Source organism: Paramormyrops kingsleyae, chromosome 19, assembly GCF_048594095.1.
Source record: "Paramormyrops kingsleyae isolate MSU_618 chromosome 19, PKINGS_0.4, whole genome shotgun sequence".
NCBI classification, from domain to species: Eukaryota; Metazoa; Chordata; class Actinopteri; order Osteoglossiformes; family Mormyridae; genus Paramormyrops; species Paramormyrops kingsleyae.
Window position 1 is genome coordinate 16625042 of NC_132815.1, and position 54345 is coordinate 16679386.

A 54345-nucleotide genomic window follows, 5' to 3' on the forward strand; every position below is an offset into this window, starting at 1 on the left:
GAGGTTTGGGACTCAGTAAGTTTCAGTGAGCTTCAGTGGAGAGACAGCGTAATGTCTCCCTCTAGTGTTTCTACTCCGGAATTACACATCTCTGTGTCTTTCACAAGGAAAACTATGTTGTTCTCCTTATTACTATGCTTCAGGGCTGGCTCTAGCCATAGGTAGAATAGGCAGATGCCTAGGGCCCCTGAATTACCTGCATTGTGGAGGAAGTGAAATGACCATCAGTTGAAATGTGGAGCCGGCAAGCAAAACACACCAGCTAACAGCTACCAACCTGTTCTGCCTAATGATCAAGAATAATAAAACTGCATAATATACTATCATGCAATAAATATACACCGAGTCATAGCACTATGCTAAAATGTAAAGAAAAAATGAATGTTACTAAAAAATACTATACAAGTAACATCTAAATATATAGTAAATGACGGCGAGTTGCATTTGCTAAATAAAAATGTAAATCTATTAGCTAAGGGGTGGGACATTTAATCCTGAAGCATATAGAAGTAAAGCCTAAAGAATGACCGCCACACGTGGAAATGGCTACGGAAACATAAATCAGTATTTTCAGTTTGTCAATTAGGTGAACATTGTCAGCTTAACTTATTTGATCTTTGGCCAAAGATGCTTTTCTACTATAATTGTCCAGAGCAATCTGCCTTCTCAGTACTCAGAATCGGTCATCTTAAGGAGTAAATGGACACTTTCCACACAGGAAATTCTTTGATGGTGTTTTATAGCAGCTGTTAACTACCAGTGTGACTCACAGGTAATTCGCCTTTACTTTTCCATCTTTTATATGCCGTGTAATTAGATTATTTGGGGAAAATGTAACCCTAACTTTTTTTTTTTACGATAGATAAGTGGAAAACGGCAGTGGAAAAGTAAGTCTTAAACTGTGCTGAACTTCAACCTTATTAAGCCCCATAGGTCATGGCATTATCACCTGCACTACCAGCGTCCCTCAGGCAAAGGCGTCTCAAAAGCAAACATTTACTGTAATATCGTTACTTGATATACAGCAGTATGACACATGGGTGGCTTTTATGAAGAGGAAGCATGGATAAAGGGTCCTTCTGTGAATAACCAGCACTGTCTCGTTGGTATAATTAATGTGGGAGGTTTTTCTATTGCTCTGAGGAACAACGGAAGGTCACACAAGTCTGGATCCGATTCACATGGATCCAGTCATTGTTCTCATACATCTGAATTCTACAAGAGAAATTTATTGGAAATTGTTAGTCTATGGTTCCTGGGGATGTGAGTTTACCAATATACAGTGGTACCTCGGTTCTCGAACTTACTAGAACTCGAATTTCTTGAAAGTCGAACAAACCAGTTTGACCTAGACCTCGATCTGAATATCAGAAGTAGAACCGTGAACGCTGACCTGATATAAATTGTACGCGCCAGGAAATGAGTCATACTACAATGCAATTCTTACTTGAATGCCTTCTTCACAATCGTCCAGATTAGGCCACTTAAAATTAATAAATTGTTTTACATGGCCGCCCGCCTCAATTTTTTGGTGCCGCCTCGATTTTTTTTATATTTTATATTTTTCAAAAAATCCGTTTTTTTCACCTCAAAAACTGTCAGAGATTGTCAATACGCAGAGATCGTCAATACGCACGTACGTCGTTTGAAATCATCTTGTGTTTCTCTCAAACTGGCTGCCGTAAGTGAAAAATCTTGAATGTCAGCCTCGGATTTTTCAATTTGATTTTTCAATTTTTTCAATTCGGACAATGGTTTTTATCGTTTGTCAGATTGTGTGTGGGCCCACGGTATTAAAATCTTGGCAGGGCATCAATATACCGAGTAATGTTACCCTTCGCGAGTTGTTTGAGAACTTTTCAGCCGCGGGAAGTGTCATCTGTCATGTCTGTGTAACGTCTTGGCGTTCTCATTCAAACTTCCGTTGGCCCGTCAAGGAATGACTGTTCTGTAGTTGTGGACAGTTTCTCTTTTCTTGTAATTGTTTGCACTGTTGAGAGTTTAAAATGTTGAGACACTGACAGAATAAAGTTTAATTTTCTAGTTTTAGTATATCTCTGTTGCCGTTCGTCTTTTCGCTAAAAATATAAAATATAAAATCCCCTACTCACCAATATTTTATAAGTTTGAGTCATGTAAAACAATTTATTAATTTTAAGTGGCCTTAACCAAATAGAGCAGCGCAACATTACAGTAACTAACAATAAATTAACCACTAACTTACGTGTACTATTAGAAAATTTATGTCATTTATTTAAACTTTATTTTACCAGGTAAATTAACTGAAAACCAGTTCTCACTGCTTTACGTGATATTCGGAAGAAATAGCAGATTACGCATCGGAACTGCCTGGGATACAAACGTCATGCGTGTAACTAAACTTCAGCCAATCAGGGCAAAAGTGTGTCGTCACGGAGGCGGTTCCAGTTTGTGCAGCCGGGTGAGAGGTCGCAGTGTATCTAACCGTAATGCATTGCGTCAGGATCAGAATGCGTTGCTTTAAGCCAGCGCTGTAAGCAAGTCGAACGCACCCAATGACCGGACAGGGGAAACGAACTGAAACGCGGACTTAATACAGAGGACTAATGACAACAACCAGAAACAGCTGATCACATGGGGATCCCACACTAGGTTAACGAGGGGGCGTGGCACATGGAAGGAGCGGACGATCGGGGCAGGACAGGGGTAATGTTGGGATAAGATCTTTATCGTTCGAGTACCGAGGTACCACTGTAATACTGCAGATTTATATAACAGCAAGTTTTTAAAAAGTCTATAGATCAGAGCTACTCAGCTTAACTTTTGGACAGTTTTACAAGAAAAAATTAATGAATTAATGAATCAAACATGAGTGTTGGGTAATGCCTTGCACCATGTTAGATTTGAAAATGTTCATTAACCTCATGTAGCAAGTTGCACATGACATTGTCGGGTAACCTCTTGTTACATGTTAGACCTGACATTGTCGGGTAACCTCTTGTTCATGTTGGACCTGACATTGGTGGGTAACCTCTTGTTACATGTTGGACCTGACATTGTCGGGTCACCTCTTGTTCATGTTGGACCTGACATTGTCGGGTAACCTCTTGTTGCATGTTGGACCTGACATTGTCGGGTCACCTCTTGTTCATGTTGGACCTGACATTGTTGGGTAACCTCTTGTTACATGTTGGACCTGACATTGTCGGGTAACCTCTTGTTCATGTTGGACCTGACATTGTCGGGTACCCTCTTGTTCATGTTGGACCTGACATTGTCGGGTAACCTCTTGTTCATGTTGGACCTGACATTGTCGGGTAACCTCTTGTTCATGTTGGACCTGACATTGACGGGTAACCTCTTGTTCATGTTGGACCTGACATTGGTGGGTAACCTCTTGTTACATGTTGGACCTGACATTGTCGGGTAACCTCTTGTTCATGTTGGACCTGACATTGTCGGGTCACCTCTTGTTCATGTTGGACCTGACATTGTCGGGTAACCTCTTGTTACATGTTGGACCTGACATTGTCGGGTAACCTCTTGTTCATGTTGGACCTGACATTGTCGGGTACCCTCTTGTTCATGTTGGACCTGACATTGTCGGGTAACCTCTTGTTCATGTTGGACCTGACATTGTCGGGTAACCTCTTGTTCATGTTGGACCTGACATTGGTGGGTAACCTCTTGTTACATGTTGGACCTGACATTGTCGGGTAACCTCTTGTTCATGTTGGACCTGACATTGTCGGGTAACCTCTTGTTCATGTTGGACCTGACATTGTCGGGTCACCTCTTGTTACATGTTGGACCTGACATTGGCGGGTAACCTCTTGTTCATGTTGGACCTGACAATGTCGGGTAACCTCTTGTTCATGTTGGACCTGACATTGTCGGGTAACCTCTTGTTCATGTTGGACCTGACATTGTCGGGTAACCTCTTGTTGCATGTTGGACCTGACATTGTCGGGTACCCTCTTGTTGCATGTTGGACCTGACATTGTCGGGTAACCTCTTGTTCATGTTGGACCTGACATTGTCGGGTAACCTCTTGTTGCATGTTGGACCTGACATTGTCGGGTAACCTCTTGTTGCATGTTGGACCTGACATTGTCGGGTAACCTCTTGTTACATGTTGGACGTGTCATTATTGGTTAACCATTTGAATTATGAAGAAGTAATTACTGGCTAACCTCTTATATCATGCTGGAGAAGTAGTAAAATTATAAAAAAGTAATAAATTCTACACACGATATGCTGTTCCTCATATGCGATACAAACATACAGTGTGATTGTTGTTTGTTTACACAGTCTTCCCCATGAACCTGGATTAGCCTGATTGGGAGGTAATTGTCTGTTTCTGGCAAGTGCTTGAATGACAGACACTGTCGAAATTGCTGTGGTTTCATGTGGTCTGCCTCAGTGCCGATGTCAGTCTGAGGAAAGGAGATACTGGCGCTGGCTGGAATGGCATCCTGGACAGCTCTTATGTACAGGCTTTGGCCCCAGAGTGTGACTTATGCAGCTTGACAACCTGGTGAGTGACATTTTGTTAGCGCAGCCAAAAAAAGCATCCTAAGCACAGTAGGATCCAGTGGGTCTTGTTCAGCATCTTTCATCACGCCGCTAAAAGAAACGTTAACCTTCAACCTGACCTGACATCCCAAAGGTACCCTTTCACCTACACTATCTATTGTCACCTTTGCCTGGTGCAGATTTCCTGGAGTGTATGATTCGTTTCGGACACTTACAAATATTTCCCTTGCCTGGAAATGCGACTGTGAAGGTTCTTCGGTAGAAATACGTGGCTGTTACTTTATGAAGTCTGAACAGTGTAGTTAAATTTCGCTAACACTGACACAGTCCTGAACTTCCCATTCATTTCCACTACCGGATGTTAGAGATCAAACGTAACACATGCCGCTTTCACTTCTCATTTGAATACTAAAACCCATGCCAAGAGTTTTATGGCACAAAATGAGTTTATAGCATTCCAGCATAGCAAGAACCTAATAAGACTATCCAATGTCCAGACGTGCAACAGCAGTGCGCCATATCGAGGCAGAACTTTCCGCTGCGGTCCTGCACCCTTATCGTGAGAACGTAAGCTAGAAAATAAGTCCTCTGTGCAAAATTTTGTTTAATTACACACCATTATATGGCTTCCTGAGACTACAAACCACCCGCTACAGGATCCGAATCCAAGGGATCTGGAGACCTTCTGCAAACATTCCATCCTTTGCACATTTTAACTGAACTGTCAAATGTTCAGAAACGCGCAGAGCCAACAACAACCACTTTGTCAAGCCAAAAGGGAAGAAAAACATTAAAAGGCATAAAGAAAACACCAAGTTAACAGCTAGAGTTTAGGGTCTGTGAACGGGAAGAGCTCTTAACTATGGTGGTCTGAAGTACACTAAATCACATTCAACAGCAGAGGCTAAAAGTGAGGCAAGGAACTGTGAATCTGCGGTCTATCCATTACAATAGACATCATGTGATAGCGATCATATCATCTCGTTGTATTACAGGATGACAGCAGGGGCTTTAACAAAATCAATACCACTATCACAGTTTTGATTTCACTGTACATAAAGTTTAGAGGTCATACGTTTTTCGACTGGTAAAAATATGTCGAGGTGAGATGAGCCGATGTCTGCATGTGCTCATGGATAGACCATCCTGAGTAGGACGGGCAACCTGAAGGCCAATACCTTTGCGATTATCCCCCTTCTGGAGATTATCTCCAGGGCCCTGCTGTAACACAGCTTTTTAGCTGCTTATGTCCCCTTTCATGATACTGCTCCCCCAGTAGACCACAGCACAGTAAACCACAATGGTAAAACATCCCTACTTGGTTGCTGCTCACACTTGGGCAGCTAGGGGGCCCCATTCATATAGCATCCTAGAGTTGGGGGGCAAAGGGGGGCTTGACCAGCGCATGGTGTGAAATCTATTGAACAGATTTAGCTCATCGTCCAATTTTCCCTCCACTTTCTGATTATCGGTCTGCTTGTAATTTTCTTCATTCTACTTTATGATTCTTTCGGATCCTACTTCTTGTGTTCTGTCTTACTGTCCCTGTATTACTTTCTTCCTTCATTAAGCTGTTAAAGATATGTTACTAATATAGAATAAATTACATTAACAATTTATTTACCACAAAAAAAGAGTACAATTTTAATTAAGTCCATACGAAATTGTGTAAATCACATTACATGAGGGGTTGGAAGTTCACACCGTTGTGTGTTTGATACATTGGGAAGCAATATTTTCTGGGTTAGAAGAGCAATAGGGGCGCCAGTGAAGTGGGAAGAAGTCATGAAGAGATCGAGTCAGCTGCAGATGCTGGCTTGGGTGTTCTTATGAGAAGCAGATAAGCTTCTCTGGTGGCTTGGCGCCGCGTTCGCTTGGGTCTACTGCATCACTAGGTGTATCACTCTGCTATTAGGAATAGGTCAGCTTTGAAAAGGCAGACCCGAAATACTCCAGTGACCCCTGCACTGCGACTCCAAGCTTCACTCTCAGCTGTATGTATGTGTGTATGGCATGAGGGAGAGCAGGATGAGACATGCCGAGAGAAGCATTACAACACACTTGTGCAAATAGCAACAAGTACAGCGCTAGCATTAGCATTTCAGATGCTAAAGTTTAAAAAAAAAAAAAATTATTCTAATTAATCTTAATGAAAAATAGACTATAATTCATTACTTCTTAAAAATAGTAACACTTGTTTATTTCAACATAGTATAATTGTCATTATTAGCTGGATGTAGCTGGTATGGTGAACCATAGATGGAGTTTGATGTTTGCCCTTGGGGGGCAAGAAAACCACATTACCTTACGTGGTAACGCACGTATCTGACGCACACATAACCTATTATTTTGTCTACCTATAGCTGGGGTGTCAAACTCCAGTCCTGGGGGGCCGGAGCCCTGCACATTTTTGAGTTTCCCCTCATTTAACACACCTGATTTAACTCCTTGTGCTAATTACCACACAGCTCTTGAGCGGAATGATTTGTGGTGTAACAGGGAAAGAACTAAAATACACAGGGCTCCGGCTCCCCAGGACTGGAGCTTGACACCCCTGACCTATAGGGTACCAACAGAGCACTTGTGCAAAGGCATGCAGAGTGCCAGCATAGAAATTACCAATTAATTGCAATTTCGACTCAGGCGACTATCCTCAAAGACCCCACACACCCCCAACATGGACTGTTCACACTTCTGCCCTCAGGACGGAGGTACAGAAGTGGGAATCTAGAACCTTCCAACTCGACAACTCCTTCTTCCCCACTGCCATCAGACTCCTCAGGAGTATGACTAATGGACATCATCACCTACCTCATACTGTAATTTTTTGCACATTAAGCTCTTTGCACATCTTCAACTTGCACAAATGCACAGTTAATATTTCTTGACATTCTACCTCATACTGTAATTTTTGCACATTAACCTCTTTTGCACATCTTCAACTTGCACAAATGCACAGTTATCATTTCTCGACATTACACTTCAAAGTATTTACAATTTTTTTCTATTATATTGTACCTTGGTATTTTGTGTGGACAGCAAAGAAAGAATTTCATTGCACAGAGAAATGCACTGTGAACAGACAACGTGAAGCTGTACTTACATTTACTATGCAGGGTACCAAGCCTAAATTAACAATCTGACACTACCAACATCAAATATTCGGTAGGGCAGGTATCGGCAAACTGATACTGGCACAGTTAGTTATTTCTCCGGTAAAGAGTCGTATTTTTTGTTTAATTTTTTAAGAGGCCAGTTAAGTAGCTAAGTGGACCTTGTCACTTCATACCTCCAGGGTTTTGGGTGCGCGTCTGACTATCAACAGGTGTATATTTTTTAAGTACATGTTAGGCACAAAGAAACCAGTAGGTGGCGGTGTTTGGCTAGTTTGTGCTAAAACACCGCCATCGCCTGCATGAAGAGACAGAGGGCTCTGACACACTGAGTGTAAGATACTCACAGCTAACATTAAGCCAAACGCTCCCAAATGACCTTCATAACTTTAAATTGTATTTAAACAAGAACAAGATGCAACATGCCTTATAACTAGACGTGTAAGGATATTCCATTAAAGACTATGCATTGGAAAATAATTGCACGTTTTGTAGGCTTACCTGTTTCATACACAAATAGAAATATGACCCTTTTCCAAAGGTTGCTTGTTCTGAAGTCTGTTTATAGACGGTGTGGCATGGCCAAAACCATACTGTTTGTTTCATTTAATCACGGCTATATGAATGCAGCGAATATAAAGAATATTTGTCAGTAGAGGGTACAGATATGACATTATTACATGGATGGATTTGCTTTTCTTGGGAGAAACCAATGTAAGAGCAAAATAATATTCTTCCATTTATTTTGCTTAATGAAGAAAGTTCAAATACACCAGTTTCTTCCACTGTTCTAGCAGTTTTCCTTTGCCACAGAAAACATGAAGAAACAACCTAGAGTGTCGCTTTCAAGGAGCAGAATAAGAATTCTGCTTATTGAAAGTGCATGATTAGCTTCCTGCTTTGTCTGGAAGCTGTGTAGCTCTTTCTCCAGTACTACTTACACTGTTATTTGGGCATTCACTGAAAGCTTAGCCTAACTGCACTTAATCATAGTTGACTCCTTGACGACTATATGTTTATATTGTATTATTTGCCTCACTTCTACGTCACTTTAGACATAAGCATCGGCTAAATGAAAATAATAATATGTAAATGTAATAATTGATGCTTAAGTCTGACATGGAGATGCCAGTTAGCTATTTTGAGTCTGGCAAACCTGTGAACATGGACAATATACAAATAAACTTGAAAATAATGGACTGCAAAATTCTGCTGATGAATATGTGAATCGCACTTTTGAGCAACATTCTTGGGTGCATTGATAGACAGGGACACGGGATAGACAGGGTACATGGTGCTGTGTGGCTCAGCCGGTTTGGAGGCTGTGCCTGAGATCAGAAGGTCACATTGGGGCCTTCAGTGAGGCCCCAAACCCCCAATTGCTCCTGGAACTCTGCTTTCTCTATTGTAAAATGTAAAATGTGGCAAAGCAAAATGGAGGTGGATTTCTGGACTATTTTAAAACTTTTATATTTTTTTCTATGCATTTGTTTGAATTTAGTATTAATATTAAGAAATATAATATTTAACCCCGCTTTCTCTAACTAAATGTCGCTTTGGATAAAAGTATCTGCTAAATACAATGTAAATGTAAACGGACGGAGGAGCACGTGGTCTCCCGTAGCTGACCTGCGGGACTCGGTCGCGGCAGTAACTGCTGCAGCAAAGCCGACTTCCTTACCTGGGCGCCCTGGGCGGGACCAGACGGCGGCCGCTTCGGAGGAGCAGCAGGGCTTCAAAGGGACGGGAGAACGCCGGGGAGTCATTCTTAACGTCCAGGTGAGTCCTGTATTACTATCGTGCTTTTCAAAATTATGGGTTATTTTATTATCGATTATTATTTCTACGTACGATGTATGTTCTTTTCATTTGGGAGAAACCCAAGCATATTTTAACCCGACGCACTATCACCCCTAGGCATGATTTTCTACACTGTGCAAATTTAACTGTAGGCCCTATTCAATAAATGTTTTTAGGTTACTTTCCAGTTCAAACATAATTTTGCCGCGCAACTAAAAGTGCCTCAAGTGGGCCAGGTAACTAGTACCTGTAAATTTAATGTCAGTACCTTAATACAGAAAACAAAATCGCAGACCGGGCACGGTACATATTTACACAGGCCTACATAACAAACAACCTAAACTTCCTCCGATTCATAAGATGTAGGGCCTAAACTTTAAACCACTTGTAGACACTGATGTAATTCTAAATGTTTTCGGGTTTTGACGCTTAACCTACCACAGCTACACACCCTAGTACAAACTATAAATGCACAGATTGCGTAAGTAGCATTGTCGAATTGGGTCTTTCATAAATACAATAGCTGCTTATTTCGAACATTTCATTTAGTTTTGGCCGCGGCGTGGACTAACTGTAAATTGTAAATACATAATACCTGTACATGGCAAAAAAAATTAAAAAATAGTTCCTTATAATCAATTTCCTGACCCCCCCCCCCCCCCCAATTATTGTTAATAAAATATTATTTTAAAATAATTATGATATATAATATTAGGATTTAACTTGGCACCGTGTTGTTATAATTTGTCTTTTTGTGTGTGTGTTGCAAGGGCTTCTTCCTGCCGTCTCCTTCGCAGGGTGTGGATGTGGCCGCTCCAGGCGTCTGTTTTTACAGACGCACAAAAGTCTGATCCCGAAGCGGAACAGAGCGAAAGCGAAAAGCACGTAGTTCGGCTGGCGGGCGGGGGCGGCGTGCAGTTTTAAAATGATGAAATATGTTGTTTATTTATGTTATGTTTGACAGTACAGAATGGTTGATCGGTCAGTCCAATAGGCGGCTTCCCAGGGTGCTAAACCAGGTAGAAATTGTACGTTGACATAACGTTCCGAAAACGTTTCTACTGGTATAAAGAACGTAGCAATATAACCTTCTCAGGACGTTCCCGCGACGTCACGATGTGGAATTCCTTAGACGTTATGGGGACTTCATTGGGGAACCTTCAGGGAACATTAAAGACATGTTGGAAATGTCTAGGGGGCAATTTCTATAGGATGTTCCATCTAGGTTGCTATACTGTATTCCTATATCGTCTGCAGAATGTTTATTGACATTGCAGGAACCTTCAGGACAGCGTTTTTTAAACTAGTCCTTGGGAAGCTGGGAGGGAGCAAAAAACGGGGACTGTCTGCGGGTCCCTGAGGGCTGGTTTGTTAAATACTACTTTAGGGGACCAAACATTAATGTTCTTTTTTGGTGCTATTTAGGTTCCTCCATCATTTCCAGGATGTTCTCATAACGTTTAGTGGACCAACCTCTTTTTTTGGTGTTCTTTAGGTTTAGGTCATGAGAGCAGAAATAACAGGAATACAATTTGCTGTGATTCTATCTCATTCCTGGAATGTTTGCAAATCCTTTGTGTCATTGCAGGAGCATTTAGAACAGGCATGGGAACCTGTTCCGTGGAGAGGCAGTGCGGGTTCTTGGGATGATCTCTCCATCAGCCAGTAATGAAACAGTGGTTCTCAACTCCAGTCCTGGGGACCCACTGTTATTGGCTGATTGAGAGGTCATCCCAAAAACCCGCACCCACACCGGCCCTCTATGGAACAGGTTCCCCACCCCTGCTTTAGAGGATCAACCTAGAATGTATCCAATGTTCAATAAAGGGGCACCAACTTGCCAACCAGTTCCGCTTTCCTTGGACAGGCACTGTATTTACTTCATAAGTGTACATTACGAAGGTGACCTTCTCTTGGATAATGAAATGAAAAGCCTTGAAAATGAATAGGTTCCTGAAAATATATTTGTAATTCTGTACTATGGGCCTACGCATAATACTGCAGAAAACATGAGGGTGGTTATTGGGGTGTCTGTGCTGTGGCTGCAGTTTAGATTAATAATTTACTAATAACTTACACAGCCAAAAACTAAATAGTTGTCTGCATTTCTGTACATTAAAAAAATTCTGATTAACTTTACTATGAATGATTCAAAATAGAGGTAAAGGGGGAAAAGTTCTTAATTAGGGATAGGCATATTTCTGTTCGAAATTTTTTAAAGCAGGCTTATGCATTTGCTACTGCTCTACATCAAATTAAATCACCTTCGTATCACATGACATTTGGTATGTATGGGTGAGTGAAATACTTGCGTGCAAAGTCCCAAAACAACAACGACAAAATAGTTTAAATAAAAGCAAATAGTGCAAATATGAAGTATACTGAGAATGGTAGTAAGCAGCATAATTAGTGTGGAAATTAAAATGATTATAATGAGCAGCCATGTGGGCATGTTGTGTAAATGAATGGCATTGAATGTGTTTATTGACCTTCCCAGACCTTCCTAGATGAGAACATGACAACTTCAGTGGAGTATGGAAAAATCACCTGGGAGCTCAGCATCTTTGTGGACCAGAGGGAGGATGACAGCCGCTACACGCTGCGGGTGAAGGGGAACGACCACGTTGGCGGGCTCATGCTCAAGCTGGTGGAGGAGATAAGTACGTCGTTTTCTCATCATCATCATCATCATCATCATCATCGCGCAGTCCGTGCATTTGATCAGTTGGGCCAGGTATTAAATATGAGCACATGAGGTATAACTGTGTTTTTATCTGTTGATATAGTGCTGATGAATAAACTTCTGGTATGTCAGGTAAAAATCAGCACCTTTACTAAACTCTAGTTTTGAGTAGGGCTGCCGCGATTAGTCAACAGTCGACAACGTTGATGCTGAAAATGAGTCGACATCAATACATTTAAATCAACGCATAATTTTTTCTTTGTTTAATAAAATGACCTTTGATTACTGATTTCCTTTATTATCGCCACATAATTATGGCCCCTCCATCCATTTTCTTCCTCTTATCTGGGTTTGGGTTGTGGGGGCAGCTGTCTAAACAGAGATACGTAATTATGGTAGCGCTATGCCTGAGTCCCTGAAGAGAAAACACAAGGGCGCTGTTCTGGATAATGGACCATCAGAGTAGACAAAAGGCTTTGAAATATCTTTTGTTCTTGTAGCTGCTAAATATACTCATTATTAAAACCATAATGTTGTCTGCCTGCTACTTTAGAATCTCCATTGAATAAGTGTGAAAATGTTTAGGTTAAAATCTGAGCTTATTCTATGTTGAGTGAATGTGTTTGTGTGCGTTGGGCTTGTTGGGACTAGGGATGGGTATCGTTTGAATTTTTCCGATTCCGATTCCGGCTCTTATCGATTCCCTATTTCAATTCAACAAAGGTAAAAAAAACCAAACTTTGCTAACATTATTTAGCTCTGATATAATATTTGCCTTTTCCATTTTGTACCAGGCAGGAATCAGTACATTGGACAAGTTGTCTCTGGAGGGAGGTCTGTAGTTAGGATTTAGGGCTTTGGTCATCTCCCTGCAATTATAGATTAAACATAAATTACATAAATTTTTATTTTTTGTTAGTAGTATTATATAAAAAATTGACACGCTTGTTTTTATCATATACATACCTAAATGATGGAGATTCAACAAATGGAAACGGATGTAGACCTTTTACTGCTATATGACACTCCTCAATTTTTTCTTTGGTCGTGTTTCCTTTTATTGCTAACGTGAATGGTGTGTCGCAGCTAGTACTCCGTGATTGTGGATTGGTAGTGATATCGCTAGCTGAAAAGGGCTTTCTCGTACTCGGAGACTGCAAGACATCAAACACTGTGCACTTTTTGAGATCGATCCCGTGCTGCCTTAAAGGTTTGGTGAGGTTGGATGTACAGCCCTTTCAGCAACTTATTAATTTTGTGCATATGTTGCACGCTGCCGTATCGTTTCCTTTTTTAGTGTACTGAAGCCACACTTCTGACCGTTTGTGATCCATGTCGAACACTACTAGCACTCTTCTTCTCTGGCAGTAACGTTTAGTGGTGACTAAACTTTTTTTTTTTTTTTAAACAATTAGCAATTTTACATTAAATAAATAACTGAAGAAAGTAACATCACGTAAAATAAATGTGTATTTGCATTTTTTTTTATAACAAACTAGCGAATCTCAACTAAGACAGGTCCTGGCAGATAAACAAACACGTCCTAGCAGATGTGGTGTTTAAGAACCGATTTACAGATCCGAAATTAAAAAAAAAAAACGAGTAGGTACCCGGTACCGGGTATTTTCGAATCGGTTCTTATTTGGAACCTAATTTCGGTTCCCATCCCTAGTTGGGACTAATGTTATCGTAAGCTAAACCTGAAACAGACACTAAATAAAAGAAAAAAAATGTGAACTAAAATAAAAATGAAAACTATGTAAAAAAAAAAAAAAATAGTGTCAGACTTTAATCTGCAGAAAGGATCGTCATACCTCCAGCATCTTTTACCTTGTTTAGCCACAATATCTCCTCTTTTAAAAGATGTTATGGCTGCGGAGCTGTTCCTCTTGTCATCGCCACCTGAGTGCTTATTGCTTCCATGATTCACCAAAACAGTAGCATGTGGCATGCTCCGCTAAACACATTTATTAAGCATAAGTATGTGTTGAATTTAGACAGATTACTAACTTCTGGGCATCACAATACATATCTCAGTACTATTTTTGGTAGCCAATCTACCTATGGAATTGTGGGTGAAAATAATGTCCGTATAGTGCTGAAAATCCGTCATCCATTACTTCAAGCCCTGCAATTACATAGTTTGTTGGAGGAAAATCGTTTAGGTTAATCGACCAATCTGTAAAATAGTCAATAGATTAATCTATAGGAAAATAGTTGCAGCCCTAATTTTGAGTCGGCGCTCTTGCAAGATTTCAAACAGGTCATGAAGGCAAAAATAACAGAAATACTCATTGCTGTGATTATATATAACATCCATATCAGGCCCTTGCTACTGTCTGTCCCACGGTGGGTGGTCTGTTTGAATCGTTGAGAGAGGGGTTAAGCCTGGTCACACGCACCATGGGCATGAGGGCCTCATGTGTCCACTGTCTGGGTGGCAGGTTAAGGTTTGCTCTTCAAATTGCAAACCACACCTGTGTTTGCACTGCATCCCTCTCGCACGACGACATGCTGCCTCTGTATTGTATTGGTGGATTAGTTGGCTGCAGAGTTTAAAACCCCAAACGATATCTAGATGGTAAATGCTAAATCGGAGGAATTGTACCTTTAGCTGGTGTAGTGCGTCTTCCTAGATGTTTTAGTTACTCACATAATTTATGAATTTTGATTTGTTCCTGATTCCGCCGTTGAACCAGGCCTAAGGGATTCACTGTCTGATTCACTGTCGTTGAAATAGGCTCATTATTCTGTCCTGTAGCTTTGTGTGGGGTTGGGAAAAATAGTTCAGTGGTAAAAAGAAAGCCAGCTTTTTAGAGGGCTAGTTTTGCAGGAGCCCGGGGGCGACGCTTTCTGCCAGTGATGGGTAGCTTGTGATTATTGTACCTTCAGACTGAAACCTTACACTGCACTCAGGCATGTCCTCGGTGTCGTGCTCGGACATGTTCGCCTGCTTTGTGAGGCACATTTAGCGAGTTTGAAACTCAGCTCACTGTGGCTTATTCTAACATCAAGGGATAAAATGCAGTTCTCATACATTTCACACCGTGGATATATGTCAAAATACGTATAAGCATGACATTTTTAATATGCAGTCTTGGAAAACAAAGCTGACATGAAGATATGTCTTTGGTTTTTACAAATTGTTTTTCCCTTGATACGGTCTTTTTTTCGTTAAATTTTATCTATCCATCTATTTTCCCTACCACTTATCTAGTAGAGAGTTAGGGTAAGCCTGGTAACTGTTATGGGGAGCACAGGAAATTCTCCTAGGAGAACGTCTACCCAGAGTTTTCTGACCACACCTTCTCACTGAACGTTGACCTCTCAGATGCTACGAGGGACTGGTCAGACTATGCCTTGTGGTGGGAGCAGAAGAACATCTGGCTGCTGAAGACACATTGGACTCTGGACAAATATGGGATTCAGGCAGATGCTAACCTGCTGTACACCCGTCAACACAGGCCGCTATGTCTGCAGCTGCCCAACATGAAGACCATCAAGCTGAGCATCAGCTTCTCATCAGTGGTCTTCAAGACTGTCACTGAGATTTGCAGAACTCTTAGTAAGTATTTCCATATCATCGCTGGCCAATGAAAAATACGTATCTTCAAACATCCATCATTTCAGGAGAGTGAAATAAATGCCATTTCTCAGAAACTACTTCACAAAATAACCCTAAAACAACGTGATGAGACACCACAAATAGAATCCTATCTTTACACAACTGTCAATGAGAACAGTTTTATGTTTTAAATAGACTTGCGTGGATCGTTGTCAGTGACACAAATGTGTCAATATTAACAGGATACAAACTAACCTCAGTTTATGTTCATTATTAACAAGAATGTTTGTTACATAGCTGTCTAGCTATCAATGGTAAGTTGTTAAAAGTAGCAATATAAAGTAATCCATGCAAACCACCATTATGACTATAAATGTTTAGTACAAACATAAACACTAATTAAATAGAAGACTTCATAAATAACATTTTTATTGGTGAATTAGGTATCAAACATTATGAGAAGACGAGTAGAATCGGCTTATTCCTTCTATACTAAAATGTAACAAAATTGTTAAAAAGTGGACATGTGTTTTCATTGAGTAAGTAAAGCAACCATTTGGCTTTATAGTTTTTGTGTATAGTGTATAATCACAATCATAAATTCATCACTACCCAAGGCCTCTTACAAAACCTTTTCCGAATTTTACTTGTGCAAATCCCATTAAAGGGCTTGTTTGTTGTAGACATCAGGAGACCAGAGGAACTTTCTTTGCTGAAACCTCTTGATGACGCATCGAAGAAAAAGAAAAAAGACAAGGGCAAGAATCCCGCAATCGATGAGGTCATGAACATAGATGCCCTCGGGATGCCAGGAAACACAGGTGATCTACAATAACGGCGACTGATGCCTTTATTTAGATTTTGTGATCAGTAGAATAGATCTTTCATGCACGGTTCAACTGCTTGCGTGTCTCACAGGTAACCCCGGAAATTACAGCAAAACCATGACACCTACATATGACCCAGAGAGCGGAAACCCCATCTCCAAAACGAGCCTGTGGTTCGGACAGAATGATCTGATAGTCAGCCAGCCAAACCTGCCACCTGCTGAGTTGGCCAAGATGTACAAGCCTTTGACTACAATTGAGAAGGCAACTATAAACTCGGGGTAAGAGAATGAACAAGAGATCTTCAATGAACTGGCACTAGAGGTGACATCAGAATGGGGCTGATGTCATGCCATCAAAGACAAAAATATTTTTCCCCAAATGTACAGTATGGTTGCGGAACTCCAAGACTGTGAAACAGGGGATTTAAGTTTAAACATAGTTAAGAATAAAGAGACAAGACATTAAACAGTAAGCATTTAAGCAATAATCATAAATATCCATATTGTGCAATTGGCAGTAAAGTGGCAGGTAGTGCAAAGAATCTAAAGAATAAATAAGTATTTGCATATATAAATTGTGCTCTTGTAAGTTGAGTCAGCTGACTTCATGCCATGGTACTTCTACAGGTGTCGTCGTATTTTTCGTGACTTATGGATGCTGACCACCTTGTGCAGCTGCTGTACGTGACCGAGCTTTGTGTTCGCAGGTGGTTGGATTCTTCTCGATCGCTGATGGAACAAGGCGTCCAGGAGGACGACAGGCTGCTGCTGCGTTTCAAGTACCACTGTTTCTTTGACCTCAACCCAAAAGTGAGGAAGTGGCCATGTTGAGTCAATACCTTCCAGAACACTACTGCAATAGGAGACTTTCATGGGGAGTCCACAAACAAGAACATATTACCAGCTAGATATATAGAGAGAACTTTTAATCACAATAGAAAAGATTAGAAACAAAATTACGTTATATCATGTTAAAAATAGCAATGTCACTGATACAGCAAGTATTCAAGTAGTTCACCATAAAAGGAAAAATGTGCGTGTGTGTGTGTGTGTCTGTGCGCGTGTGTGTGTGTCATGACCGCCTTTGCTTTCCCCGGCAGTATGACTCCGTGCGGATAAACCAGCTGTATGAACAGGCACGCTGGTCCGTCCTGCTGGAGGAGATCGACTGCACAGAGGAGGAGATGCTGATGTTTGCATCCTTGCAGGTAGAGTTGTGGGATCCTGCCAGAAGTGCTGTCATGATCTTAACTCCGGGGAGGACTGTCTCTAGAGCGGGATGGGGTCAGGCTGGTGGTGTGTGAGTGGAAGGTTGCTGGTTCAAATCCCAGGGTCAGCAGAGTCATTTCACTGTCGGGCCCTTAACCACCGATTGCTCCAGGGACTGGATCACCCTGCTTCCTCAGTTGTACGTTTTTTTTTGGATAAAAGCATTTGCTAAATAAATAAAATGTAAAAGATGGCAAATGTTATTGCAGCAAAAGGGAGTTGTATTTCTGAGCAGTATTTATTTAATTATTTAGTATTATATGTCTTTTTAAAACTATTATTAATAAAATAAAGAAAAACACTGTTAATAATGTAAATAATAATGTTTATTACATTTGTTGACCTTCAGAGATTATGTAAATAACATCACCTGCACATTATAAAATGGTGTTAAACATGTCATTACTGCAGAACATGTTTTCAGTACAAACCTTAACTCTGCGTCAGTTAAACGGGTGCAGACCTCATTCCAACCAGTCCAGTCGCATCGTCGCCGTGCTGCTTGCTGGGGCTTGATCTGGCTGGCTTACGCAAGACTTAATGATGCAGAACCATTTCTGGCCATTGTTCAGAGGAGGATCACTGGTACTGCCACAGTGTTCCAGCCAGAATATTAGTGGATGTTTACATAAACACATTCAGGCATATTAGGTTGTTATTTAAGCAAACCACAAGGATTTATCAGCGGGAAAATATGTTTGTAGAGCTGAAGTGCTCCCTTATTGTATTCAAAATATGAATAAAGAACAGACTTAAACAACACAGGAAGAACATGCAAACTCCACACATACGGTAGAGGCTGATTCAGGCCACTAACCCTGGAAATAGGCATTAGCCATCAAGTTTATGTATAAGGTAAGATTTATCTAATGAACTCTTGCAGTCTGCGGGCATTTAAGTAGGGTTTTCTTTATTCATCTGCTTTTTTTCTAGTACCACATATGCAAATTGACCTTATCAAAGGAGCCCCTAAATCTCTCCGACGAGCCTGAGGTCGACGAAGTCGAGGCAGCCCTGTCAAATCTGGAGGTGACGCTCGAAGGAGGAAACACGGACAAAATCCTCGTATGTATTCCTGCTTCATGGAAAATGGATACGTACGAAACTGGTACAGATGCGCTTAAGGAGAATTACAAATCCATTAGGAAAACTTTTACGGTGAAAACTGTTTAGTTGCTATCTGAATGATGATACGATGAATTATTAATAATTACGTGAGGTGTCAAAGCTGTGGTTCAATATGAAATTCACGTTGACAGTGGGTGGCGTCTGTTCATGGTCTGTCTTTGCTTCTGATGCTGCATGAGGTTCACTCACCGCTGACTGTTTCCTCCAGGAGGACATCACTGACATTCCTAAGTTAGCAGATTCCCTCAAGTTATTCAGGTGAGTGTCTGCATGAAATGCGCAGCTCAGCACAGGGAGAGAGCCCTGATCATCACACGGGAGGGTGATTGGGCCTGGCGATGGCCATGAACATCCCCAGCGGGTGTCTCTTCTGCTCCTTAAAATAAACATGCAAGAATACCATCAAAATCAGTTCTTGACAGAACAATGCTTATAATTTGCTATGTATTTCAGGCCCAAAAGACTGACTTTGCGACCATACAAAGAGTACTGGTTTGTTTTTAAAGACACCACAATATCGTATTATAAGAACCGGGAGTCGTCCACCGGGGAGCCAATCGAGCAGCTACACCTGAGAGGTGAGGAGGGTGTGACGATGGCCGGATGTCACCTCTGACACGTGAGGTCACCCTCTTGTCACCCTGCGTTTTATGGTAACCGAGACACTGGGGACGCCTTCCACAGGCTGCGAAGTTGTGCCAGACGTTAACGTGGCGGAGAAGAAGTTTGGGATCAAACTGCTGCTGCCGGTGGCTGACGGCATGAACGAGGTGTACATCCGCTGTGACAACGTGAGTCTGCTGCCTGAGTGTCCGCTGGTCCTTTCAGGACAGGGGGAAAAAAAAGCGATTCCTCATGTGGAGCAATATTCTCCAACCTGATCCTCATCGACCCCAAGACGGTCCATGTTTTTGTTGCCTCCCTGCTCCCGGAGGGAGAATCTATGGGAAATGTCTGGCAGGGAGCTGGGAGGGAGCAAAAACATGGACCGTCCGTGGAGCTGAGAAGCACTGATGTGAAGGATAACTGTCACAACATAAATGAATATTCACATGAAGTCACCATGTTGGCGCTTTTCACCAAAGGGACGGTTTTGCCCGTTTGAACAGTTTAATGACGGATGAACCTCATGCCTAGAGGGTCATGACTTCAGCTTACATGTATTTCGTCTATGACAGAGTTGTTTTATGTATCTTAATATTCCGAGACACTGTACTTTTCATTAAAGACTTGGGCGGCTCCATGTCGGAATGCGCGGCCTTACCGCCGGCTCTCTGTGCATCCCACGCCCAGGAGACGCAGTACGCCAAGTGGAAAGCGGCCTGCATCCTGGCCTCCAAGGGCAAGACGATGGCATACAGCTCGTACAAGACCGAGGTGCGGAACATCCAGTCCTTCTTGCAGATGAAGAGCCTGGCGCCGACGCCGGAGTCGACCCCCGACGCTGACGCCATGGACATGAACGCCGAATGCTTTGTCTCACCCAGGTTCTCCAAAAAGTACAAGACGAAACAGGTGACTAAATGTCGCTTGTCATTTTAGTCATCTCACTATTCCTGACTCATTTAAGATGGAGGCATCTCTATGGCTTCAGACCTCCAGGGTTATGGGTTTGAATCCCACCCCCAGCTCTCTCCATGTGGAGTTCCATCATCCCCTTGCTTTTACATGCTGCTCCTACCATAGCCTAAGATTTGCAGGTAGATGTATCTGTGCCTCTATGTCCCATAGTTTGAGTTTGCCCCTGTAATGGACAGGTGTGTCCCCTGGGGTGTCCCCTGCCTCATGCCCTGTGCTTCCTGGGAGGGTCCATGATCACTGTGACTCTACTGCAGAGGTGGGGAACTTGCTCCATGGACGGTAGGTGTGGGTTTTTGGGATGACCTCTGTCAATAATAAAGCAGAGGTTCTCAACTCCCGTCCTGGAGACCCACTGTTATTGGCTGACTCTAGGCCATCCTAGAAACCCTCACCCACATCGACCCTCCATGGAACAGGTTCTCTACCTCTGTTGTAATGGAGAAGTGATCATGGAATTTGGATGCAAATGAAACCACCCTAACCCCCCCCCATACTTCATGAAATCCAAGAAAGAAAGTTTGTAGCCATGCTGAAATGTCCCGGCAGTTTAAGGTACTTAGACGGCACAAGACTAGACATACTGTTGTTCTGATGAGTAAATATGTCACTTATGAAGGGCTCTTCTAGTTTATTTCCGCATCATTTTATTTTGCTTCTCTCTGTTATTCTTTTACAAACTGCTGGTTATCTCCTGGAAGTTTATTGTTTGTTAACCGTCTTCCACTCTCAAGGTTCATCATCCTTAAATCCTTCAGCAAAGGACTGTCATGTCATGTTGTGGTTTCTTCCAGTTAGCAACCAGGATTCTGGAGGCCCATCAGAATGTCACTTCCCTGTCTCTCATGGAAGCTAAGATGCGCTTCATCCAAGCTTGGCAGTCTCTCCCAGAGTTCGGCATTAAGTACTACATTGTCAGGTAACTCCCAGCAATACTTTTAGATAAACAAGAATCCTTAAGATGTCTTGCAAAGCATCTGCAGAACGATTATTCTTAATATTTACGATGATGATAGTTATGCCCAGAGGTGTTGTTAGGAAGCTGAGGTCTTAGCCCAGAGACCTGTTCTATCCGTGAGTTCTCAAACTGAGAGCATGGTCTTTAAAACATCTGAGCTAAACGAATCATTTTGGGGCCCATTCAGATTCATTTGTGGCTTCAGCCCCAGGTGCCCCAGGCTTGTGAAGTCTGGTTATGCCTCTTGCCGTTTGATTGTAGATTTCGAGGGAGCAAGAAGGACGAGATTTTGGGAATCTCGTACAATCGGCTGATCCGGATCGACATGTCTACCAATCAGCCTGTGACCACCTGGAGGTTTTCCAGCATGAAGCAGTGGAATGTGAATTGGGAGATTCGACAGGTGAGTTGATAAAATTATGTCCAGCATGACTCTTCCCCAACCAACGTAGTTTTACAGAAAACTCTTATCAGGCTAGTCACGGGTTCAGGAGATGTTTGATAATTCAAGGATTATCTGTCTTCTAATATTATTGAGTGGGTTCTGATTACTTCTTAGTTTTTTAATAGTGGATTATACACATAAACTGAAACTGTTATTCAGCAGAATACTTTTCAGAAGAATAAATTAATATATAAATGTGCAATGAAACCGTGTGTCTGTGTGAGAGAGAGAGAGAGAAAACAAATGATTTTTCTGTCTCTGACAATTTATATACAACACCATTATGAAACCTAAAACAATACTAATTAATATTTTATGTGGCTCAATACCGGGTGCCAGTTGTTTGATTAAATGGCGTTATCACTGAATAGGCATCAGTTTTTATGCTGAAAATACACTCCAGGGTAAACACATGGACCAAACCCAAATTGCACATTTAAGCTTTGGCCCATTTTTTTCCCCAGGAGCACATTTACCTCAGACATAAGTGCTGCCTGTAAATATTAAACATTTATATTTTTCAAATGCATCAATTAAATATGGAATGCGGAAAGCCATTTGCCATGAACTAGCGTGGTTATCAACAGGGCTTGAGTTGAAATGGGGTGTACAGGGATGCCATTCTCCTTTCCCCCCCCCCCCCCCCCCCCCGGCTCAGCACCAACCCTCATTGAACTATTGTTACCTTTCAATCACTGGTTATCAGTGACCTGCCTCGCTACACAGAGTGATACTGTCAGTATTGTATTTTAAAAAATCATACTACAGATCTCTGGAAGCTGATTGGCTGAGCTGTGTCTTTCTTACAGGTGACCATCGACTTTGATGGAAATGTGCAAGTGGCCTTCTCCTGTCAGTCATGCGACTGTAAGGTTGTTCATGAGTTTATTGGTGGCTACATTTTCCTCTCCACCCGCTCCAAGGACCAGAACGAGACTTTAGATGAAGAACTCTTCCACAAACTTACTGGTGGCCAAGAGTAGCTTCACAATCACAAGATGCCTTCACTTCAAGTGAATTTGCTGTTTCTATACATGTCATGTAGACCAAGATGGCTGCCAGTTAAGCTACGGTAGTCTGCTGCCAACTGAGAGCTGGATTCCTAATGGAAAGAATGATCATGGTTATATTACATTCTTCAAATGAAAGTGCCTTCAATGTTACAATAACACTGATAATTACATTCTTACATACAGTATGCCAGTCTGTGCCAAGTACGCGTTCAGGTGAATTAAACAAATTCACGCAACTGACAGAAAGAAAAGCTGGTGCTTATCAGATTTTGTCAGTAAATCTGGATTTATAGCACCAGATTTGTAGTGCATGAGCTCTTATGTCATTAGACTCATTGATAATAACCCTTTGGGCAAACAATGCAAAAATTAAAAACAAGAGCAAAGGTTTTCAGTTGTGAGCATGTAAGTGCCCTTATTCTTTAGGAATGCTGGAATTATGCAGCTTGAAAAAAATGCACCATGTGTTATTTGCAATACACAATAAAGGACAATAATGTACAATTAATGTGTTAATATTTGAATGATAACACTGTGCGTGTGTGCTTACATTACAATGCATAATAATCACAAAAAGGCATTAGAATACCCATCTATTTTCCAGTCAGGATCACCAAGTGGCCTGGAACCTGTCCCAAGTAACACAAGGCTCCAGGCAGGGGATACCGGGGAGGGCGTAATGGTCCATTACAGGCTACACACACACTAACTGTTAGGCTTTAGACTGTAAGGAAACCAGACTTGTCCAAAATCCTCCCAATTCAGGGAGGATATGCAAACTCCACACAGAACAGGGATGGAACTCAGCCCCACTGTGTAGCAGCAGTTCTACCCACTAAACCACTGTGCCGCATTTTGTATTTGACAAAAACTAAATGACACATAATACGTATTTGTCAGCAAATAAAAACGGTAGCAAAGTTAAAGAGGCCAAATGAGTGACTCCAGTTTTTCAACCAAAACTGCATTTCAGATATGGTTTCTTACTTTCCCATCATGGTCCTCTGAAATAGATTATTATTCCCTGCGTGTATTTCTGGGTTCGATTGCTCTTGCCTCTTTCACAGGGAAACGCGGACGAACACGTGGGCAAGGCAGGGCATGTAAACGTCCATTTTTAAACGTTGTTTAGCTTTAATGCCTTTGAAAATTCAGGCAAGTACATTTATAGAGATTGATTCAGTTTTTATATATATATAAATAAAGTTTCGGTCGTACAATGGAAAATAATGGCGAGCGATTCGTGGAGGATCAGTATATAATAAAAGAAGATGACTTCGTGGTTTTGCGACGTGGTGATGTTTATAAAGCTGTGCAAATCCAAAAGAAAAGGTAAGTTAACAACAAGTGTTAAGTTTGTATTTAACCAGCTGGTTTTATTGGCTTTGAGCTTTGCCGATAAAGTCATGTTTTTTACGTATTATTTCGTTAGGATGTGACTGTCTGGTAAGTTGGTAGGTAGAAAAACGCACTGAAAACCACTTTGTGTCTTTTCCGTGTTCTGTAAGATTATTACTTACTGCATGTGTAAGTACTTGTAAAATTTAATCTATCCTGTCAGTTTTCTCACAGTGGTCGATATTGTCATTTAGCTGCTAAGTCAGACTCATTTTTGATTTGCGTTTCGCAAACTAATCTACTTGAAGTATTTGTATTAGCATGGGTCTTGAACGTATCCTTATTTTACTGCATTCCTCCGATTGATTTGTTGATGGTTATGTTCTTGTATAGCCCTCTGTTTTGCTGATAGACTTAAGTGTGGCCAATTAACCCTAGACGTTTATCGGATGTCTTTAATCGCATTATGAAGTAGCTTGGCGCTGATATCAATATCTATCTATGCGGTGTCTAGGAAGATAATTTTCGAAAAGCAGTGGTTTTTCCTTGACAACGCCATTGGGGAGCTGTACGGGACCACGTTTGATGTGGTGTCGGGCGGATCGCTGCACCCCCGGAAGGCGAAACGGGCAGAGGTGTCTGCAGGTATTCAAGATCATCTCACCGTATAAGGACACATATGCGCAGACGTTTGTGTACCGTGCCCCATATGACTGCCATGAAATGCCAATTCACCGGGGCCACATTACAGTATAGAATAAAGTAAAGATGAATTAAAATGTATAACTAGAAATAGCACCCCCTTTATCATTCATACCCGTCAACCAATAATACATCTAACATACAAACAAAAATATTTACAGTGAATAATATACACCTCTGTTTGCATGTGTACGTACCACAGCTGTACAGATTATACATACATGCAAATACATATGCGTACCTATTGCACAAGACCACAACATCAACTACTCTTCACAACATCGGCAGCAATGGCAAACAAACATATATAGATGCATATTTCTGCTACTGAAGAGGGCCACTGTGTCACTGTGCCTGTTGTAGTGCCCGTGTCCTTTAACGTGGTTCAGTTTAATCTCATTCAACGTTCATGTTTCTTTGCAGAAATCAAGGAAGCCGGCATGGATAACAGGAACATTGTTGATGATGGGAAGTCTCAGAAGCTCACAAGAGATGATATCGAGACCTTAAAGGAACAAGGCTTGAAGGGGCAGGTACACACAGACTGCTTTTTCTAATGACCAGGGGCCTGTACTATGAAGCGCGGTTACTGGCTTATTGGAGTGACTTGTCAGATTTAAGGTACCACAGTTTAAATGGGCGGTCCGGCTACACTACTGATAGGTCCCCCCTCAATGAATTTTGCCAGCTGGGGTGGGGTTCCCCTCAGTTTCGATGACCAGGGGGCTGAAGCAAATTTCAAGGGGGTTCAAATCCATTATTTTGCTATGTGGCTGTCCACCAGATTTTGGTTGGCTGCTGCTGAGGCAGATATGAATGAATGAAATTTCTGCTTGTTTGTCTCTAGGAAATTGTGCAGCAGCTTGTAGAGAACAGTACAACATTCAGGGATAAAACAGAGTTTGCACAGGAGAAATACATCAAGAAGAAGAAGAAGAAGTGAGTGTTGTTTCTTTGCATGAGCGAGGGCCCTTAGCATTTAGCGTGAGCTGCTACAGAGCTTCTGTGCTGTTTTTTTTTTGTTTCCGCAGGTACGAAAGTGCTATAACCATACTAAAGCCTTCTGCTCGCATCATGGCCCTGATGTACCACGGCAGGGAACCTGGAAAAATATGGTACGTGTGCCGAAGCGGGAGGGTGTGTGAATTTCAGAGCAGTGAGAAGCAGGCTGTTGTCCAGCTCAGCCTGCCTTGCTAGGTTTGGTTATGCATTTGTTTGGAGGTCATGCTGCTAGTTTGGTAACGGGGACAACTTTGATAGCTAGCAGTTTAGCATTAGCATGTTTGGAAGCTGTTCTATACCTTCATTTTGGCCATATAAACATTGAATAAATTGGAAACGATACAAATGCAGAATTATGGTACAAGATAAGTTAACTACTAAGAACTTTAGCTTGGAAAAGTGCTGCCAGGGTGTATCAGAAGTGCTCTAAACCTCAAATCGCATCAGCAGATTGAGACAGAACATGCAGCCAAGGCACTGATATCTCCCAAGAGAGAACCTAGTAAGGAACTAAGCCTAAGTGGAAAAAGACAAAAGAGTGTCTACTAGCAAAGCACCCTGTTGCAAGTTAGCAGGAGAGGATCAGTGCTGGGGAATGAGGTTAGTTCTGGGGGAAAATGTCGAGGTGTTCTCAAAAGATATGAGTCTAAAGTTGCTTCTTAAAGCTTGTGAGGGACTCTGTCGACTGGGTGGAGTTGGGTAGCTCACTTCACCGCCTGTCATACCTCTAGTATGGCAATTGATGGAACCACCATTTGCCTGTTGATCATCAAAGACACGGTGGGTCATAAGGCCTGGTCATATATCCCTTAGTGTCGCTGGGCTGGGTTTCTGCTCCTCGGTGTCTGGGCTGTGATCGTAACCTGAAATTATATCTCCAGGTCATAAGAAACAGAGAAAAGTATATAAGGAAAGTGTGCCTGATGATAAACACACAAGAGTCAACCAGAACAAAAGTCATTTGTCAGGAATGAGCATTTTACTGTGTCAGACTATAATAGTACATTTTAATAAGTAATATTAAGCCTGGATAAGAAGGCTGGACTGTCCATGATTAAATAGTAAGTACAAACCAGCAGGCGGACCAAAATAGCCTCATTCATTTTAACTTTAATATTCCAAGCCATGAATATTTGATCACATCTCTCATAATGCAGTACTTTGTAATCCTGTTTTCATACATTGGGTCTTTCCTTCCCCTTTTCCACCGATGCACTGCAGGTGCTGGTGCCTAATTTGGAACCATTCTGTGCTTTTTCCACTGCCAATCATCTGTTGCCGCACCCGAAAAGCTAGCTCCGGCACAGCACCACAGAATAGCTTGTCTGAAAATGCGAACCTGTGATGTTGCCGTGTGGGGAGGGGTTACAGTGCGCCGTAAACATTAGCGGAGCTGCACTTATTTCCAGTGTTGGATGTTTTGATTCATGATAGCGTTTGCGGAAAACGTGAAGAAATTAAAGCAGAGCTGGAGGAAGCAGGCTACATTCGTAATACGGAGCAAATTATTATTAATGAAAAAAGACGATCAAAACTATAAAAAACAAAAAGTGATGCAGGATGGAAAAAGTTTTAAGATGCCCCACTTCTGTATTCATTGCTGAAAGCCAGCCTCCAAAGTGTGTAGCGCATTCCCTTTGGGTACACGCAAAAGAAAATTGGTGTTCGCTAGGGCTGGGCAATATCATATCGATATTATATCGCACATGTGCAATAATCACCAGGGCTTCAGATGAGACAAAGCATTTGGCCGGACGCCAGCTTTTCGGTGCTATATGGCCATTTAGTCACGCCCATAATTTGGTAAGAAGATTATTAGTATGGCCCTAGTGCTCGCGATGTAGACAAATTTAGCCAATTGACTCTGGTGCAGCTGAATTTTTGGATGAACTGCATCTGATGGGCTTATGTCCCTCCAATGGCTTGCTTGTGGTTATTCCCAACCAGCTGATGATGCTTGTCTACTGTACAATTGGGAAAAATGCAGCAAATAATAATAAATAGTGATAAATATTAATTAGCACTGCTTTGTAATATAGCCACCTAATGTTTCATTAAAAAGAATGTTTCAACTAATGCTTAAGAACCAACGCTTAAGTTAGCATTAGCCAAAACATTCTCCAGCTGAAACAGTCCTCTACCTGGTGTGTGTGTGTGTGTGTGTGTGTGTGTGTGTGTGTCTCCCGCCCCCCCCCTCCCCCCCAGCCAGAATGTTTAGATTCAACCCACCTGCCACATTCATTATTAGCCTATTATTATTAGTCTGCTGGGTTTAAACCACCAATAAAACATTTTTACTCAGTCACTGGAATCCAAACTTGGCAAACTATGTAGTTTTAATGATGGTTCTTTGAGTTATCTAGTATATGTGGGGGGAGGGAAATCAGTCAAAAATTTACCGCTGCTACATTTGCATAAGCTCTACATGCACTCTCCCAGACAATCATAATCATTTTTGTCTTGATTGCTGGACTCATTAATTGGCCGCTTGATGCGTATGTGAGAAATTAACCAAAAATTGTTCACAGAAAAGTGAAGCGGTCAAGAAAAGACATTCATCTTTCGCTATATGGAAATATTTTGTTTTCCATAGAGGTGACATTGAGCAAAAGCAAAGCACTTTGTGTCCGGTGGCCCAACTCAAGGTGACACCACCAATTTGTTTGATAGACTCTGTTTGGTAGATAATTTCTATTTGGCTGAGTAGTTTTCAGCTCCTAAATATAGCAAAAACTTGCAATGTGAACTTTTCCCAATATCATTCAGCCCTAAAGCACACGGTACATAACAAAATAAATATTATTTTGTTCTTTACATTTGTTATTATTAATAATAATTAGGGATGGGCTGATCCACATTTTTCAGTTCTGATCTGATTCCGATACACAACTGCCCATATCGATACAGAGTACGATACAAGAGCTCTTTTTACTTTAATATATATATATATATATATATATATATATATATATATATATATATATATATATATATATATATATATATATATACTTTTAAATTACTTTTAAGCTAGTAAAGACAAATGGAAAAAATGAATGCCAAAAAATCTTTGACTAGGCTTCTAGAAACATACAAAAAATACTGTTTCACCTCAGTTTGTGCATCTTGTTCTAGGTGTGTTTGAGGCATTTTGCAGTTCAATTTGAATATCTTCCAAGAGAGTATTCGCAAGTGGCCAATACTTAAAATCCCCACAATTTTTCTCCCACCAGCACCAGCGTCACTTAGACCTCACGTATCACAAGCTGTAGCGTGTGTGTGCAAAACAGCCCAAGCTAATGACTCCCAAATCATCCCAAATGATTATATTCTATAAGATGATGTGGCTAGGTGACAGAGCTAACCTTTGTTTTGCCAGAAATTTTATTGATATACAGTCATATAAAGTGATCTCACATTATTGGCTGAATCCATCAAACCCAAATGTCTTCATTTAAGATGTATTTGTATTGCAGTCATCCTCTGATATTTAATTTCTGCTGTGCATTACTGACAGACGGTTGCATTTTCATACACTATTAATGTGAAGTGCTTCCACAGAACTGATGCTTTCGCTGTTTATTTGGATTCCCATCCGCTATGGTCTGCCTTGCTTCCTCCATGTTGCAGAGGAATCGAGAAGGAAAATTTGAATCTATGCTTTTTAATAATCTAGTAATCAAGTAATTGCGACAGTTCTACTTTGGTTTAATGTTTACTCCCTGTTTTTCTGGGCCTGCCCACGGGTCCCTCCCCCCAGCTACCTGCGATACGACACGCTGGCCCAGATGCTGACCCTGGGGAACGTCCACGCCGGCAGCAAGGTCCTTGTGTTCGAGACGTGTGCGGGCCTGGTGCTGGGGGCAGTCATGGAGAGAATGGGAGGTACGGTACCTCAGGCCTTTGTACAGTTACCCTGACAGTGATGGAGGTGATAAGCACTGGAAGATGCCGGAAACAGTCATGGGTCTCTGCATGTGACACTGAGCAGGTGTCACCTTTCACAAGCTTATTACTATTAAGTGGCAGTTCTCAGTTTGTCGTGCAGCATTTAATGCTAAGTTCACTCTACAAGGTTTTAGCCCAGATTTGTTCCGCGTGACGTCCATGTTAGGCCCCGCAAGCTATGGCGGTGTGAAAGCGTCTATTTCCACAGACTGGGGTCTTGTGAACTCCAAAAAGATCCCTGTCATCCATTTGATAACTCCCCGTAGCATAAAAACGCAAAGCTACTAGGAGCTGGAGAAGTGGAAGTACAGCACGGTTTCTCTCATTTCCAAGCATGATGGCGGGTCCAACCTTCCCACTGTGGTATATGACACATTCTTTTGAAAATCTCTACCACCAGGACAACTCACTGTCGCTTTAAAAAAATCACTTGGGTTCAACCTGTCTCAAATTTTCCTACATGAGACTGTTACCTCCAATCCCATCCAGCAAATAAATGTAGCCATGTTGTCAGTAAATCTGAAACAGACCTAACATAAACACAGGGTGGTTTAAATGTGACTGCTAATCCAATTTTATACCAGGTTTAAATTCACTGGTGCAACAGACTTGAATTTAATCTAGGTTTAGGTGGAAACTAAACTAAGATTACCAAAGGTTTAGGTTTTACCGGGGTTGACTGTAAACTGAATTTAAACTAGGTTGGTTGCAGCCCAGCCTTAGAGAATTAATATCTCCCTTAAAAACAGGCTGTTTCCTTTGTTAGCTGTTCTGCGTTTGACTTTCAGGTTCAGCTTTGCAAGCCTTCGTACGATGGCTTCTCGTGTCCATGCTGTGTGCTGTATCCTCGTGTGTCTGAAGCCAGATACTGTGTTACCTGACACTCTGGTTCTTGCTCTCGGCCCGGCCAGGCTACGGTTCCGTGATCCAGATGTACCCCGGGGGTGGCCCGGCTCGTGCGGCCACCGACAGCTTCGGCTTCCCGCCGCGGTTCCAGCAGACGCTACACGAGTTCCCACTGTGTAAAGTAAATGCCCTGCTGGCCGGGACGCTCTCGCTGGACGAAGAGGCGAAAGGCGCCGCGGGGGAGGCCAGCAGTCAGCCCGGTGCGGCGCTGGGGGACCGGGAAGAGGGCAGAGCTGAGGACATGGAGACCAGAGCCACAGAGCCTGAGAGCGAGAACAAGGAGAAGGAGAGAGCCAAGGAGAGCAAGGTAAGTCCCCCTGACCATAGCGATTTGTGATGTCAAGTTTCATTTATAAACAAGGGGTAAACGGCAAGCAGTGACGTCAGTGCAGATGACTCAACCTTCAAAGGGTGAACCTCCCTCTTCTAGGTCGCAGTGAGATTTTTACCAGTTTGGGCACAAACGCTTGCACTAAAGTTTTATGCAAAGCAGCAATTTTAAAGATTAATACAAGTTTTAATGTTAGCAATTTCATATGAAAGTTATATATTTTTCTGAAATTTTTAATGTTAAAGTGAAAGCTAAAGTAACTTGTAGTAATAAGTCAGTGTTTCAGCTTTTGTTCTTAAGGTTGTCAGCACCTGATTGTGTTATGATGATCACCTGCTATGCCATAAAACTGTTTTGTAATGCCCTGTTAATCACAGGCCCAGGAGAAGAAGGCCAAAATGGAGGAGAGGAGAAAGAAACTGAGTGCTGCTGCCGCCCTGCTGGAAGGGAGGAATGCCGACGGGTAAGTGTTTGTATGTTCGCAGCAATGCAATGCGGTGACCTTGTTGCTTTTCCTTGACCTTTCATCTGCCTGATACTAGAACCTGAAGCCTGTAGATTATGAATAAAGTCTAACCTTGAAAGTAGCTGCACTCCTTGACCAATAAGCAGTTTTAGTGTAATGTTTATGCTTGCTGCTAGACCGGCGGCTCCGTTATCATCAGGTGTTGTTCTTCTTTTATTAGTTTGTTGTTTATGATTGCTGCCTCACTGTGTTGATGGTGCTGCTGTCCTCAGGTTGTTGTTTATTTGTTTGCTGTTTATGTTTGCTGCCAGACCGTGCTGTGGCCTGTATTACGAAGCGGGGTTACTGGCTTATCGGGGTAACTTGTCAGATTTACGGTACCACAGTTTAAATGGACTTCATATTCGCTCACTTACATTTTGCCCAGACTACCTTAAATCCAGCAAATTACCCCGATAAGCCAGTAACCGCGCTTCGTAGTACAGGCCACAGATGGCTCTGCCCTCCACAGATTGTTGTTTATTTGTTTGCTGTTTATGTTCGCTGCCAGACAATGCTCTCAGCTCCACCCTCCACAGATTTCTGTTCTGTTCGTTTGCTGTTTATGTTTGCTGCCAGACCGTGCTGATGGGTCTGCCCTCCACAGATTGTTGTTTATTTGTTTGCTGTTTATGTTCGCTGCCAGACAATGCTCTCAGCTCCACCCTCCACAGATTTCTGTTCTGTTCGTTTGCTGTTTATGTTTGCTGCCAGACCGTGCTGATGGCTCTGCCCTCCACAGATTGTTGTTTATTTGTTTGCTGTTTATGTTCGCTGCCAGACAATGCTCTCAGCTCCACCCTCCACCGATTTTTGTTCTGTTCGTTTGCTGTTTATGTTTGCTGCCAGACCGTGCTGATGGCTCTGCCCTCCACAGATTGTTGTTTATTTGTTTGCTGTTTATGTTCGCTGCCAGACAATGCTCTCAGCTCCACCCTCCACCGATTTTTGTTCTGTTCGTTTGCTGTTTGTTCACTACCAGGCCACGCTGATGGCTCTGCCCTCCACAGATTGCTGTTCATTGTTTGTTTGCTGTTTATGTTCGCTGCCAGACCATGCTGACGGCTGCGCTCTTCCCCAGGCTGTTGATCGCCAGCCGGTTCCAGCCCTGCTCCGTCCTGCTCAGCCTCCTGAAGCTCGTCGCCCCCTCCAGGCCCTTCGTTGTGTACTGCCAGTACAGAGAGGTAATTTGGGCAACGCCTGGGCACCTTTTTCACCTGCTGTCACCGCGTGGCTTTTTCATCTTCTGGAGTTTTTTCTGGTTTAATCCACAGCCGTTGATTGAGTGCTACAGCAAACTACGGGAGCTGGGGGGAGTGATAAACCTCAGGCTGTCCGAGACGTGGCTCAGGCAGTACCAGGTAACGCAGTGCCTCGTGTCCTAGTGCACTTACATGTCTGCTCATGCCCACTTACACTTCTTTCCTGATTTAATGTGCCAATTAGCATATAGTGGTTAACAGTGGTGCACCAATGTAGAAATTTTGGCTGATTTAGAATGTATTTTTGTCTACTTCTAGCAATATGGATAACCTCTAAACTCCACAAGTTTGTAGTGAAACTGACTTGAAAACATGTAGCGACCACATCACATACTGCAGGCTGTGAGACATCAGCGAGGTAGCGTCAACTTGGGAGACTGTAGCAAGGTTCTAAGTGGCGAATGAGCCGACAGAATCCCTCTTCAATGCAGCCATCTACAGTGTTTTAGCAATGTGTTTTACTATGGTGCTGGCAACTTTGAATATTGACTGAAGTCTAAATGTACTCCAAGACTGAAGCATTGGACAGATGGTTAATGTTGAGATTTGGTGACGCTCTTTGTATCAGGAAGCACCCCAACCATTATACATGAGTAGCCATATCAAAGCCCATGTGCGTATTAAAGGTGTGGCTTGGTTCTGGGCCCATTTAACGCTGCTTTGGGTTTGTGTTGAAGGTGCTGCCCAACAGAACTCACCCGGTGCTGCTGATGAGCGGGGCCGGAGGGTACCTTCTAAGCGGGACCACCATCGAATGTGACCCATCTCCCGCATCGGGGAGCCAGAGACCCGACGAGCCGACAGCAAAGAGGAGGAAACTTCATGCCTCCGAGGGTTGATGTCCCGTTACGTTTTATTTTGTGTGAGAGTAATTATTTATTATCGATTTGGTTCTTAAGTGAAAGCTCCCTTGTCTGCCTTCTCCATCGAAACAGCATTTAAAACCAAACTCTAATCATTCCGTTTATAGTCATTTCAAACCACTTTTCAAACCGTAGCGAGTGCTAAGCAGCAAGGGATTCGCTGTAAGGATGCTTCTTCTGAGGGCTGAACTCACCTGCAGACCACGGCCGTGAATTTACTTTCTTTTCCAAAGCTTAGATTATGTTTTGGTCCCAGAACAATGAATTTTATTTAATGCAAGAAAAACAGACAAGGTTAAGAACACAGTTATGTTACTAAATTGTCATGCCAGTTTTTTCTTTTGTTTTCAGAACATTAAAATAGTACACGAAACAGCCTGACCACCACTCGTTATTTAAGATGCACTGTTTGTCGATGGACAGCTGTGGGCGCCTTTGCCATCGTATTGTCACTGCTGGTTCTCTTTGGGGTCATTCTCACTCCTTTCCGTGAATCTTCTCTGCGATCTTCTGTAGCTCAATGTCCATCGCCGCCAGGTTCTCCAGCTCCTTCTCCTGGCACAGGAGAACAGAAGAACCATTTCATTTAAGCTGTGTCACACAATCAAAGAAAAATTCCATGGTGTCTAAACATTTCTGCTGCCGCCTTTGGTGGAGAATTAAGCATTAAAAATTAAAATGCATTTTAAATTTGCATTACATCAAAAGCAATGTCTTGATATCTAATGAACCGCTGATGATGTGAGGAGGGTGAAAAAACTGTAAAAAGGAGAAATGCCCAATGGCATTGTGGGAGGAGCAGGTCAAAAACCGTGAGCTAAACCAGCAGTAAAACTAATGTAAAGTCCCAGTGAGGAAGTGAGGAGCTGCAGTAGGCACATGTCTGTGGATGTTTCCCTTTCAGATATATCACTGGCTCTAAGTCTGGCCAATTAGTATGACAGCTTAAGAAAATCACAATGCAGAACCATGTGCCCTAAGATTTTAATTACACTCGGCATCACGCCTCTGGGTCCCCCCTCCTTTTTTTTCTGTTTTTTATTCCCCTTTCTTCACATTTTCCCTGTTCAAGTACATACCACTGACTCCAGAATCTGGTCTTTACTATGTTGCTTTTTGAAACACCACAAAGCAAAAGCTTCATTTAACTTTGTAGCTGTTTGGTGTTTTTTTTTTTAATGCCAATGAGGATGGCTGGCTGTAGATCTGTATTATAGCAGTGATAATTTATGTATTGTGTATAAGATTTACTGCATTTTTATGGACATACTGTTCATTTTCAATTAAAAAATCACTTTTGAAAACTGCATGTAGATGTATGACAGCAAAAAATAAGGAGCCGTTAATGGATTTCTCCTGCAAACCCATATTTTCCTATTGTTCAGCAAGTCAGGTGTCGTCCTTAAACAATATGACCTTATTGGTCGTAATATTTCCACACAAACAACATTGGTTCTAGTAAGGGTCTGCATGGTGTTACCTCCTCAGGAGTGAGAGGCCGCTGGTGTAGGCTCCTACTTTTCTGTGGCTGGAGAATCCCAGGGACCCCTGCTTTCCTGTAATTGAGGAGTTTGGCCAGTTCCACCATCTCGCTGCTCAGGTGTGGCCTGGTCTCCTGGAGGTGGTGTGGGTAGGACTCCACAGCAGCTTGTCTTCCGTCCCACCAGTCCAGGTCCACTTGATTGCCCTCCTCCATCTCTCCTCGCGCAGGGCTGTGCTTCCACCACGCAGGATGATGGTACTCCTGCTCCTCCCAAGGGGATCGCTCCTCCTCCTCCTCCTCACTCTGGCCTTCAGCCCCATCCCCCCTTTTTACAAGGTATCTGAGAACCTTTGCTTTGTCTTCTTGCAGTTCCTCTCCCTCATCTTTGTCAGATTCATCATGGTGAGGCATCTCATCCTCATAGGTATAACGTCTCTCTTCTAAATGATAATGCCTTTTACTCAGATCTTCATCACCCTTCAAGTTGTGTCGCTTATAGATGTCCTCAAGCATCTCACTTGACTGATCCTTCTTTTTCCTACTGTAATATGGCTCTTTTCTCCCATCCTCCTCACCTTCATCAGGTAGGTTTCTCCTTTCTTCCTCCTCTGAAGAATCTCCTTTTCTCCTCTGCTTATTTGGGTGGTATGTATGAGTAGGTCTCCAAATTCTCTTTGCTTTAGCTTCATCATCCTCTGAAAAGTCATGATTCCTTTCTTGCATGCTTAGCAAATCCCGGTCTTCCTCTTCAGAAGAACCACTCTTCCGCTTGTTCTTGAGGTCCTGGACTTCATGAGCTAGATTCCAGACTTGTTTTTCTTCATCTTCATCTTCCTCTGGATCTATATAGTGTTCATCTTCAGAAGAGTCTCCACTTCTTCTGTGCTTCTTGTGATGGTATCTGTGTGTTGGCTTCCATAAACGTTTCTCTCTGTCTTCAGTTTCTTCTTCTTCTGAGGCTTCATCTTCATAAGAGTCTCCACTTCTCCTGTGCTTCTTGTGATGGTATCTGTGAGTTGGTTTCCATAAACGTTTCTCTCTGTCTTCAGTTTCTTCTGATTCTTCTGAGGCTTCATCTTCAGAAGAGTCTCCACTTCTGTGCTTCTTGTGATGGTATCTGTGAGTTGGTTTCCATAAACGTTTCTCTCTGTCTTCAGTTTCTTCTGACTCTTCTGAGGCTTCATCTTCGGAAGAGTCTCCACTTCTCCTGTGCTTCTTGTGATGGTATCTGTGAGTTGGCTTCCATATGCGTTTCTCTCTGTCTTCAGTCTCACTTTCTTCTGACTCTACTGACACTCTTTCTTCAGAAGAGTCCCCACTTCTTCTGTGCTTGTTCTGATGGTAGCCATGTGCTGGTCCCCAGATTTCCTTGGTGTTTTCATCGTTGCCCTTGGTGTCTGACCTCTTTTCTTGGTCACCCCACTTTTCAGAGTGCTCTCTGCTCCTCAGATCACTGTGGTCAGATACCTCCCTGACCACTTCATCACTTTGGTGGCTGTGTTTAGATGCTTCATCATCATCATCATCATCATCATCATCATCATCTCATTGTGTGGTGATCCGTACTTCTTTCCTCAGAGCTTGTAATGGTTTCCTGGCTCCCCCCATTTTGGAGGTGGTGCTCATTCTCCTGAAGTGCCTTTAAGAAGTTCTCCGCATACTCTGCCTCCTCTGTGTCCCCTTTCGTGTCATCTCCCCTGATGTTTGTCACCTCTGCTTGCCGTCTGACCTCATCCTGCTCTTGGCTTCTCGTTCCCTCAAATGGAGCAGTTTCTTCGTCTCTTTTCTTTTCAGTTTCATGTTTTAACCCTGCAGTTGTATATTCAGACATGAATATTCAGCATTAGCCGGTGCTCAACATCTCCTTGTTAAGCTTAATGATATATTGAACTTATATGGTAATTGTAGCTAATTGCAATGAATTGAATTCGTCCATGGCTAATGGTAAATGATGTTAGACCACAAACTGAAAAACTTAGCATTTATATCCATCTGTCACGTGATTTTTTTCTCCATAACTACTTATTCATCCATTGCCCTTTATATTTTCAATACAACGTTCATTTTAAAGTTTTCTTGTGAAAGGAGGAGCCTGAGACACAGGATTTAAAGGATCAGACATGCAATTTACGCAATTAACATTATGTAGCTATTTTACAGACATTTTGGATGTTTCATTACCACATTGATGGATAAAACGTGAAGCATGTTTCTATATCCATACCTATTAGGGTTGGGGCCATTCCAGAATGCAATCATCAGTTCCAAACCAAATCAGGAAATAGAACTGGAGTTGGAATTTAAATCTTCCTGAATTTCTATATCATTTCCAATTCTGTTCTCCATAGTTTTTTTTTCCCAATCACAATCCCAGTTCCATTTCCTGATTTGGATTGGAACTGATTAATGCATTCCGGAATGGCCCCAACCCTGATACCTACACTTGAAATAATATTGTTTGCCGCAAAACACGGTATTATCTAGATTTTAGTCTGTTTTCACAGTATGCCATTCTTTTGTGCATCTTCATGCCCATAAATTGCACGAATTAACATGAACTGAAGATGAAATGAAGATCTGGCTTAACTAGGTAGACAACGATAATTCTGTTGGGACTATCACGACCAATTGCATTTTTAATGTCAAGTTGTGATAAAGTTGCTCAGTATAACCAAGGCTGGATTATAGCTGTTGAGAAGTAAAAGAATTTTGCATCGATGTGCTGTCCTGCATACTGGTTGCAGTCTATGTTTGTAATATTAAAAATAATCCAAACAACGATGAAGGTGCCTTAAGCTGATTCACACGGAGTCATTTCATAATTGCACGTTGCTTTGATCAGACTGTAAAGAAGTATATAAAATCTAAATGCCAGTGCTTATGTACTCCGTTGTTACAAGATATGTAATGGTCCTGAAAAACAGTTTTTCAAGACTGCCCTGCAGATACTATGTAATCTCAGTGGACTGCAGCAAACCTATATGTATGCACCGATTAAACACGCAGCCTGACAGCATCTTCTGCAGCTTTGCTGGAATGAGCGCAGAGACTGAACAATCAAATGCTTTAGGGCTCCAAAGACCACTGAAGGAAGCCAGTTTCTACATTGTATTTCCATGGTTGTATGTACAGTATAAGAGAGACAACACAATATTGTATGTTAATATCTTGATCAGATATTGCTTACACGTGTACCTGGGCATTCATTAGACGCTCAGCCTAGTCTTTGTAGGAACGTATGTCTGTAATGTGCTTTTTACCTCATTTTGCTTTGCGTCTTTTAGATAAAATAATTTGCGTTGTAAATGTATATGAAACACTAGCTGTGTAGTTGCAGTTATCCACAGTATGTGTTAAAGCCCTTTCAAAACGTTGCAACCTAATATATACAACTGATATAGCTATAATGTATGAAAATCGATCATTTCTATAGCAAAGGCGGACGAAACAGAAGCACGCTACTGCAAGGGTACCTGCTCTTAAGAAATCCCTGCACTGAGGATGCACCGGCGGAGCGCTCGCCTTGGAAAGAGCCTTGGACAGGACTTCAACCACGCAGCGCGTCGCCTGAAAGCAAATATGTTTCAACAAATATAATATTCGTGTAGAAATATTACTTCTGTTCGGAAGCGTCGGCATATCAGTTCATGTTACGTACCAATTCCTGTCCCGTTTTCTCTTGTCCAACAGGAAGGGATAGTTTGCCTGCAAATCATACATTTTTCACAGAACAGCTTTTATGGACACCCACATCAATTTTTGCAAAAAATAAAAAATAAATTCCCCGTTTTGAGTGCTGATCAAGTATCTAAATTACATATAGCTGAACACGAATAACAATATCAGTGTTATATAATATCAAGTACGTCGAAGTAGTTACACAACATATACATGTAAGTAGTCATCGGGTGTTTTCCGCCCTGCCAAAACATTTTCCAAATGAAAGCTGGAAAGATAACAATGAGCACTTGTTCATGAAGGATTTGCCCTTTAGTATAGAGCCGCTCGCCATGGTCCTGAAAGGCGTCCGTCTGCCGAAAAAAAGCACCCCAGTTTGAGTGAACGCCGTTTAAGCACGATTACCTACCTGCGATGAAGGTTACCGCCAGGGCTAGGACAAAAGCAACTTTCATGTTGCAAAATATTATGTCAAATTCTTCAATATAATTTTCAGTACAGTTTTTTTTTTGTTGTTAAAAAACAATATTTAAAGTCAAACCCAGGGGACCAAATTCCCTGTCGCGCCGGCAGCACCCCGACAAAACCTGCGCCCAGCGCCGCTCCGCTCAGCCCAGCCCGGCTTACTACTGCTGCCGAGACCTGTCTGCTCTGATATACCAAGGCGGGGGGCGGGGGGGCACACCAAGAGAGCCTGCCATGCTGGGGGCGGCATTTTTGTTATCGGAGGCTGCGTCACGAAGTCATCGTTATGAGAGAAACTATTCGTGCACCTCTCCTGTCCTCCATGAATTCAACATCTGCTACTTTAACTCTCACATGTGTTTGTTCCTTATGGTTTTTCTTTCCCTCTAATTCTTTTTTCATTAAATTTGTTGAGGTAATTATCTGATAAAATATTCCTTAGAGATCATGGAACGGAAATTACTAAACTACATTACTGCAAAATCTCAATTAACTAAATGTAGCTCCTTGTAAAACAATAGTGAATTGACAAAGATACTTTTCCCCAAAACATAGTATATCTGGATGTTTTCTTTCTTGTGTTTGTGTGATGTTAACATACATATGTCTGCTTTGAGAATAATTCCTGGTCTTAGAGGAATGTCTTCTGAGGAGAGGTTAGCTGAGCTGAATCTGTTCAGCCTTGAGCAAAGGAGACTAAGGAGGTACATGATCCAGGTATATAACATTTTAACAAGTCTGGATGCTGTTCAGCCAAATGGCTATTTATATATTAGTTGAAATACTAGAACTCGTGGCCATAAGTGGAAATTAGCGGGAGAACATTTTAAAATGAATTTGAGGAAGCACTTCTTTAAACAGCGTGTAGTTAGAGTATGGAATAGTCTTCCTGCTAGTGTAGTGCAAGCTAAAACCCTGGGCCCCTTTAAATCAGAGCTAGATAAGATTTTAACAACTCTGAGCTATTAGTTAAGTTCTCCCCAAACAAGCTTGATGGCCCGAATGGCCTCCTCTCGTTTGTAAATTTCTTATGTTCTTATGCAACTTACACTGCATAACCTTACAGTCTTAATATGTAAAAATAATCATTTCCCAGGTGAGTTTTGAATTTCACACTGTTAAGTAGCTTGCTGGGGTAAAAAACTGGATTTTAAATCACAATATGTTTCATATGAAAGTACAAATATTCATGTTAAGTCTGATCCAAGGGTCTCACTTACTGTCTCATTATATCAGTTTATACAGCTAAGGTTCAATAAAAGGTAATGAAAGCACTTAGTTACTCTAATTGACCAGCCCCCCCCCCCCCCAAAAGAATTGCTTATCAAATTCAGGGTCACTGCAAGCCTGGGGCATAACACAGCAAGCATAGGAAACAAGACAGGACAAACCCTAGCAGGTGTGGGGGCTATACAAAGATCCAGGGTAGGAATCGAACCCACAACCCTGCAGGAATGAAGACGCAATGATGTCCAGTATAAGTACATATACAAATAATTGGATGAGCCTTTGGATATATCCTATATTGTATATATTACACTAAATGGAACTAAAGTTAACATAAAATGTGGTTCATTGTGGCTGTTGATATACACTCACCTAAAGGATTATTAGGAACACCATACTAATACGGTGTTTGACCCCCTTTCGCCTTCAGAACTGCCTTAATTCTACGTGGCATTGATTCAACAAGGTGCTGAAAGCATTCTTTAGAAATGTTGGCCCATATTGATAGGATAGCATCTTGCAGTTGATGGAGATTTGTGGGATGCACATCCAGGGCACGAAGCTCCCGTTCCACCACATCCCAAAGATGCTCTATTGGGTTGAGATCTGGTGACTGTGGGGGCCATTTTAGTACAGTGAAGTCATTGTCATGTTCAAGAAACCAATTTGAAATGATTCGAGCTTTGTGACATGGTGCATTATCCTGCTGGAAGTAGCCATCAGAGGATGGGTACATGGTGGTCTCAAAGGGATGGACATGGTCAGAAACAATGCTCAGGTAGGCCGTGGCATTTAAGCGATGCCCAATTGGCACTAAGGGGCCTAAAGTGTGCCAAGAAAACATCCCCCACACCATTACACCACCACCACCAGCCTGCACAGTGGTAATAAGGCATGATGGATCCATGTTCTCATTCTGTTTACGCTAAATTCTGACTCTACCATTTGAATGTCTCAACAGAAATCGAGACTCATCAGACCAGGCAACATTTTTTCAGTCTTCAACTGTCCAATTTTGGTGAGCTCGTGCAATTTGTAGCCTCTTTTTCCTATTTGTAGTGGAGATGAGTGGTACCCGGTGGGGTCTTCTGCTGTTGTAGCCCATCTGCCTCAAGGTTGTGCATGTTGTGACTTCACAAATGCTTTGCTGCATACCTCGGTTGTAATGAGTGGTTATTTCAGTCAAAGTTGCTCTTCTATCAGCTTGAATCAGTCGGCCCATTCTCCTCTGACCTCTAGCATCAACAAGGCATTTTCGCCCACAGGACTGCCGCATACTGGATGTTTTTCCCTTTGCACACCATTCTTTGTAAACCCTAGAAATGGTCGTGCGTGAAAATCCCAGTAACTGAGCAGATTGTGAAATACTCAGACCGGCCCGTCTGGCACCAACAACCATGCCACGCTCAAAATTGCTTAAATCACCTTTCTTTCCCATTCTGACATTCAGTTTGGAGTTCAGGAGATTGTCTTGACCAGGACCACACCCCTAAATGCATTGAAGCAACTGCCATGTGATTGGTTGATTAGATAATTGCATTAATGAGAAATTGAACAGGTGTTCCTAATAATCCTTTAGGTGAGTGTATATACATTGATATATGGGCCAAAAATGCTAATAGTGATATTGTTTAAACACATAAACATCTCAGAGTGGCTGCACAGCATGGGTAGCCAGCAATCACAGAAAATACCTGTTCTAAACAATATTAGTCTCTAAAAATAAGTTATTCCTCCAGAGTCTGCAGTGCTCTGGGGTGGTTTATGGCTCAGCTGGTTCACTGTCTTTGCCTGTGATTGGAAGGTTGGTGGCTCAGCTGGTTCACTGTCTTTGCCTGTGATTGGAAGGTTGGTGGCTCAGCTGGTTCACTGTCTTTGCCTGTGATTGGAAGGTTGGTGGCTCAGCTGGTTCACTGTCTTTGCCTGTGATTGGAAGGTTGGTGGCGTGGATCCTAAGGTGGGCTGAATAGCCATGTCTCTGTTTGGCCCCTAAACAAGGGCCTGGATTGACGGCAGACTCTGTGTGAGATGGTATAAATGAAACAAAGCATTCCAATGGAAATTAGAGGTTCATTCGATTGGGCAGGACCCACAACCTTTCATTGTGTTTCACGGGTGTTTTTACTGAAGCTTGCTGTGGAGCAGTCCCATATTAATTAAAGCTGTGTAGTTTAAATAGATCTGTTTATTGCTAAAGATCTCTACAAGTTTATTGTGGGGACCCATAAACCAAAACGATGCCACCATGAAAGATGCATGTGAGGTAGGTAAGGAGCATGCAGTGATTACAGTGCATTGCCACACAGCAAACCACCTCAGGGAACCTGGGTGCAGCCATGTGGCAGGTGATACCTCAGCACCACACTAGTCTATTTCCCAGTGACTGGAACACAAATCCTACCACCAAGCCCCAAGTTTTCCCCTGTAAGTTGGAGGACCTCCTTATAGGGCTGGATGTAGATTAACATCATACCCAGGATGAAGCAATTGCAGGTTAAGGGCCTTGCTCAAGGGCCCAACAGAGTAGAATCACTCTAGGCATTCACAGGATTCAAACCAGCAACCTTCTGATTGCTGGCACAGAGTCCTAGCTTCAGAGCCACCACTCTGCCCTATCTGTGTGAGATGACCAGATATTTGTTCTCCTTTTCGATGCAACACACATCGAAAACACACATAGCTGAATTTCCTAGTGATGTCCCTGATAAACACCCAACTCAGTTACATTTTTAAATTCTGCTTTCCATGGGCTGGTATCCCCTCCTGGGTGTCCCCTGCCCCCCTGTCCTGTGCTTCCTGACAAGTCTCCAGCCCCAGCATGACCCTGCATCAGTTACACATTTATAAAAAATGGATAGATAGGTGGTTTCCATGGTTGCAGAAATAATAAAAAAAAAAGCGATACTGTCACATTCACCGCTGTATTCCTGACCTCCCCCTCTCCGTGGGGAGAGAGGCGAGTGAAGACAGCTGTGGGTGTAGCAGCTCTCAGCAAGCTCTTTTTAAACTGCTCTCCTTCTTTTGGATGTACAGGATTGTACAAAGATATGCTGTCCCTTAGGGACTCTTAGCTGAAAGCTCTCTTCTGTCAAATAAGGAGCGACTCTCCTCTGTCGTGTCTGAAGTGCCACAGGTTCAACATTCACATATTACTTTGCTACCTCTGTAATTATTATTGCATACTCATCTCCATTGCATCACCGATTTAGTGATTATTTATTGTCCACTTGTTCTTATATTGCACTGTCTTGTCTCTAATTCTGCTACCGTTTGCACTGTCCCTCTATGCACCTGTCTCCTCCCACACAACTGCGGCATAAGGTTTTTTCTGTTATCCTCCAAACACGCGTGACAATGAAACTTGAAAGTTGGAGTGAATAATGATATATATTTACATCAACACAGAGACGTGCAACTGTAACCTATCATCTATGATACTTGATTCCTCTATTCATTCATCCCTCCATCTGTCCTTCCACCCATCCATCCCTCTCCCCATCCCTCAGTCCATACATCTTCTAATCTAATCACTTATCTTGGTCAGGGTTTTGGTGGGGGGGCGGGTGTCTGGCCCACCACGATGCTTTAATTTTAGTGGCATTAAGATTTTCACAGCATGTGTTAATATTGCATCAATGAAACAGTGTAATACTGGGGAAAATCAAGACAGCAACTGGACCAAATAACTAGATGCTTAAAAGGTCCATTTGTTATGAATCTTTCAAGTTAAGTGTCCAACAAAAAATGAATCTATTGCTGTCATAAAAGACTAAATCACACAAAACTACATTTGAAATCAAACTCCCAGTTCAGTCATATTGTCAGGACCCATACATGCCTGGTCCTGTTCTCTCTTGTTTGTCCCCATTTGGCCCGCAGGTGTTGCTGGCCATCCTGTTCTCTCCTCTGTCTTGTGGCCCCTTAGTTCCTAGTGTGTTTACCTGCTCCCTGGGCCACTGCATGGGTTAATGGGCCAGAGTACCCAGAAGAAACTCCACAGGGAGAACATGCAAACTCCACATACATGGAGCCATGGCAGAGATTCGAGCCCAGGTCCCAGAAAGATGAGGCAACACTGTACCACACCAGCTTCAATGCTTTTATGTTCAATTTATTTTTATATAGAACCTTTCACAACACTGCCACCACAAGGCACGTGACAGGGGTGTGTAGCAATCCATTACTACATCATTTTCCTATACAAAATGGTGCATTAAAGAGGGAAAGGGGAAGAAGGAATGCCAGAAGACAACAGAAGTGGGCAACCAAGGATAAGGCGCTGGAAGATGGGTGGGTTCAAACTTGGTTGGAAGTTTCAATTTTTCCCAAGTTCTGAATCTGAGGGTTGAAGGCAATGAATTATACAAGATGCAAGTACTGAATGTTCATGGACTTATTAATATTTCAATGAGTCACACTGTAAAGGGAAATGCAAGCTTTCAGACATAACACTGCAGTAGAATAAAATTAATAACATCTATTTTTTCAAAACAAATGAAAGTTACATTTGTATACATGTTATCTACACATGAATCAAAGTGATTTATAGGCTATTTGAGGCACATAAATCAGAACAGGAGTTTTAAAGAAAATTTGACCTTTAATCTATACAATGGCCGCATATATTAGTCTTTGACTTCAAACAAGACACGCATTTTAGTACAAAGAGATGTCTGTGCAGATATCAAAATCAAAGCGCTGGCTCGTCCAATATGTGTTATTAAAAGACAATAGGAATTATTTCCCTCAATTTTCTTGTTTTCTGCGTTCGCTCTCCGCAGCCGGGGACGGTGTGCGCTTCCATGTCTGCCTTTTAAGCCTGGCCTGTGCGGCCACAGTTCGTCAGCTGCTTGCTTCGTTTGTTCCGAGATGTCGCCAAAAATGTTATCCCACTATACAATTAGCCTCCGATAATTTTATGCATTGATTGTATTTTTCCTTAGACTTAGTACTTTTCTTAAGAATTTAGAAGTACTCTGGTTCCTTCAAGCTGGTTGCAAACCCAGGGTTAGGTAAGGTGCACTCTCCAAACTGTCCCCCTGCCGCGTTTCACCACCATACTCTTTTACAGAGGTGGAACGTTCAGGTCCAGAAAGTAAAAATCCAGTCCAAGATTTTGTTTTAACCAACCAGCTCAGCGTAACGAGTCACTGTCACAGAGTACTCAACTGGCTGGTCGAAACAAAATCTTGGTCTGGATTTTTACTTTCTGGACCTGAACAATCCACCTCTGCTGTTCTGGGGAAATGGTTGGAAGATGGAGTGTTGGATGGATTACAGCACTAAGCACTCCTGGGATTTTAACTTTTGGGTAGAAGTCAAACTCTAACTGCCTGACCCCTCTGTGAATATCTGTGATCAGCACTGCTGTCACACTGTCACACGTGGGTGTGTTTATCGCAGAAAAAGGGGCATCTCAGCCATTCTGTATATTCGTTAAATTTCAAAACCAGCTCAATTAATTTATTGATGTCATTAGTTAAATAACATGCCGAGATATTGATTAGCCAAACATGAAATGCTAGTGGTTGAGTCAAAAATACATGGGTGTTTTGGATTGGCTGCTGCAAATGCTAAGATAACTTCAGGAGAGGCTCGGAAATGGCTAAGCTGACACTCTTTAAAACACATAATTTCATACCAAGTAACACCAATATGAAGATCATTTAAACATTGTTTTCTTTGATTGACTAAGATTTTTGCACAGTACTCTAGATCATCCAGTTCCTAACCCTTGACCTCATACATTCATTTCACCAATTAACACAATAAAAAAATGATTAGCACATGTAATGAGAAAACCCGGAACATAACCTACAAAAAGCAATCGACCAAAAATAGGATACACATTAGCATCTGTCTATTATCATTTTGGTAACCATATCAACAGTACAAGAACACAATGCTTTCATTTCGAACAAGTTTACTATTTATTATTTCAAACACTCTTTGGAATATAGACAGGTTAATTTGAATAAGCATTAAGTTTGTTATAGTGATTATTCAGGGTAATTCAAGGATTCATTAAACAATGGATCAGATTATAAGCCTATTCATTTAATATTGGACTAGACCTGGGGTCTCCAGCTCCGGTCCTGGAGAGCTACCGTCCAGTAGGTTTTCTATCATACCCGGCTTCTGATGAGCCACACCTGTTCTCAGGTAAATACCAGGAACAGGTGTGGCTCATCAGATGCCGAGTGGGACAGAAAACCTACTGGATAGTAGCTCTCCAGGACTGGAGTTGGAGACCCCTGGACTAGACTATTGCGTTCACAGTATGTTTTTGAAGGCTTCACCTGCAACATCTGAAAGCAACAACAACTAAAATAATGTCCAAACTCCAAGCACCGAAAAACCTCACAAGGACTCTACCACTGAAAGAACGGTTTCCAGATATGTTACTGCAAATGCCAAAATACTGCACATTTGAAAGCACCTACTGGAATGACTTTGATAGAGATCTCAATGTCTGTACACACAAGGAATTGATGTAAGATGATTCATGCAAAAAAATCATTATCCATAAACATCATTTGGTTATAAGCACACATACCATATGGTACATACTGTATAAAGGCTGGATTAGATGAGTTTGTGTCTGGTTTAGTGACATTGCTACCATCGCCATTTGATGTAGCTTTAGCCCACAGGAATCAGTCAATAGGGTTACTACCATGGCTTTGCTTACCAATGTCTGATATTGATTTACCTCCATCTTTGCTCAAGTGCTGCATCTTCAGAATGAAAGTTAGGGGGCAAAACATCAGATGTGGAAATTTCAGTGAAGACTGAATGGGGAAAAAACCCACCTTGTAGACCCCACACCACAGATAGGTCAGCTGTAATGGTGACGACACCTGAGCAGCCAAGGTAAGACTTTATTGGGCTGAGAGGTCAGGTCTTCAATTCAGCTAATTCTAATGATGGATACACACAACAAAATAACTTTTCATCATTAGCCAGAGTAATAACAATAAATGTAGGGCTGCTGCATTTATTCTACAAAAATAATTCTCACAACAAGTGGGTTATAAATAGCTGAGAATATGTTATTTTAATTGTCAGCCTGTCAGTGACATGTTCAAAGAAGAGAGTGTTTCTTTCAAGTTTGAGGATGAAGTGTCATGATATAAAACAAGCTTCCACAAGCAAATATAAGTTTTTATCAAAACTTTAAAAATAGATCAGATCATATTGTGCTTAATGCCAGCGACTGGGCTAAATTCTTTAGGTCGTGCAAAATGTCGTACCTCCTTAAAATGGCAGCCTAGTGAAAAGTGTCACTATTTATATGCAAAGGCCTTGCTTATTATACACAAGAACAAAAACATCAGTCACAAAGTGACACTTGCTTGTAGGGTGTTTTCTCCAAATGGTGTAGCTGATGACCTCAACATTCATTATAGTGCATTCAATGTATTGAATAGAATTTGATAAGTTGCACTATAATCACAAGGTCATTTTCAAGATTAAAACTTTAATTGCCAAATGTCATGACCCAACTTGCATCAACTCTCAGAAGACACTATCAGTACCTAGAAATAATGTAGCCTTTCTGTTATGGACACAGGACCCTACACCTGAGTATAAAAGAGTTTTTGTGTATAGGAAGAGTTCATTTCAGTAGTTTCAACTACCATAGATGATTAATATCATCTCATGCTGCATGACATAATCACGTATCAACACAAATGTGTTGGGTGACAATACATGGGGGCCAATGGACAAACGGGGGCAGGGGGGCAAACTGTAAATGAGGTCTGTGCACTAGGTGAACAAGAAGAGTCCAGGTGTGATTTCAAAGGCTGGTTTTCAGAGATGTCTGATTACTTATGTATTCAGGACACAGCCAGCGGCTCCGCCACTTTGTGTGTGTGCCTTTGTAGTGCATACGTGCATTGTGTATTTACACACCCACACAGGACATTCTGTCCATCTCTGTCGCATAGATGGCTCTCAGAGTGAAGAAAGCCCTGTCCAAACTGCATCCACTTCAATGCATACCTGCCAGAATTGGGATCTGAGCTCGGTTTTTAAGGGGGTGGGGTGCGGGAGGGGGTTACAGCCTGAACAAATTGAAGAAGGAGCAGTGCTGACAACTGCACTGGAGTTGAAAACGCCACACATGTATTTGGGGAAGAATGCACATGTGTTTGCAGCTCCAGTGCAGACCTTGCTGACTGCAGTGATGGGGAATCGCATTGAAATTATTCATACTGATGAGAATTTACCCTATTAGATTTTATTTCACAGATGAGTCCATTCTCCTGGAGGACAGGGTCGGCAATGATCCACCAACAGCTGAAGGGTTTAAATTTCAAAAACTTGACTATTAAATGATTTAGATTCATAAGATCTGATCACTAACAGTGAAAGGAGAGTGAAAAAAACAAAATCATCTCAAAATTAATCGGCAGGCAATCTTTAACAATGTATTAACAATCTAGCATCATTTGACTATGCTTTTGATGCCCACCATTCATGAGTAAAGAAAGCAAATCTAAGCAGGTGTCTTTGCAGAAAAGAAGCCAAATGGACAAATTCAATTAAAACTTTAATTGCCCCAGAAAAACAATTTAGAGCTAAAAGCAGGAAAAGCACAGCAGAAGCAGTGAGAACACAGAACAGAATGTAGTTAAAAGGAGCAAGTTGAATCCCTGAAGTTTTCACGGTAGAGGCTGGGCAAAGTCACTTGACCACGAGTTTAAGTACTGACCTGAGTCTTGCCAATATGATCATCTCAGTTTATATTGCAGGGTTGCTGACTATTGTCAGCTGGCTGGTGTGAGATTTTCAATTCAAGACAAGTCTGCGCATGCATTTAAATGTATGTAGCAGTGTTATTTCTAGTCTGTAGTGTTTGCAAAGCTGCCCCAGTGCTTTTGATGTAGCTAATTTTAAGTTTACAATGGAATAATGTATTTTTGCCATAAGATTTCTTACGTGAATGTCACACCAGATGTGTGAGGACTTGCAGACCTGATACTGGTAATCCTGTATTACCAGTACAAAAAAGAGCAGAACTATCCAAGAACTGGACAGGAGACACACATTTCAAATATCCACATTTACAGGTAATACAAATAATTTAGATACTATAGTGTAGATAAGTTAGGAGCAAAAAGTCTAGTTTTTTATGTTTTAGCTTTTATAAATAGATCACTATTAAATGTCATTAATTTGTTACAAATAAATAAAGCCCTTTATATTATCTGCTTTTCACTAAGCCATGAATAACAGTCTCCTTTACCCCATGAAATGAAACCACATGACAGCTAAGTGTGTATGCATAGTCCCTCACTCTGTTAAGGTCTAGAGGATGCAGAAATACCACTTCATTACGCGGAAAAAAAGGAATCAATTTACTTGTTGGTGTTACGTGAATAAATTATGTTGATATGATGTAAATGTATAACTTTTTATGCATAATTCTTTGAATGAACTGAACTTAATCATGGACACTGGTTCCACTCCACACAACTACAATGAATATTTTGAAAATGGAACCTTCTTTTTAAGTTGAAGCATTCACTTTGTATTCTGAGAACATAACATGGTTGAGTTAATTTCACTAAATTTTCTAATGTGTAAAACATCTGAATCACTTTCATTCAACTTAAATTTGGTATATAATCTAACAGAACACAGCAAATGTCAGTGTTAAATTAACACTTTATGGTGTTTATATTGGTCCACACATATCAGTATTATATGTAATACTTTACAGAGTATAGTGAATGCTGTTTTTACAGTGTTAAACTTCATTAACTCCTATAGTGTTGAATTGACACTATGCAGTGTTAAATCACTGTCAAATACCTTGTGACTCCACCCCTCCTCAGATGGATCTTACAGCATTTTCTCTTTTTATATAATCTTTGTGTCAGCTCAACTCTGATTGTTCCTGAAGACTAGAGAACTGTATTCCTGTGAGCTGAACAGTGTTCTTTCTGACTCTTACCTTACTTGGACAATAAAATTCAAGATTAAATTACAGGAAGCACATTGAAGACTTTTAGTATAATTTTCTTTTTTAAAGCATGGATAAGGTAATGTATTCTTGCAGCAGGATAAGAGAGAACAAATCTGGACACCTCACAATCACCAGCGGTATAAAAGTGAATAAAATATATGGTACCAGTCTTGGGGGAAATCATAAGTGAGAATTCACTGTTAAACAACTATATGCAATTGGTCATGTCATCTTAACCACAAGGCAAAGGCTGGTAATCTCTCAGCAGGAGTGTCAGTGTAAAGCAGGGTTCCCCAATTCTGGTCCTAGTGGGCCAGTCTGCAACACAATTTGCAGATTTCCCAGCTCAAACACACCTACTAAACCTGTCAATTAGCTGGAGAGCTGTATAATGTGTGTTTGAGTAGGGAAATCTGGAAACTGTGTTGCAGACTGGCTCTCCAGGACTGGAACTGGAGAACCGTGGTGTAAAGGCAGTGCTCATTGACACAGATTATAAAGCTTGCGACATAATAATTATTTAGCTGGGCTGAGAGAAGGCTAGAGTTCCCCTAGTGGCTATAGGAATGCATTTTCCCTTGAGCAGATATAATGGGTGGTGGCCTCATTGCTTTTAGACCACGACTTGGGATAGAAGAGCAAATGAAATCATTTTTCTCATTTAATATTCAGATTTTTATTAGGCTTAATTTTTAACATGGATATTAGTCTATAACACATTTCATTGTTAGTTATTGTTCAGGGTTCTTGGGGTTGACTGAGTTAAATGGTGTATGTTATGAAGCTGATGTTATAAGTTGCGTTTCATTTAAATATATAGGTGAATAGTAGTTCAGCATGTATTCAGGGTTAAATGGTGTATGCTAACTGGTTCTTTGCCTTTATTACTCTACTGGTATTTATAGGTGTGTGACTTCAAAGGAATCCTGATGAACTCTCTTCAGTGGGTGGGGCACCCCAAGGTTAATTTGGGCAGATTTTGGTGCATTCTTCTTGTAGGAAAAGGGGCTAAGCTGGGAGGAAAAACAGGACTAATTACCCTTTCTTACATCCAAGACACCTCTTAGCTAACAAGCTCCCCATCGGTGAACCTTAGTGGGCTACACAGGATCCCCTCCACACAAGATCCTCCCATGGAGGGCAAAGACTCCCACCCAGTACGCAAGAGCTGATCCCTCTAAGACCCAGTCCTCTGGCTGCAGTCAGCAGCAAATTCATTTACCTTGCAACTGGGGGTTTTATACTCTTGCTGTATTCAGCAGCAGTGGATTAAAGAGGAAAAAAAACAAACCAATCAAAGGCAGAACCATGTCTTGCTATGCAAATATACATCCAGCACCACTATATGTTATAAGTTAAATTTAACCCAACATGCATATTACAACTACGTAGATTGAACATGGATGCTGCTGAATTGATTAAAAAACATTAATTACACTCTACTAAACTTAGTTCACTCTATATAACATAAAATTTCTGAGCTGGCAATACCAAAATTTTTAAGTGCAATGAATTTAAAACTTACATCACTTCTTAGATAAATTAGTTTCATGCAATCACTTAATAAAATTAATTAAATCCAACAAAAGATTTTTTTCAGTATACCATAAAAACCCTCATACCTCAGGCAGGAGCTGGGAGAACATGACGGCTTCAGTAATAGGTTCCAAATCAAGGAGAACATCTGAAGAAACAGACCTGGACACAGGCCAACAAGAACACTTCACAGGAGAAACATTTTCTCAAAAGCAGGGAACTTATATCAGTGGCTAATTGCCACCTTATTAATACTCTGCATGAGACTGGAGGTTATGTGTAACTGAGTTTATCACGGTCCAGAGCTCTGGCTCGGCAAACGGCTGACACCGACGCGTTCATACGTCCGCGTGATGTGCACCCTGGGGAGGCCCAGCTCCCCCACACTGCTCCTACAGCACCACGGAGGTCACAATTATCTGCTGGATGCAGAAAGCCAAGGACTCAAAGTAAAAATCTCACCCTCCCGTTTCTGTATGTGATTTCCACTGCTGTTTGGCCATCGTACAGAGTCACATTGGCTTGTTTAGAGGGAGACACAGAGGAGCACACATGATACCCAGGAATTATTTGCATTTATTCTGTGACTTTGCATCGATTCCATCAGTATAATACCCATTTCATTGTAGGACGGGATCATTAAGAACTTTCTATATTCCTCTTTTGACTTCTTTAAGGTTCCTACTGCTTGGTCTATAATTCTTCTGCAAAAAATAGCTATAGTTTTCATTATAGTTTCAAGATGTATATAGAGTATGTGTGTGTGATTTATTTGATGAACATGCGCAATTTTGTAACCATGTATGATTTTACCAACATAGCATTTTTTTAAATCTTTTATTAGATTTTTTTTTTTTTGAGCCTGAAACTGTCCTCTAGTTTTATGGATCCATTCAAAGCACAATCATTCCCTGGAGCAGCAGGTCCATCTCAGCCAAAATCTATTACGTAACACTATTAAGTTTGCCTTGATGAATTATCATTAACACGGGCCTGAACTGCAGCTAAAGGTCACCCTGTCCTGAAAGAGGCCTTCAGTTAATGGTCTGTAATAGTTTAGTTTTTGGAAAACAAGAAACACATTTTGGAGACTTAAGGCTATAGAAAACAAGGTACTTTTCCACTGAGAGTTTTATTAGTAATTAAAAAAAACATTTGATATAATTCAGAAAAATAATTTTTCATATTAAAATTTATGCTACAGCATAAGATGTTACATTTAAATAGAGACCTTTTTGTTTATATTCCTACTTCCCCTTGGTGTTTGAACTTTAACCTTAATAAACTTAAACTTTAAGTTCTTCAATGGTCCTTTCATGTTCCAAACGCAACGTCACACCCAATTTGCACCGCACTTCCGGTCCTTCCTTTCCTGTCCGCCCTCCTGTGAAGAAAATGAAATCTAACATAAATAATTCAGCGACGGCTTTCCTGTTACTGAATATTTGACACAGTCATGGGTGTTTGGGTTGGTTTCTGTGCCTGCAGTGTTTAAAAATATACGCATCTGTACCTTTCAGAAAGAAATTCAAGTGATTTATCGCGATTATGGTCTTGCCCAAAATAAAACGCCTCATGGCGGGGACTTAACGAAAGCCTGCATCAATTTAGGCAGGCGGCAGGGCAGAGATAATTAACGCTGGTGAGATGTCTGTCTGGCCTTCAGCTCGCCATAAGGGTAAAATCCAGACAGAGCGGCTGCAGAAATTAGATTTCTCTGTTAAATGCTGGCACAGAGGCCAAATTAGTGAAAATCGGTGGTGCCTGTTCTTGATTTTTTTTACCCTCTATTTGTCTTAAAAAATTTATATCTGTGTACTAAAACGAGTGAGATAAAAACTCGTAGATTACGTTCACTCTGTAAATGCATTTCCAGCACAGGATATTAACCGTGGATGTTCATGACATAAACCTGTCGCGTGTCCTGAATAATGTCCGAAGCATATTCAGTTTTATTTGGGGTTTTTAGGCAGGCGTAACCTAAGTTCTAACGTAATGCCCCGACAACTCCGCCGCAGCTTGTACTGGTTTTGCCGAAATACAGACGCAGAATCAGAAATTAAAGATGCATCACTTAAAGCCCATGTGTTCTCATTGATCTCGTTTTTATCTACTTTCCATTATCCGTGCATTTTAGCATTTAAAATAAGGCTGGTGGCATGCGGAGGAAAAGATGTTCAAAAAGGGCTTCCTTTGGTCTTGAGGGCCAGAATCGGCATTTGGGAGC

At 41.6% G+C, this 54345-nt stretch overlaps 3 protein-coding genes across 4 annotated transcripts; 2 read left to right on the forward strand and 1 right to left on the reverse strand.

Moving 5' to 3' along the window:
• Positions 1-9161: 9161 nt before the first annotated feature.
• fermt1 (FERM domain containing kindlin 1) lies at positions 9162-23400 on the forward strand. Of its 2 annotated transcripts, none has more exons than XM_023799188.2 (15): positions 9162-9407; positions 11926-12088; positions 15443-15676; positions 16360-16497; positions 16595-16784; positions 17213-17315; positions 17606-17713; positions 18708-18839; positions 19111-19160; positions 19356-19480; positions 19587-19693; positions 20196-20417; positions 21275-21399; positions 21700-21841; positions 22693-23400. In XM_023799188.2, exons 1-15 carry the CDS (start codon positions 9177-9179, stop codon positions 22864-22866), a joined length of 2244 nt encoding a protein of 747 aa, XP_023654956.2. In that variant the 5' UTR covers positions 9162-9176; the 3' UTR covers positions 22867-23400. The 2 variants fall into 2 exon arrangements, with proteins under 2 accessions (XP_023654956.2, XP_023654961.1); XM_023799193.2 differs by having other exon boundaries at positions 9286-9407; positions 11936-12088.
• A 556-nt stretch (positions 23401-23956) lies between these two features.
• trmt6 (tRNA methyltransferase 6 non-catalytic subunit) lies at positions 23957-34126 on the forward strand. Its single transcript, XM_023800362.2, has 11 exons — positions 23957-24228; positions 24749-24879; positions 25360-25469; positions 25784-25875; positions 25968-26051; positions 29699-29823; positions 30798-31099; positions 31501-31586; positions 32710-32812; positions 32903-32989; positions 33568-34126. The coding sequence occupies exons 1-11, from the start codon at positions 24116-24118 to the stop codon at positions 33727-33729; spliced, it is 1395 nt and encodes a 464-aa protein (XP_023656130.2). The 5' UTR covers positions 23957-24115; the 3' UTR covers positions 33730-34126.
• Positions 33993-39552, reverse strand: chgb (chromogranin B). The gene is given in 6 exon segments (XM_023800348.2): positions 33993-34308; positions 35234-36782; positions 36784-37045; positions 38710-38803; positions 38895-38941; positions 39324-39552. Coding segments are annotated over 6 exon segments (2076 nt in total). The 5' UTR covers positions 39370-39552; the 3' UTR covers positions 33993-34230.
• Positions 39553-54345: the final 14793 nt, after the last annotated feature.

Coding starts and splice junctions, on each gene's coding strand:
- fermt1 (XM_023799188.2), top strand. CDS start 9,177: ATGTCGCTTTGGATAAAAGTATCTGCTAAATACAATGTAAATGTAAAC. Junction 16,785..17,212: donor AAGGCAACTATAAACTCGGG/GTAAGAGAATGA, acceptor TTGTGTTCGCAG/GTGGTTGGATTCTTCTCGAT. Junction 18,840..19,110: donor GAAACACGGACAAAATCCTC/GTATGTATTCCT, acceptor TGTTTCCTCCAG/GAGGACATCACTGACATTCC.
- trmt6 (XM_023800362.2), top strand. CDS start 24,116: ATGGAAAATAATGGCGAGCGATTCGTGGAGGATCAGTATATAATAAAA. Junction 24,229..24,748: donor GTGCAAATCCAAAAGAAAAG/GTAAGTTAACAA, acceptor TGCGGTGTCTAG/GAAGATAATTTTCGAAAAGC. Junction 29,824..30,797: donor AGTCATGGAGAGAATGGGAG/GTACGGTACCTC, acceptor CGGCCCGGCCAG/GCTACGGTTCCGTGATCCAG.